This window comes from Malus sylvestris, chromosome 5, assembly GCF_916048215.2.
Source record: "Malus sylvestris chromosome 5, drMalSylv7.2, whole genome shotgun sequence".
Taxonomy (NCBI): domain Eukaryota; kingdom Viridiplantae; phylum Streptophyta; class Magnoliopsida; order Rosales; family Rosaceae; genus Malus; species Malus sylvestris.
In genome coordinates this window covers 3,165,934-3,238,022 of record NC_062264.1, presented here as the reverse complement: position 1 = coordinate 3,238,022, position 72,089 = coordinate 3,165,934, and the positions used below count along the sequence as shown (strand labels likewise).

The following is a 72,089-nucleotide window of genomic DNA, read 5'->3' as shown; positions in this document are numbered from 1 at the left end:
AGGGTCAAAAGCAAGTGTATCCCATATCATGCTTTTTCCCTGTCTTTTCCTTTGCCCTTGTTCTTACCTGCAAGACAAGGAGAAAGAGAGTAATCAGTCAGCTCTTGGAATCAAGCTTCCAGTCAGAAACTGACTGCCTGGAACCCCTTGCCTAATTACTTACCTGGCATTGCTCTCCAGTACTCATCTTCAACATCGTATGCTTCCAGAGAAGATACCACATATGCCTGAGGAACAGATAAGGCAAGTAAGAAGGATACAATGAAGCATGTAGAGACAAGCGTAACAGAACACGTGCCGATATATCCACTACTTTGTCAACAGCAAAAGTATCTCATATCATCAGGGTTGAACGTACTCTAGATTTGATGGACTTGTTTTAACCCTTAAATTCTTGAGTCGGCCTTATACTCTGGAGGAAACCAGAAAACCCTCCAGCTCAGTTCAAGAATAAGTTTGTGGAAAGTTACTTCTTCAAAAGCAAAAGTATCTCATATCATCTCTTCTCATTTTTCTTCTCTTTATCCTTCATGCTGCATGCAAGATAGGGAGAATGAGAACAATCAGCCAGAACTCGCAATCAAACTTCTAATCTGGGACTGATTGCTTACCTTGTATGTCACCTCTTTCGGCAGATCTCCTAGCTCGGCGATTTGGGGGACTCCTACTACATGGTTTGTATCACGCTTGACCAAGCCTGAAATTACAAGTAAGCTGCAAATGAAATTGATACATTACCTTGTGCATCTCCACCGGTTAAAGATACCACTCCTGGATGCAGGAAGAGTACTTCCAGAGAAGATGCCCTGAGACAGATAAGGCAAGTGAAGACGATGCCACACTTCAGTACTTAGAAGTTTTGTGATTACTCAGCGGCTTGGATCTTGCAAGTCCCCAACCGAGGAGCTTCCTTCACTCGGGACTTAGGGGAGCACTATTTGTACCATACTTGACCAATCCCGAAACTACTGAGCATCGGTCAACGTTATACCTTCAAGGACCTAGAAGAGTTTCCCTCCAACCAGGAGGCCAATCACAATGCGGCACGTATCGACAACAGAAGCCAATCATACCGTAACACATGTCAACTTCAGAAGCTAATCACAACATGACACGTGTCAATGTCAGAACAAAGCTAGAAACTCTTCTATAAAAGGAGATCATTATCCCACAGTATTTCCTAATGTCATTTGTACTAAATCATTCACTAGTACTCACTAAAGGAAAGCTTGAACCTACGTACTTGTGTAAACCCTTCACAATTGATGAGAACTCCTCTACTTCGTGGACGTAGCCAATCTGGGTGAACCACGTACATCTTGTGTTTGCTTCCTTGTCTCTATCCATTTGCATACTTATCCACACTAGTTACTAGAGCAATCCAGCGAAGGTCACAAACTTGACACTTTCTGTTGTACCAAAGTCCTCACCGATTTTGTGCATCAACAAATGTAATTTCACAGGTCCAAATTTTATTGGTTTTTATTGAAGTCTCACATACAGGTGATGTTAAAATACCTCCAATATTAAAAATAAAAAATAAAAAATAAAAACCTCCTACTCCCGCCACGTTCTTTCTCCCTCTCTCCCTCTCTCCTTCTCATTTTCTTAAAAAATATGTTCATACACACAAAATGTGTAGGCAAATGCTAGTTATATTTAAGAAGACATATTTTGTTATTCATTGTATATATTCACCCTCCAAATGGTTTTGGAATTCTTTGTTAATTTATATAGGTAAGCAATAGGCTAGGGCAGGATGAGTTTAGTACCACAAAAATTTGAAACTCCTATTCTTAATGGGAGTTGGTACAAGTCTATGCCATGACGATGTTATCTTAAAATAGTCATTACTTTGCACGTTTTGTGGAGCTGCGTGATGGTGATGTAATCGGCTTGGACACATGGGTTTGGCACATCCTATTTAGGGCAATTCCACCGTTGTTAAGCCCTCCCAGGCTATTCATTATTTAATCCACCCAGTGAACAGTAACTACCCTTAATAAACAGTAACTGTTTTTTACATCTCCACCCCTACACTGAATAGCCCTGGCAATAAACAATAAAATATTAGTTTTTTTTTTTAAATAATACAAAATAATTTTATTTTGTAATTTCGGATAGGATTTTTAATCGGTCTCGTTGTACCACTTGCTATTAAAAAAATTATTTTTTTTATATTTTTCTTTTCACATGGTGCAGCACACCATTCCAAAACCTTTATTTTTTTTATTTTTTTATTTTTTATTTTTGTAAAAAGAACTAGGAATTCACATTCCTGGGCTAAGAAGCCAAATAGGGACACGAAAGCCTACCAAGAGGCAAACACCAAGAAAGACTAACCAAGACCAAGGTAGTGAGCAGGGATACAAGTAATAGACATTTCAACCAAGTAAAAGTGTCACCCCAATCACCACCACAACTAAGCTAATGAAGACACGGGAGACCATCATTACACAAGACATGAACTAACGAAGATGGGTGCCTATCGACCCACACAAAATCACACATCTTAGTAAGACCAACCGATGCAAAAACATCTGCTGCACTATTGGCTGATCTTGGCACCCAAGACCAGTGACAGTTCTGGAAAGCCCTACTCAACCGTTGAACCCTTGCCAAGATAGGGAAAACTTCCCAACTACCATAATAAAGAGAACCACTAAGACAAGAAATCGCTTCAAGAGAATCAGATTCGAAAATAATGGAGCAAACACCTAGCGAGGCATCCAACTTACAGCCATGAACCAGAACCAGCGCCAGCGCCTCGGCCACTACAGAAGAAGAAGCCATAAGAAGGTCCCTTGCAGCTGCCAAAAAAGCCCTCCCTCCATTCGAGCAACCACCCTCTCGAAACCTAATCTAGAAACCTTGGACTAGCTAGCATCCACATTTATTTTAATAAAAGGAGAAGTAAGAGGACTCCATCGGGTAATCAGGGCCTCCCAAACACCCACCTCAGACATGTGGGTCCCCAAATCCTTCACCGCATGCAAAAAAGCTCCTGAAGCATTAGAAAGAGCAAAAAGCCCCTTCGCGAGATTAATAGAGACCTGATTAAACACAAAATCGCATTGGGCTTTCCAAATATACCAGCAGGTGAAGGCGACATAAGCCTGAAACCATTTTCTGTTAGCCGTGAACCCCAGGTTAGACAAAACTGCCTGCAACCAACGCACCCTTGAATGGATACCAGCTCGATCAACTTTGTAATTAAGAGCACCACCAAACCAAAGAACCTCCACCCATGGACAGCTAAGGAAAACATGCTTAACAATTTCATCATCACAGAGGAAAAGAGGATAAGTAGGGGATGGGGATAACCGTCTTTTAAAAAGAGCAACTCTAGTTGGCAGCCCTTGGTGCAACGTTAACCAAAGGAAATGGCGAATTTTAGAAGGCACCTCCAAATGCCAAATTATTTTCCACATTTCCATCGAGACCAAACGAGCACTAGGCATGCAATGATCCTTTAAATCTAAGACCCTCGATTGAAGCCACTGATAACCCGACTTTACCGAATATCTACCATTCCTGCTATCAGCCTAAACTAGTCGATCCTTCCTACTTAGGTCACCGATAGGCGTTACTGTTATAGCCTCAAAAACCCATAAATTTTTAGTAACCTCGACCTCTCCCAGTGGCTCGAGATGCTCCGAAGGTAAAGAGGGCAGCCATCTATCCACCCAGACACGCACATCCTCACCCCCCCCCCTATTATCTGCCAATAGGAGCCACTACAAAGCAGCTTCCTACCCATGAGGAGACTGGTCTAAGCCCATAAAGCCCTACTCCCCTTTTTAGCCTCCCAAAATGAACAATTCGGGAAGTAACGGGCTTTAATAACCCAAGCCCACAACGAATTTGATTATGAAATTAACCACCAACACTGTTTGGCAAGTAAGGCATCATTGAAATCTTGAAAGTTCCTGAAGCCCAATCTACCCAAATCCTTAGAAAGGCCTAAGACCTCCTTAGACACCCAATGAATCTTCCGCTTGTCTCCCGTACTTCCCCACCAAAAACTAACAACCATGGCATCTAATTCCTAACAAAAAACCGTAGGAAATTTAAAAATACTCATAGGATAGGCAGGGATAGCCTGGACCACAGCCTTAATCAAAACTTCTCTTCCCCTCTTGACAAAGTTCTTTGCTACCACCCTTGTAACTTCCCCAAGATTCACCCCTTCACATAAGCAAGGCCTCATTTCTTCGAATGACCCCAAATAGCAGGAACACCTAAATAAGTGCCAGAATTATCCACCACTGACATACCAAGAATACAGTCCAACTCAACAGCAACCCCAATTGGAACATTCGCCCCGAAATAAACACTTGATTTCTGCAAATTGACTTCCTGCCCCGAAGCATCACAATACCTCTCAATAAGATTAATTAAATTCCTGCAGTTTTTAACATCTGCCCTTAGAAAAAAAAGAGTATCATCCACAAAAAAACATGTGCGATATGATTGGCCCCGAGATACCAATCTGCACCCCTTCCAGCCTGTTAGCATTTACCGCCTCCTGAATCATACGCGAGAGGACCTCCCGAACCAAAATAAAAAGATATGGGTTTCGGACCTCCCCTAAAAGGAGCAAACTTGTCCCTAGGCTATCCATTTCGAATGACATCAAACTTGATAGAAGAAACACAACCCATGATAAGCTTTCTCCATATGCTACAAAATCCCATTATCTCTATGATCACATCAAGAAATTCCCATTCCACACTTTCTTTTCGCAGTCCTCCCTTTTAGAAAGTGAAACATCTCATGAGCAATCCCAATATTGTCTTGAATTTGTCTACCCGCCACAAACGCATTCTGAGAAGGAGAGATAAGTGTTGGCAAAACAACTTTCAATCGATTCACCAAAACTTTTGACAGAACCTTGTAGGAGTAATTACAAAGACTAATAGGCCTGAACTGCGAAACCGACACCGGGTATGGAACCTTAAGGATCAAGACAATGTGGGTAGCATTAAGAGAACATGGGCTAATCGTGCCCTACATCAAAACACTCACTAAGGCATTAACATCCTCGTGAACATGCTCTCAAAAGGATTGATAAAATATCCCTTGGAAACCATCCGAACCAGGAGCTTTTAGACCACCCATTTTCAAAGCCGCATCCTTGATTTCAACTTCAGAATTTGGCATCAAGAGTGCCTCATTCATATCCTCAGAAACACTCGGACTAATACAATCCAACAACGTTCCCCAGTTCTGAGACCTCTCAAAAGTGAACTCCACTAACTTACGAACTTGACTTGCATGCTCCACCCAATTCCCATCCTCTTCCTTAATTTTGATAACCCTATTCCTCCGCCTTCATTGCATTGTTGATTGGTGAAAGAACTTAGTATTCACATCCCCGTATCGCAGCCAATTAACTCTAGATCTCTGCAGCCAATAACTTTCCTTCTGAGCCCACAAATCATCAACAATTCCAGATTTTACCTTTACGGCTTCAATATTCTTACCCCAATCCTTTTGAAGTTCCCCCAACTGATGAAGAAGCTCCTGAATCTGATGACCTCTCTTATGAAATTTGTTTCGGCTCCACCGAATTAGCCAGAATCGGCAATCATTTATTTTCTTCACCCACCTCACCTACCTTCCGTCGTTCCTAACAAGTTCTCACTAGCGCTTTGCACTTCTCCTCCTTAGCCCAAAACGCCTCAAACCTAAAAACCCTTCTACCCCGATAACCCTCCAAATCAGAATAAATGATAATAGGACAGTGATTAGACCCCATAACCATCCCATGCGTAACCAAGGAGTTAGGCCACAAAGCTTGCCAATGCCCATTGATTAAAGCCCTATCAATTCGCTCTTCAACCAATTCCGCATTTCTCATTCCTCTACATGTGAATGATGGGCCATTAAAATCCAAATCCATCAAATTTGAGGAATGCATAAAATCCTCCAGATATCTAGGCCTATTATAAAGCACCTCCACCCCACCTGACTTCTCATGATCCCAAAGAAACTCATTGAAGTCCCCTGCACACAACCAAGGAATATTAGATGGCGTAAAGTAGTTCTTCATCCAGCCCCAAAAAGCAACTTTTTCTTTTCTGTACGAGGTACCATAAACGCCAGTAATCTGCACCGAACACTGATCCCCAACATTCCACAATATAACATCAATAACATTCTTAGAATAAAATATAACTTGCACCTCCACTGAATCGTCCCACCATAAGCTAAGACCATTAGCCCTTCCAATAAGAAGAACATTGAAACCATTCAAAAAACTGATACATCTCCTCACCCCATCTATTCTATGATCTTTCATTTTAGTTTCAGATAAAAAGATCATAGAAGGTCGCTTATTTCGAATGAGCCCATGAAGGGCCCGAACTGCTATGTCCAACCCAAGACCACGGTAGTTCCAGAACATAAAAATCATGGCGATCGTGCGGCTATTAAGGGTCAGCCGCCACCACCCCAAGCCTGTTTGCCTGCTTTTTTTGCCAATAACTTCTTTTTCTCAGCTTCCGAGACCTCCCCCAAATAATCCCACATATCACTAAATTCAAGTGGAATTTCTTGTACCTCATCATCAACATAGATAACTCGTTCCACCATTAAACATCTCTCCTTAATGCTCATACCCCTCAACTGCTTAGCCATTTTTCCTTTTCTAACCTCCTCAGTTTCGGGGGCCCTAATCTTCTTCTATGGAGATTGTGTTATTTCCATACTCTAAGGTTCCACTCTCATTTTCAGATCACAAGCCTCATTAAGTGAAAGACTTGAGGCCATCCATTGCCTTCTAGCATCCTTCCTTGAATACCCACCTGATGGAGTAGAATGTTCCGCATTGATTTCATGAATTATAACCGACTGCCGACCATCCCCAACCTGATGCAAAGCCAAATTTAACGCTTAAGGGAAACCCTCACCTCCAAACTCCCACACTGGCTGACTGCATCCCTGTGACACTAACCAATGGAACTGGTTAGTAGGATGCATCAATCGGACCTTGCTCCCCCACAAAGACATTTACCCCAATTACATCATCCCTATGTGGAGTCAGGCTTGGTTCCTGTCGCTGAGTCATGGACAATGGAAGGACACTACCTTTAACCGCTCCAGCCTTTCTCCTCTCTACCCCCAAAGCCAAAGATCTCACAGTCTCCACAATATCTCTAACCGAATGAGTTTTTGTCCATTCACTATAACCCTCTGTCCCTCCATTATTCACCTCAAACGTACATTCAGTATTAACATGACCAATGCAACCACAACAGTAGCAAAACTCACCTGTTCAACGTTCTTTTCGCCAGAGCCGTACCAATCAATTTCACTCCATGCTCCATGGCTAAAAGATCCATGGATCGTTCCAAATGTACCACAAGCTTATCTATACCACAATTCTCCATTTTAATCCGACAAAAAACCTTTGATTGACCAGTTAACACCGCAGATTGCTCCTGGATCACAGTGAAAGCCTTTTGAAGAGAGCTTTTTTTTCTAGTTAAAGCACACAAGAACTCACAATAAAAGCCAAAATCTGAAAGTACTTGAATCTTGAGGGCAAAATGAACTGATGATCTTTAATGCTACCAACCAAACTCACCCGATACCCATAAATGCCCCTCCTCATGTCGATTCTTTTAATACTGAATATTCCCATTGTGTGACTAACCAGAAGGTACCTTCGCCACCCCCTAACTAAGTCATTCACTGCTCTGAAATGAACTAAAGGTGAACAGGGCCAAAAACCCCCAAATTGAACATAGAAGTACAACCCTAACCACCAAAGAACATAGCATGAGGAGTAAATGACCTGCCCACTCCCCATCAAATCCAACTCACTACATAACATGCAGAAACACCACCCAAACCCTCAAAGATTAGGATGCTTAATTAATACTCCAACCAACCCCACCTAAGGAAAGCCTTTCAAAACAAAAAGGGCACGAGCAAAAAAAATTATCAGCCAAACCGAGAGAACGAAACAACTAGCAAAGGCCCAGAACCACAAAGAAAGAAAACAACCAGGAAAGAAGAGCGAAAACCTACCCACACAACAACGACACGCACACTGGCGGAATCTCATGGAGGAGAAAGCACTCTCACAAAGGAGAGAAAAAAAATTTCTCACATTTTTAAACCCTTTGTTTTTTTCACATGGTGCCGATGCACCATTCCAAAACCTTTTTTTATTATTTTTTTTCTTCTTTTCACATGGTGCCAATGCACCATTCCAAAAGCTATGTGTTTTTTTCTTTCTTTTTCAAGCTCAACAGCTCTCTCTCACTTGAGCTCCGGAAGCAGGGCCTAAGACTATGACAACATCAATAGCCGATCCGTGCAAAAATTCACAGCTTTTCCTTAGTTAAGTAGGTAAAGGATCGCCAACTCCTTAGTTAAAATCTCTCTCTCTCTCTCTCTAAAAAACAAATCCCAAATCGTACGATATAGGCGCGCGAGTGGAAGGAGGGGGATCGCAAGTGTGTGGTGGCGAAGGCGATATAGGGTGCGGCGGCAGCTGTAGTGGATGAGGGACTGGATCTTTCCCATTTATCTGTGAGTGTATCATCAGCCTCGGCGACGAACTCTGACGATAGCCGTTCAATTCGAAGCTTGCTGGGTTTACATTTTTTTAATTTTGTATTAATATTTTTAATTTTTATTAATTTTATATTGTGGCTGACGTCAGCCCACGTCACATTGCCTTTGGGCGCTCGGGCCGGCATGAATAGTCGGGCCTCTCCCTCGGGCCTGCTCAGGCTCGCTCATCAGCACATGCTGGGCTTCATCACTCGGGCTACATGGCCCTGTTCCTGCGCCTGTCCCTCGGGCTGGAGCACATGGTGGACTTGCTCTTATAAGTCCTTCAATAAGCTGCAACCATGGTCACATTTTCATTAAACTTCAATGGCTTAACAGCCTCAACCAAACGCAAAACTAGGATTTTGGAAATTAAAAGGGGTAAATTTTAAGAAGGGTTGCCGAATTATACCACAAGTTTAGTTTTAAGCTCATGATCTCTAATAATAGTTGCTTCAGTTCTCGAATAACTAGCCATGTCGAATAACCAGACTACTAAACATGTACTAACATACAATTGTTAAACTAGGCTTTATTGTATCAACATGGCTTATTCATATATTCTCTTTGTACACCAAAAGGTGAACAAAGGTTGAAAGATAGCATAGTTGTCTATGTGCCTTGAAGCAATCTTTCTTCCCTCATCGTTAACCATAATTCACAAGTTACAAATTTCTCTAACAATGCTCATTCATAATTGTGCTGAAAGAGGAGAATGGTTTGTGTGCACTACTACAAAAAACCATTTGTGCGACAAAATAAGTTTTGTTGCACAAAGTATAATTTCGTTGCTCAAAACCTTGCGAGATGAAATTTTTCTCGCACATGGTTCGTTGCACAAAGCTTGTGACAATAAGGTTTGCGTGACGAAAATTAATCTTCGTCGTGCGAAGGTACATTGCGCAACGAAATATTTCGTCGCTCAAAGATTTTTAGTTTTTAATTTTTTAATTAAATTAAATTAATTTAATATTTTGCACGCCGAAATATTTTGTTGCGCAAGGTTTATGACTTTTTGTTTTATTATTTTTCTTATTTTAATTTAATTATATTAATTGTTTGCATGACAAAATATTTGGTAATGCAGGATTTTTCGAATTTTTACTTTTTTAATTTAATTTAATTTAATTGTATGACTTTATTTTTTAATAACTTTTGTTTGTACCATACTTGACCAACCCCGAAACTACTAAGCACCGGTCAATATTATACTGCTAAAGACCCACAAGAGTCTCCCTCCAACCAGGAGGCCAATCACAACACGACACATGTCAACATTAGAGGCCAATCATAACGCGACACGTGTCGCCATTAGAGGCTAATCACATCACGACACGTGTCAATATCAGAATGAAACTAGAAACTCTCTTCTATAATAGAGATCATTCTCTCTCAATATTTCCTAATGTTATTTGTACTAAATCATTCACACTCACTAAAGGAGAGCTTGAACCTATGTACTTGTGTAAACCCTTCACAATTAATGAGAACTCCTCTACTCCGTGGACGTAGCTAATCTGGGTGAACCACATACATCTTGTGTTTGCTTCCCTGTCTCTATCCGTTTACATACTTATCCATACTCGTGACCGAAGCAATCTAGCGAAGGTCACAAACTTAACACTTTCTGTTGTACCAAAGTTCTCACTGATTTTGTGCATCAACATTTGGCACCGTCTGTGGGAACAACACTTATTCCCACTCTCTTCAGCTTTGTCAAGATGGTTTCCACCATTCGTACACTCTCTTTTGACCAGCCATCCCTCTCCAACATGGGGAGCAAAGGAAGCCACAGCACACAGAATGATACCCATCTTGCACCTAGTGCGAAGCAAAGAAAGAATGAAGGAAAGAGGGTTGCTCTTCAAGCTAAAGTTGATGAGCTAGAAGCTTAGAATAACAAGATAGCAATGAAGAATGAGATCCTCTAGGAGTATGAGAAGCTCTTTGAAACGCTCCACAAAACTAGGCGTACTTAAACACGCAAGCTTGTTGCCCCTGTGGACATCAACCATCATCTGGGTGCCCCCCAACACGGAGGGTCACCTTCCTTCGACATGGGTAACCCTGATGAAGAGCGAGCTAATCATCAAAACATTGATCAACATGAGACTTCTCTTAACCCAGCTGCTTGGACCTGAAGCAGGATAAGTGGAGGAAGACACCTTCTTGCAGAAGGGTTGGAAGGATCGAAAGTCGTTTATCATGACTGCCGAGACTTCCTAAAGCAACGCCAAGAGAATCCCCTCCACATATGCTCGAAGATCAATGACCCAAGGGTTTCTGAAAGACTCAATCCCCTCCCACGACCCAGGCCAGCTGCCAATCTAGGGAAGAAACGATAGGTCCCAGAGGAACATGAAGGTGCAGGGGACTCTGAAGTATTCCGACAGACTCGCCCTAAAAGTCAGTACGATGAGTCCAAGGAAAAATCACACGCCCTTGCTCAAACTTTCCTACTTTCAAGAGGCGATGGAGACTTACGAAAAAAAATCCCAGTGGTACATGACTCCACTCAGAACCCCCTTGTCCTACAGCTCCTTGAGGAAGTAAACAAGTTAAAGGTCGAACGTCAGGCCGAGATACCTGATTGGAACCAACCTAGGCCTGGCCCTTTCACAAGAAGGATCCTTGACACCCCCTTCAAGCAAAGACAAAACAAGAGCTTAGTTTATAACTCTATACTGGAATGGAGGCACCAATTGAACACCTTAACCTCTTTGAGTCCACCATGGCATATCGGATGCACACCGACGAAGAGCGATGTCTTCTATTCCCCTCCACCCTCTCTGGCGGAGCTCTAAACTAGTATTACCGTCTTCCACCTGAGACAGTAGACTCATTTGATGAACTGAGGAAACTGCTTGTCTCTCAACACATCTTCCTGACCGATCGCTTGCATTATGTAGATGACTTGTACACTATTCGCTAGAAGCCGAACGAGTCACTACGAGAGTATGCCGGTCGTTTCAGCCATGAGTATTCTCGATGCGCTGAGGCAAATGACAAGACCACCCTCAAGGCTTTCACGGCAGGCCTACGTGATTGTTTCTTCAAGTACATGATCAATGCCAACACTTAGAAGACTTACTCTGAGGTGATGGCACAGGTTTACAACCATACCTCAGCCAAGGCAAGGACATATCAAGGGAAACCCCCCACAGCCACCTCTTATCAGCAAGTAGGGAGTGGAAGCCAGATCCAACCAAATGAGAAGACCTCGACCTTCCAAACGGCACCGGTGCTTCCCCTTGCCTTACTTAATACTTTGCCAAGTCAACAGACATATCAATCTCAGGGAAAAAGGAAAGATTTTCATCCTCACCAGTCTCATTTTAGTAAAAGGAGTAAGGGAAACTACCGCGATAACCAAGGGTATCGCCATGATAATCCTTGACCCCAATCAGTCAACACAGTGGGTCAAGCACGTGTCAGGACAACCCCTACCCCAAGGTATGAGGCATACACACCTTTAAACGCCACATGCGTGGCCATTTACCCCAGCATAGCACACTTGATACCGAAGCCAAAGCTGAGGCACCCAGATTACAAGCCCACGAAGAACACGGGCACGTTTTGCTGCTACCACGAGCATAACGGCCATGACGGCAAGAAGCGTATCACCCTTCATGATCATATTGAAGCTTTGGCATGTGAAGGAAAAATTGATCAATTCATCCTTCACCCTCCAAGGGGTAACCGTAACCAATGCCCGGTGAATGTGATATATTCCATAAGTGGTGGCACAACCATATCTAAATCTTCCAACAGGGCCATGAAAAATACTGAACGAGCTTTAAGGTCTGGCCACCAAGTGTTTCATGGGGAAGACATCAGGGAAGGTAAGTATCAAAAGCCTAACTGGGATCCAATATGTTTCTACCCTGAGGAAGAAAGAGGTATCATCTACCCTCACAATGACCCACTGATCGTGGAAGTTCACATATTCAACTTTCAAGTATGACGAATCCTGGTAGACACGGGGGCTTCGGTCAATATCATGTTTGCTGAAGCTTTCAGGGCACTTAATGTAGCTGAACATTTACTCGATCGCTCGATTTCCCCTTTAATAAGCTTCTCAGGTGATATCGTGCAACCTTTGGGGAGCATACACTTACCTTTCACCATTAGTACAGGCCATTACACAACTACCATTACCACTAACTTCCTAGTGGTTGATTCCCCAACGGCATACAATGTCATCTTCGGACGCACAATCATCAATGATCTCAAGGCCATGGTATCCACACATATGTTGTTGATGAAATTTCCAACCCCCTATGGGAATGGTTACATCAGAGGAGATCAATTTAGTGCACGATCATGTTACAACACTTCGGTCAAGCAACAACACCTGTTTGTGCCTCAGGAAACCCTTTCTATACATGACCAAGTCATAAAGACTAGCCCAGACGAAGCCAACTTGGATCTTCACGGTGGCAACAGTCAACCTGAGGATCCTCGAGATGACTCTTTCACCCAGCAAGCACAACCTGCTGAAGAGTTAGAGAAGGTATCTATCTCAAAACATTATCTGGATCGCATGGTGAAGATTGGCACCACCTTGTGACCACCCATTCGGTTGGCATTGATCTCTTTTTTACAAGAGAACACTGAGGTCTTCGCCTGGTCATACGAGGACATGCCAGGCATATATCCCGATATCATCTGTCATCGCTTAAGTATTGACCTTAAAACCAAGCCAGTGAGACAAAAGTGAAGATCTTATGACGCTGAACGGTACAAGGCAATGAAAAACTCAAAGGCATAAGCTTCGTTCGCGAAGTCAATTATCCAACGTGGGTAGCAAATGTTGTCCTTGTTAAGAAGAATCCGACCAAGGAAAATCTTCTGCTCCAAAAGGTCTTGTGGAGAATGTGTGTCGAACAGCCTGTCTACTACGCTAGTAAGGCCTTACAAGATGCAAAGACATAATACTCCAACATTGAGAAATTGGCTCTAGCATTGGTCATGTCTGCTCGAAAACTTCGCCCTTACTTCCAAGCACACTCTATCATCATGCTTACCAATCATCATCTTCGACAGATACTCCAAAGTCCTGATACTTCCGGACGAATGATCAAATGGGCGATAGCATTGGGTGAGTATGACATCTCCTACCAACCAAAGCTAGTAGAGAAGGGCCAAGCAGTGGCAGACTTCATCGCCGACTTCACATATCCTGTTGACATTGTTTCTACGCCTAAAGAAGTGGTTTCATTACCCTCGGAAGCTGAGAAAATAAAACCAACAGCCCCAGCACGGAGGTTATATGTTGATGGCTCCTCCAACCAACAGGGTTGTGGAGCAGGTTTAGTCCTTACGACCCCTGACAAAGTGGCGATAAAGTATGCTCTTCGTTTCAAATTCAAGGCGTCGAACAATAAGGCTGAATATGAAGCCCTCCTAGCAAGCTTACGTTTGGCCAAACACCTTAGGGTTAAACGAATTGATATCTTCAGTGACTCCCAATTGGTGGTTAACCAGATCACCAACAACTTTGACGCTAAGGATAGCTTCATGGCAGAATATCTGGCACAAACACAATTGTTGCACCAGCACTTCCACTACCAGATCACCCAAATTCCTCGAGCAACAAACAGTCATACAGATACTTTGGCTCGCCTCGCCTTAGCGGTGGAAGACAAGATTGGGAGAAAAATTGAGGTCGAATTGTTGGCAGCACCAAGCACCATGGCTGCGGAAGTATGCAACTTACAACAGGGGGATAGTTGGATTACCCCGATTTATAGATTCCTTACTCATGGCACCCTTCCAAATGACAAACTCCAAGCTAAGCAGATTTGATACAAGGCTACCCGTTACTTGATCATTAATGACAACTCTACAAATGAGGTTTTAACCTACCATACCCGCAGATGTCTTACCCCCGCAGAAGAGGAAACGGAAACTGTCCTTCGGGAAATACATGTCTTACGCCCGCAGAAGCAGAAACTGTCCTTCAGGAAATACATGAAGGAGTCTGCGGAGATCATGCTAGATCTCGATCCCCTAGCACACAAGCCTTTTCGCCAGGGATATTATTAGCCAACACTCCACCAAGATGTCATCAGAATATCCCCCTCATGTAATAAGTGTCAACACTACGCAATTATTCCTCACTCCCCTCCCAAGCCGCTTACTCTTATGATCAGCCCTTGGCCCTTCGTCCAATGGGGACTTGATTTGATCGGCCCAATGCATGCAGGGAAGGGAAAGGTCCGCTATGCAATCATTGCAATTGACTACTTCACAAAGTGGGCCGAAGTAGAACCCTTGGCAACCATTATTGAGGCAAAAATAAAAGACTTCGTATGGAAGAACATCCTTTGCAGATTCGGCATTCCCAATGCGATAGTCACTGATAACAGGCGACAGTTCAACAACAATAAGTTCAAGTTGTTCTGCTCTAAGTTCAACATCAACTTATGTTTTGCCTCCCCGGCTCATCCCCAGTCTAATGGACAAGTTGAAGCCATCAACAAAATAATCAAGCGAACATTGAAAACCAGCTTGGACAAGGCTAAAGGTTGTTGGCCATAATTTGTACCCTAAGTTCTTTGGTCATACCGCACTTCGTATCAGACATCAACTGGAAAAACCCCATTCTCACTTGTCTTTGGTACAGAGGCAGCCGTCCTAGTTGAGCTTAAGCAAGCAACGTTCTGAGTCCAGAACTACGTGCAAAGCTAAAATGACAAACAACTTACCATCAACTTAGATTTAGTCGAAGAACACATAAACCATGCTCACTTGAGGAATGTCGCTTACAAGCAGCGCATCTTCAACTACTATGACTCAAGGGTCAAACCTCGTTCTTTCAAAGTGGGGGACAGGGTATTGAAGAAAAGATTACTCAGCGACAGAGTCCCAAGTGAAGGAACACTTAGTCCAAACTGGGATGGACCGTTTGAAGTTGTTGGCATCTGTCCCTGGCTCCTACAAGCTTAGAAGCTTTGATGGCAAGACCCTTAGCCATCCATGGAACGCTGATCACTTGAAGTACTATTACAAGTAAACTCACATTGTACAAGTGTTAAGCTTCAGCCGTTCGGCATCTTATGTAACGAAGACTATTTGGCATGAATTCAATAAATAGTTGATTTAGACAACTCGGTCCTGATCCTCTTACATTCCTAGCAATGAAACACTCGGTTCAAAGCTTCAACATGAATGCTTCCAACATGAAACAAACTCTAAGTATATGTCAACAAGACTATACAAATAAACGAACAGCTTCACAGTATATTCGTTCAATCATACATTCCAACACATTCGTACATAAGCCAATTGTGCTTTGAAAGGGTTTAACATACTTTGTATCATTCAACACTTACTATGTGCCTAGACACCTTACCCTTATTCTCACCAACCAGGTGATGAAATATGAAGAAGAAACTCATCTTCATGCCACCAACCAGGTGATGAAATGTACAACCTGTACTCTTCTTCATGCTACCAACCTGGTTGATGAAATGTACAACCCGTACTCTCCTTCATACCACCAACTAGGTGATGAAATGTACAACCATACTCTAATATCATTTGGCAACTTGCCACTCATGCCACCAACCAGGTGAAGAAGGAACTCCTCTTCATGCCACCAACTAGGTGATGAAATGTACAACCCATACTCTAATATCATTTGGAAACTTGCCATTCATGCCACCAACCAGGGGAAGAAGGAACTCATCCTCATGCCACCAACCAGGTGATGAAATGTGATGAAAGGTGATGAAGGAACTCACCTACCACAAACCAAGTGATGAAAGCAACTCATCATTCATTCCACCTACCAGAAGACGAGTGGTACAACTTGTACATGTGAACTCCTAGCATTCACAAATAATCAAAAACCCTCAAGCTTGACAACTCAACTAGGGGAGCACTTATGCCCAACAAGAGTTATAGTCACCAACAAAGTCTTATTGCAAGCCAACAACAACTTCAACGCATGGCATATGAAGATCAAGCTATTCAGCCCTCTTGCATCTGCTTCAGACATTTCCCCTCTGTAACAATGCAAACACTACAACTCGTAGAAAGCTTCACACACTCTTGATCAAGACAGTGTGAAGCAAAACCAATTTATGGTGCCAACAAGAGCTTCATCAAAGGAGTTCAACCACAATTCTCAAAAGCTTCACACACTCTTGATCAAGACAGTGTGAAGCAAAACCAATTTATGGTGCCAACAAGAGCTTCATCAAAGGAGTTCAACCACAATTCTCAAAAGCTTCACACACTCTTGATCAAGACAGTGTCAAGCAAAACCAATTTATGATGCCAACAAGAGCTTCATCAATGGAGGGCAACCACAATACTCAAAAGCTTCACACACTCTTGATCAAGACAGTGTGAAGCAAAACCAATTTATGGTGCCAACAAGAGCTTCATCAATGGAGGGCAACCACAATTCTCAAAAGCTTCACACACTCTTGATCAAGACAATGTGAAGCAAAACCAATTTATGGTGCCAACAAAAGCTTCATCAAAGGAGTTCAACCACAATTCTCAAAAGCTTTACACACTCTTGATCAAGACAGTGTGAAGCAAAACCAATTTATGGTGCCAACAAGAGATTCATCAATGGAAGGCAACCATAATTCTCAAAATCTTCACACTCTTGATCAAGAAAGTGTGTAGCAAAACCAATTTATGGTGCCAACAAAAGCTTCATCAATGGAAGGCAACTACGATTATCAAACCTTCGAAGCAAATTCAATTTATATGGTTCAACCAAACCTTCAACTATTACAAGGTGTGGCTTGCATCACAATCTCTTGCTCAACATTATGGAAGCAAAATTTGTATATGTTGTCTCCCCCACATTTTCAAATTTCTAGTTTCCCAAAAGCAAATATTGGGAAATTCAACAAAGCTTCATCAATGGAGGACAACTACAAATTCTCAAAAGCTTCACACTATCTTGATCAAGATAGTGTGAAGCAAAATCAATTCGTGGTACCCAACAAAGCTTCACCACAAAAGCTTCATCAATGGAGGACAACTACAAATTCTCAAAAGCTTCACACTATCTTGATCAAGATAGTGTGAAGCAAAATCAATTCATGGTAACCAACAAAAGCTTCAACTCCAAAGCTTCACCTACAAAGCTTCAACTCCAAAGCTTCACCTACAAAGCTTCAACTCCAAAGCTTCACCTACAAAGCTTCAACTCCAAAGCTTCACCTACAAAAGCTTCACCCACAATAGCTTCATCTACAAAAGCCTCACCCATAAAAGCTTCACCAATAAAAGCTTGACCCACAAAAGCTTCACCTACCACAAAAGCTTCACCCACAAAAGCTTCACCTACAAAAGTTTCACCAACAAAAGGTTCACCCACAAAAGCTTCCCCCACCACAAAAGCTTCACCCACAAAAGCTTCCCTTACCACAAAAGCTTCATCCACAAAAGTTTCACCTACAAAAGTTTCACTAACAAAAGCTTCACCCACAAAAGTTTCCCCCACCACAAAAGCTTCCCTTACCACAAAAGCTTCACCCATAAAAGCTTCACTCACCACAAAAGCTTCACCTACAAACCTTCAACACAAAAGCTTCACCTACAAAAGCTTCACACCATCTTGATCAAGATAGTGTGAAGCAAAATCAATTCATGGTACCCAACAAAGCTTCAACCTCAAAGCTTCATCTACAAAACTTCACCTATAAAGCTTAAAATATATATTTTTTTTTTCGGAAATTCTAAAATTAAAAATTTCAGAAATTCGAAAATTCAGAAATTTGAAAATTCAGAAATTCGAAAATTCAAAAATTAAAAAAAAATGGAAAATTCAAAAAAAAAAATTGCTTGGGCCTCCTCTTCTTTGGGCCTCACAACTTTCATAACAAACATATATAAAGGAGGAGTTTTGGGCACCTCCTTCGTCAACTCCCTCGACCGGTGACTTAGGGGACTCCTACCATATGCTACTGCACCTTGATACTCGGAAGTCTCACGACCACTCAGTGACTTGGATTTTTCAAGTCTCCAACCGAGGAGTTTTCCTCACTCAGAAAATGAAGGGAGCACTACCTCAACCTACATGCTTCACTCACAAAGCTTCAACTTACAAGCTTCAACAAAAGGAAAAATTCAAAGAACTTAGTGAAGAAGGCCTTGGTGTATTTAACACAATACGTTGAAATGAAACAAAGCTTGTTTATTGATATCTCCGATAAGTTACAAATATGTACATATACATGAATCAAAATAAACAAACAAGAGGGAGCCTTCACAAAGGTTGCTCAGGAGAAGTCTCAACCGTCGGCAGAGTCCCAGAAAGAAGAGGCACCAGAGGGTAATTATTCGGAGCCTCAGTACTAGGCAAAACCTCAGAAAGATGAGGCACCGAAGGTTGATCATTTGGAGCTTTATTACGCGGTACAGCCCCAGAAGACGAAGGCAATAAATGCCTTTGGAACAAACCCACAAACCTCTGATGATCAGGTAAAATCTGACCATCAGATTCCTGCAGCTGGTCAAGCTTCCTCTTCATGTTTGTAACATCGTCATGTGCGAGCATGTGCAACTGTTTATTCTTATACTTGAGCCCTCTGATCTCCTGTTTGAGACTTATCACTTCAGCCACCAATGATTCAACTTGGCGGGTTCGAGCAAATAGGCGTTGGGCCATATTAGACACAGAACCTGCACACTAAACACTGAGAGCTAGAGATTTTTTAACAACCAACTCATCAGACCGTTTGGAAAGTAGTCTGTTATCTTTGGGAGTGAGAATGCTCGTGGCCACCACCGCAGCGGTCGTATCATTCTTCATCACAGAGTCCCTAACGGTAAGAGGACCAGGAGGGGATAAGAAGGATGGGCGCCATATGTTGTCTTGAGAAGGCATGGCATGGCTGCCTCTTCACCAAAGCTCAAGTCAAAACGACGGTCGGATAGGCCAGACATTCTCAGAAATGATGAAGGAGAAATGAGGTGCAATAAATCTCTGAAGTAAGGGGAAAATTCCTACAAGCAATAACTCTCTAAATGTACTTCTTGCACACAATTGGTGCCCTTATAAAAGAAAGGGCAACAGGGCCGTTGGTTTAAAAATCGAAGAGGCACCATTCTCCGGAGTCTGAAGAGGCACCACTTTCCACACGCAACATCAACTTCTCGGGTACCACAAATAACTTTGCCAAATATCTCTGACAAAGTTTAGACACATAAATTTTGAAGGTCCAACTACCATACTATTACCCACAAGAGTAAAGGAACAGCACCACTGCTTGATAACTAGAAAGTCCCTATGTGTGTCAACCTCCGTGCTCCGTGGCAAGGCAGACTGGCAAAATGCCCAACCTTTACTCACATTCGAGAAAACACTCCCAACAAGATTTCTTGCTTAAAAATCGAAGAGGCACCGCTCTCCAAATCTCGAGAGCCAGACTCCTAACAAGATTACTTGCTCAAAAATCGAAGAGGCACCGCTCTCCGAATCTCGAGAGACAGACTCCCAACAGGATTACTTGCTCAAAAATCGAAGAGGCACATCTCTCTGAATCTCAAAAGCCAGACTCCCAACAGGATTACTTGCTCAAAAATCGAAGAGGCACCGCTTTCTGGATCTCAAGAGCCAGACTCCCAACAGGATTACTTTCTCAAAAATTGAAGAGGCACCGTTCTCCAAATCTCGAGAGCCAGATCCCCAACAGGATTGCTTGTTTGAAAACCGAAGAAGCACTGGTCTCCGAATTTCGAGAGCTAGATTTCCTTGGATAAAGCTTGTATGCAATCTTCACACGCAACAACAGCTTTCTAAATACCACAAACCGCTTTTTCAAAGTGTTCTGACAAAGTTAAAACACGTGAATCTTGCAGCTCCCACTACATTGCTATAACCGAGAAGGGTAAAGGAACAGCGTTACCACTCGCTATTAGGATAATTCCTATATATGTCGACCATCATCCTCCACAGCCAGGCAGACCTGCAAATAAAAAAATGCTCAACTTTTCTTCACATCCGAGAGGGCACTCTCAGCAGAGTCTTAGAAGTTTCGTGATTACTCAATGGCTTGGATTTTGCAAGTCCCCAATCGAGGAGCTTCCCTCACTCGGGAACTTAGGGGAGCACTGTTTATACCATACTTGACCAATCCCGAAACTACTAAGCACCAATCAACATTATACTGCCAAGGACCCATAAGAGTCTCCCTCCAACCAGAAAGCCAATCACAATGCGACACATGTCAACATCAGAAGCCAATCATAATGCGACACGTGTTAACATCAGAGGCCAATCACAACACGACACGTGTCAATGTCAGAATGAAACTAGAAACTCTCTTCTATAAATAGAGATCATTCTCTCACAATATTTCCTAATGTCATTTGTACTAAATCATTCACTAGTACTTACTAAAAGAGAGCTTGAACCTATGTACTTATGTAAACCCTTCACAATTAATGAGAACTCCTTTACTCCGTGGACGTAGCCAATCTGGGTGAACCACGTACATTTTGTGTTTGCTTCCTTGTCTCTATCCATTTACATACTTATCCACACTAGTGACCGAAGCAATCTAGCGAAGGTCACCAACTTAACACTTTCTGTTGTACCAAAGTCCTCACTGATTTTGTGCATCAACAACTTTAATTTAAATTGATATATTCAAAATAAAATTACATATGAAAAATAGTGATCAAATTATCCAATATATATAATATATTTAAAATGTACACATAAATTAACAAAGTACAATAATAAAATCCCAATACAAGTCTATTATGGTGGTAGTGGCTGGGGATATGGTTTGATAACATCCTAATCCTCACCTTTTGTCGTCAAAGTCTCGATGATTCCCTACAAACAAAACAAACATGGTCAAATAACCAAAAAACAACATAAAATAATACCAAAACATCGGCATAATCTCCCCTGAGAAGGGTGAGTGTGAGAGAAATGATCGGATTTGGGGAGGGAAAGAGAGGAGAGGTAAGAGAATAGAGAAAAACATTGAGAAAATTGTGGATGAGTTATTTTAGTTTTAAAAACTGTATCACTTTGCGCAAAGATACAAGTTTGCGCGATGAAATATTGGTCACGAAAAGTCTTAAAAAATCAAAAAATAAAATTTCCCGCATCTCAATTTTGGCGCCCGTCCAAATATAGGTTCGCCACGCAAAATTTAAAAAATTATTTTAATAATTGAAAATATAAATAAATTAAAATAAATAGGGTTGAGGAGACCAAATGTTGATTAGTCGAGCAAAGAAAATAATAAAAAAATTAGTTTAACAATATAAAATAAGTAAAGAGGGTTTAAGTGACGAAATATTGATATTCGTCATGCAAAGTTTTTAAAAAATAATAAAAATTTATGAAAATAACTATATTTTAAAATTTATAATATAAAATTAAATAAAAAAAAGAAAATAAATTGGTTTAGGAGACGAAATATTTGGATTTCGTCGCACAAAGGTTTAAACAAAATAATTTTTTATTTTTGTAAAGACTTTGTATGAAGAAGTTTAAAATTTCATCGTGCAAAGTAACTTTACACGACGATGTTTGTTTCATCATCAAGACTTTGTGCGACGATGTACGTTTCGTCGTGCACAATTTCATCCCGCAAGGATTTTTTTTTATTAGTGATGGAACGGGTACACAGCCATGGTGGCATCCATGGCAATAATGCTACAACATATGTTAGTTTCTCTCCAAATGTCTTCCCATTATTGGCACGAGACGCCACCCTAGTAGTATACCTTTGTCATACACGTTTCTCTTGCTCAAGAGGCTCATTTTTGCCAATATAGTTAGTGACTAGAGGGTTACTGTTAACATTTTTTTAGTGTCTATTGGAATTTAAAAATACAGATATAAATATGTGAAGTTGCAATTGTTTTGAAGCATATGTGGGTTAATTAAGTCAGTTGGCCGTGACGGTTGCTTTCCTGCATGTGTACGTTTTCTTGTCATCAGTCACACAGTTTAGGTACCCTAATCTAATCTTATTCCTTTTATTTTGTTAAATTAAACAAAACAAACGCTCCCTCCCCCAATATTGTAAAACTAAAATCATGTTTGCACAACCAAATAGTCTTGGAAGTAATACACAAGAATGAGCTCTCCTTCAACTTCTTTGTATTAAAAAATGTGCAACAGTAGTGAAACTTATCTCTCTCTTTTCACTTTGTAAAACATCAAACACAAATCCAATAATTAACTAGGTCATTGTGTTTGGGGTGCCAATTTTATGCATCTAATTAATTAGATTAACACAAATATGACACGATTATAAGTCGTCATGTCCGAGATTACCAACTGAAATGTGACCTAATTACTAAACAGGTAACACGGCACGGCACACTTGACCTATTGCATTGGCATTCAAGCATGTTTCAGATGATGTTTAAGATTGTGAAACTTGTTTGTACCATACTTCACCAATCCCAAAACTACCAAGCACCAGTCAACGTTATACCGTCAAGGACCTATAAGAGTTTCCCTCCAACTAGGAGGCCAATCACAGCGCAACACGTATCAACACCAAGAGGCTAATCACAGGGCGACACGTGTCAACATCAAAGGCCAATCACAGGGCGACACATGTCAACATCAAAGGCCAATCACAGCATGACACGTGTCAAGGCCAGAACAAAGCTAGAAACTCTCTTCTATAAAAGGAGATCATTCTCCCACAATAATCCCTAATGTCATTTGTACTAAATCATTCACTAGTACTCACTAAAGGAGAGCTTGAACCTATGTACTTGTGCAAACCCTTCACAATTAATGACAACTCCTCTACTCCGTGGACGTAGCCAATCTGGGTGAACTACATACATCTTGTGTTTGCTTCCCTATCTTTATCCATTTACATACTTATCCACACTAGTGACCGGAGCAATCTAGCGAAGGTCACAAACTTGACACTTTCTGTTTTTCCAAAGTCCTTACTGATTTTGTTCATTAACATTTGGCGTCATCTGTGGGAACGACACGTATTTCCACTCTCTTCAGCTTTGTCAAGTTGGTTTCCACCATTCGTACACTCTCTTTTGACCAAGCATCCCTCTCCAACATGAGGAGCGAAGGAAGCCACAACACACAGAACGACACTCCCCTCGCACCTAGTGCTAAGCAACGAAAGAAGGAACAAAAGAAGTTTGCTCTTCAGGCTAAAGTCGATGAGCTGGAGGCTTAGAACAACAACATAGCGATGAAGAATGAGATCCTCCAATAGCAGTATGACAAGGTCTTCGAGATGCTCCACAAGGCTAGATATACTAAAACACACGCACTCATCACCCCTGTGGAAGTCAACCATCAACTGGGTGCCCTCCAACACGAAGGGTCATTTGCCCTCGACATGGGTATTCCTGTTGAGGAGCGAGCTACTCATTGAAATGGCGACCAATATAAGACTTCTCTCAACCCAGCTGCTTCGACCAGTAGCAAGAGGAGCGGAGAAAGGCACCCCCTTACAGAATGAGTGGAAGGATCGAAAGCCGTCTTTCCCGACTGTCGAGACTTCCTAAAGCAACATCGAGACAATCTCATCCATGTAAGTTCGAAGATCAATGACCCAAAAGTCTCTGAAAGACTCGGTCCTCTCCCATGTCCTAGGCCGGCTACCAATTTGGGGAAGGGGCAACAAGTCCTAGAGAAACACGAAGGTATAGAAGACTCATAGATGTTCCGACAGACATACCTTGGAAGTCAGTACGGCAAGTCCAGGGAAAAATTACATGCTCTTGATCAAACCTTCCTACTTCCAAGAGAAGATGGAGATTTACGAAAGAAAGCTCCAATGGTACATGACTCCACTCAGGACCCTCTTGTCCTACAACTCTTTAAGGAAGTAAACAAGTTGAAGGTCGAATGACAAGTTTAGATACCTGATTGGAACCAACCTAGGTCTGGCCCTCTTACAAGGAGGTTCCTCGACACCCTCTCCAAGCAAAGACAAAGCAGAAGCTTAGCTTGCAACTATATACTGGAAAGGAAAACCCGATTGAACACCTTAACCTCTTTGAGTCCACCATGGCATACCGGATGCACACCGACGAAAAGCGATGTCTTTTCTTCCCTTCTACCCTCGTTGGCGAAGCTCTAAACTAGTATTGTCGTCTTTCACCCAAGACAGTAGACTCATTTAAGGAACTAAGGAAATTGTTTGTCTCTTAACATATCTTCCACACCGATCGCTTACATTCTGCAGATAACTTGTACATATCTTCCAGAAGCCGGACGAGTCACTACGAGAGTATGTCAGTTGCTTTAGCCATAAGTATTCTCGTTGCACTAAGGCAGATGACAAGACCGCCCTCAAAACCTTCACGGCAGGCCTACACGATTGTTTCTTCAAGTACATGATCAATGCCAACACTTGGAAGACTTACTCTGAGGTGACAGGCTTATAACCACGCCTCCGCTGAAGCAAGGACATACCAAGGGAACCCCCATATGATTAACCCTTATCAACAAATGGGAAGTGGAAGTCAAGTTCTACCAAGTGAGGAGATCTTGGCCATTCAGAAACCCATTGCATCATCTTCTGCCTTATTTAGCTACTCGTTAAGTCACCAAACGTATTTGTCTCTTGGTAAGAGGAAGGATTTTTACTCTCAGCAAGCCCATTACAACAAGAGGGATAAAAGTTTGTATCAAGACAACCAGGGGTGAACGTACCATTGACTATTATGACTATGGGTCCAAGCCTCACTTTTTCAAAGTGAAGGACTAAGTACTGAAGGAAATGCTATTATAAGAAGGTATACACATTACAAATGTTTTGACCTTCAACCGCTTGAGATCTCTTGTCATACAAGCCATTCAGCAAATATTTAAAGAAGAGGGAATTCAGACAACTTCTTCTGAGTCTTTTGCATTCCTAGCACTGGAACACTTGGTCTACACTGGCCTACCTCTATACTCCAACTCAGAGCTTCAACATGCTTACTTTGACACAATATATGTGATACTAAGTATTACAACCAACGTGGTTCACATATCAAAAGCATGGATCCTTTCATGCATAGCAAAACATTCATAAGCATCACTCATGTCAATCAATATAAACATCATACATTCTAACACATTCATACATAAACATCATACATTCCAACACATCCATACATAAGCCAACTGTGCTTCGAAAGGGTTCAACATACTTTGTGTCATTCGACACTTGCTACAATGTGCCTCAACACCTTGCCCTTATTATCACCAACTAGCTGATGAAGGAACTCACATTCGTACCATCAACCAGGTGATAAAATGTGCAACCCGTACTCTAATATTATTTGGCAACTTGCCACTCTTATCACCAACCATGTGAAGAAGGAACTCACCTTCGTGCCACCAACTAGGTGATGAAATGTACAACCCGTACTCTAATATTATTTGGCAACTTGCCACTCTTATCACCAACCAGGTGAAGAAGGAACTCACCTTCGTGCCACCAACCAGGTGATGAAATGTGAAGAATGAACTCATCTTCATACCACCAACCAGGTGATGAAATGTACAACCCGTACTCTCCTTTATGCCACCAACCAGGTGATGAAATGTACAACATGTACTCTAATATCATTTGGCAACTTGCCACTCATGCCACCAACCAGGTGAAGAAGGAACTCATCTTCGTGCCACCAATCAGGTGATGAAATGTGATGAAAGGTGATGAAGGAACTCACCTTCTTACCACCAACCAAGTGATGAAAGCAACTCACCATTCATTCTACCAACCAAAACACGAGTGGTATAACTTGTTCATGTGAACTCCTAGCATTCAAAATAATCAAAAACCCTCAAGCTTTACAACTCAACTAGGGGAGAACTCATGCCTAACAAGAGTTATAGTCACCAACAAAGTCTTATTGCAAGCCAACAACGGCTTCAGTGCATGGTATACGAAGATCAAGCTCTTCAACCCTCTTACATCTGTTTCAAACATTTCTCCTCTGTAACAATGCAAACACTACAACTCATAGAAAGCTTCACACACTCTTGATCAAATATGTTCGAAGCAAATTCAATTTATATGGTTCATCCAAACCTTCGACTACTACAAGGTGTGGCTTGCATCACAATCTCTTATTCAACTGTGTGGAAGCAAAATTTGTATATGTTGTCTCTCCCACATTTCAAATTTCTAGTTTTCCCAACAAAAAAAAAGGAAATTGAGAAATTCAACAACTTCAACAAATGGAGGGCAACTACAATTCTCAAAAACTTCACACTCTTGATCAAGATAGTGTGAAGCAAAATCAATTCATAGTACCCAACAAAGCTTCAACCTCAAAGCTTTACTTACAAAGCTTCAACACAAAAGCTTCACCACAAAAGCTTCAACAAATTGAGGGCAACTATAATTCTCAAAAGCTTTACACACTCTTGATTAAGATAGTGTGAAGCAAAATCAATTCATGGTACCCAACAAAGCTTCAACCTCAAAGCTTAATACAAAGCTTCAACACAAAAGCTTCACCACAAAAGCTTCAACAAATGGAGGGCAACTACAATTCTCAAAAGCTTCACACACTCTTGATCAAGATAGTGTAAAGCAAAATCAATTCATGGTACCCAACAAAGCTTCAACCTCAAAGCTTCACATACAAAGCTTCAACACAAAAGCTTCAACACAAAAGCTTCACCACAAAAGCTTCAACAAATGGAGGGCAACTACAATTCTCAAAAGCTTCACACACCCTTGATCAAGATAGTGTGAAACAAAATCAATTCATGCTACCCAACAAAGCTTCAACCTCAAAGCTTCACCTACAAAGCTTCAACACAAAAGCTTCATCACAAAAGCCTTAACAAATGGAAAGCAACTGCAATTCTCAAAAGCTTCACACACTCTTGATCAAGATAGTGTGAAGCAAAATCAATTCATGGTACCCAACAAAACTTCAACCTCAAAGCTTCAACACAAAAGCTTCACCACAAAAGCTTCAACAAATGGAGGGCAACTACAAATGCCAAAAGCTTCATACACTCTTGATCAAGATAGTGTGAAGCAAAATCAATTCATGGTACCCAACAAAAGCTTCAACTCCAAAGTTTCAACTCCAAAGCTTCACCTATAAAGCTTCAACACAAAAGCTAGCTTCACCTACAAAAGCTTCAACACCAAAGCTTCACCTACAAAAGCTTCAACTCCAAAACTTCACCTACAAAAGCTTCACCTACAAAGCTTTAAAAAAAAAAAAATATATATATATATATATATATATATATATTTTCGAAAATTCAAAAAAAATCGAAAAAAAAAATTTTGAAATGAGAGCCTAGGCCTCCCCTTCTTTGGGCCTAACAACTTTCATAACAAATGTACATGAAAGAGGAGTTTTGAGCTACCACTTAGAAAGGAAAATTGTGAAGTTTTGTTACTGTGGAAACTTGGCTACTAGCAAGACACCTCCTTCATCAACTTCCTCGACCAGAGACTTATGGGACTCTTACCATATGCTATTATACCTCGGTACTTGGAAGTTTCACGACTACTCAGTGACTTGGATTTTCAAGTCTCCAACTGAGAAGTTTTCCTCACTTAGGAAATTAAGGGAGCATTACCTCAACTTACGTGCTTCACTCACAAAGCTTCAACATACAAGCTTCAACAAAAGAAAAAATTCAAAGAACTTAGTGAATGAGGCCTGGTGTATTTAACACAATACATTGAAATGAAGCAAAGCTTATTTATTTATAAATCCGATAAGTTACAAATATGTACATATACATGAATCAAAATAAACAAATAAGAGGGAGCCTTCACAAAGGTTGCTCAGGAGAAGTCTCAGCAATAAGCAGAGCCCTAGAAAGAGGAGGCACCAAAGGGTGATCATTCGAAGCCTTAGTACTGGGCAGAACCCCAGAAGGAGGAGGCACCAAAGGTTAATCATTTGGAGCTTCATTACACGGTACAACCCCAAAAGACGAAGGCAATAAATGTCTTTGGAACAAACCCATAAACCTCTTATGATCAAGTAAAATCTGACCATCAGATTCGAGCAGCTGGTCAAGCTTTCTTTTCATGTTCGTAGCATAGTCATATGCAAGCTTGTGCAACTATTTATTCTCATGCTTGAGCCCTCTGATCTCTTGTTTGAGATTTATCACTTTAGCCGCCAATGATTCAACTTGGGGTTCGAGCAAGTAAGCGTTGGGCCAAATTAGACACAGAACCTGCACACTGAACACTGAGAGCCAGAGATTCCTTAACAGCCAACTCATTAAATCGTTTGGAAAGTAGTCTGTTATCTTTGGGAGTAAGAAGGTTCCTGGCCACCACCACAACTATTATATCATTCTTCATCACAGAGTCCCCAACGGTAAGAGGACCAGTAGAGGATAAAAAGGATAGGCACCATATGTTGTCTTGAGGAAGCATAGCTGCCTCTTCACCAAAGTTCAAGTCAAAACGACGGTCAGATGGGCCAGACATTTTCAGAAATGATGAAGGAGAAATGAGGTCCAATAAATCTCTGAAGTACAAAAATAAGGGGAAAATTCCTACAAGCAATAACTCTCTGAACGTACTTCTTGCACACAATTGGTGCCCTATAAAAGAAAGGGCAGCAGGGCCGTTTGTTCAAAAATCTAAGAGACACCACTATCCGGATTTCGAGAAACGGATTTTCCTGAGTAAAATATGTCAACGATCCCCACACGTAACATTAGCTCCTCGGGTACCATAAATAACTTTGCCAAAGATCTCTGACAAAGTTTAGACACATAAATTTTGAAGGTCCAGCTACCCTACCATTACCCACAAGGGTAAAGGAACAGCCCCACTGCTTGATAACTGAAAAGTCCCTATGTGTGTCAACCTCCATGCTCCGTGGCAAGGCAGACTGGCAAAAATGTCCAACCTTTACTCACATCGAGAAAACACTCCTAATAGGATTGCTTTCTCAAAAATCAAAGAGGTACCACTCCCCGAATCTCGAGAGCCAAACTCCCACCAGGATTTCTTTCGCAAAAATCGAAGAGGCACCACTCTCCGAAGCTTAAGAGCCAGATCCCCAATATGATTGCTTGTTCAAAAATCGAAGAGGCACCGCTCTCCGAATCTTAAGAGCCAGACTCCCACCAGGATTGCTTTCTCAAAAATCGAAGAGGCATCGCTCTCCGAATCTCGAGAACGAGATCCCCAATAGGATTACTTGTTCAAAAATCGATGAGGCACGGCTCTCCAAATCTAGAGAGCCAGACTCCCAATAGGATTGTTTTCTAAAAAATCGAAGAGGCACCACTCTCCGAATCTCGAAATCCAGACTCCTAACAGGATTGCTTTCTCAAAAATCGAAAAGGCACCACTCTCCGAATCTCGAAAGCCAAACTCCCAATAGAATTGCTTTCTCAAAAATTGAAGAGGCACCATTCTCCAAATCTCGAGAGCCAGATCCCCGACATGATTGCTTGTTTGAAAACCAAAGAGGCACCGCTCTCCGAACTTCAAGAGCCAGATTTCCTTGGATAAAGCTTCTCTATAATCTTCACCCGTAACATCAGCTTTCCAGATACCACAAACCACTTTTTCAAAGTGCTCTAAAAAAGTTAAAACACGTGAATCTTACAGCTCTCACTACATTGCTATGATCGAAAAGGGTAAAGGAACAGCATTACTCCTCGTTGTAGGGACAATTCCTACATATGTCGACCTTCATCCTCCACAGCCAGATATACCTGCAAATAAAAAAAATGCTCAACGTTTCTTCATATCCGAGAGGACACTCTCAGCAGAGTCTCTCGAAATAACTCTACAAAAAGTCACACCAGAGCAAGAGTATATCATATCATTAAGGTTAAAAGTAAAAGTATCCCATATCATGCTTTTCCCTATCTTTTCCTTTGCCCTTGTTCTTACCTGCAAGACAAGGTGAAAGAGAGCAATAAGTCAACACTTGGAATCAAGCTTCCAGTCAGGAACTGACTGCCTGGAACTCATTGCCCGATTCCTTACCTGGCATTGCTCTCGAGTACTCATTTTCAACATATTATGCTTCCAAAAAGATACCACATCTGCCTGATGAACATATAGGGCAAGTGAGAATGATACAAGGAAGCATGTGAAGACAAGCACAACAGAACACGTGCCGATCATCTATTACTTTGTCAACAACAAAAGTATCCCATATCATCAAGGTCAAACGCACTCTTGATTTGATGGACTTGTTTTGACCCTCAAATTCTTTAGTCGGCATTATACTCTGAAGGAAACCAGAAAACCCTCGAGCCCAGTTCAAGAATAAATATGTGGAAAGTTACTTCTTCAAAAGCAAAAGTATATCATATCATCTCTTCTCCATGTCATTTTCTTTGTCCTTGTTGATGTCTACAGAACAAGGAGAATGAGAACAATCAACCGAAACACGAGATCAAACTTTTGATCTAAGACTGACTGCTTGGAACTCTGATTGCTTACTTTGTCTGTCACCTCTTTCGGCAGATCTCCTCGCTCAGAGACTTGGGGGACTCCTACTATAGGGTTTGTATTGACCAAGCCCAAAACTACAAGTAAGCTTCAAATGAAATTGATACATTACCTTGTGCATCTCCATCGGTTAAAGATACTAGCCCTGGATGGAGGAAAAGTACTTCCAAAGAATATGTCACATCTACTTATGAGACAGATACGGCAAGTGAAAATGATACCACACTTCAGTACTTAGAAGTTTCGTGATTACTCAGCGGCTTGGATCTTGCAAGTCCCCAACCGAGGAGCTTCCCTCACTCGGGAACTTAGGGGAGCACTATTTGTACCATACTTGACCAATCCCGAAACTACCAAAACGTTATATCGTCTAGGACCTAGAAGAGTTTCCCTTCAACCAGGAGGCCAATCACAGCGCAACACGTGTCAACACTAAGAGGACAATCACAGGGCAACACATGTCAACATCAAAGGCCAATCACAGCATGACACGTGTCAAGGCCAGAACAAAACTAGAAACTCTCTTCTATAAAAAGAGATCATTCTCCCACAATAATCCCTAATGTCATTTGCACTAAATCATTCACTAGTACTCACTAAAGGAGAGCTTGAACCTATGTACTTGTGTAAACCCTTCACAATTAATGAGAACTCCTCTACTCCGTAGACGTAGCCAATCTGGGTGAACTACGTATATCTTGTGTTTGCTTCCCTGTCTCTATCCATTTACATACTTATCCACACTAGTGACCGGAGCAATCTAGCGAAGGTCACAAACTTGACACTTTCTGTTGTACCAAAGTCCTCACTGATTTTGTGCATCAACAAAACTCACCGAGGTGCCAAATAACATTGGCTGTCAAGTTTCCACCTGCAGTCACATTAGCCCTCATTTCACCAATTAATAAGTACTTCTACAATCAGCAAGCTTATTCCAAATTCTACTGAACAAATGATGAGTCAGTTTTCCATGTATTCAAACTTAATTTGTCCTTGTTTTCGAATTCAGTTATTTATGACAAGTAAGATACTAAGATGTACTGGTACTATCTTTCCCAATTACACTTGACGAACGAGTTCAGTAACCCTAACATCATTGCTGATTAATTTTTCAATTGATACTGAATTTATAGCTAAACTATTCCCCAACCAATAAAGTTGAGTCGCACCTTCCAATTTCACTAAGAAATTCATGATTAGTAGAGAGAAAAGAGAAAAGGCAAGGAATTAAAAACATGTTTTCCTTCAAAGGGAACATAAAATACAAGGTCCTGATACTGGCAGACATAAGCTAGAAGTTGCTCTATGTTTCTGTCCTTGGCATTGACGACCTTATAGAAATCTTGAACCGACAAGGCGACAACACAGAAGGTGGAAGTGGAATAGACGTTATGCCACACGATCCATCGGCACTACCAAAAACTCTCCATCTATCCTTTTTATTGCAATTCTTCTAAACATTTGAAATTATTTTTGGCTCCCGCGATCTTCCGCTTAATGATAATTGGTTAGTTACTTGGTTGTTGCTGATATGACTTGCTGCATTGAGTGCTAATGGAAAAGGGAAAATAATATGTTGAAGTTGAAGCTCTTCTTTGAGGTCAGGATTGTTAGAGCAATTATGTTTTATTTAAATATATTTATGTTTTGCTTTATTACCAATATTAAAAGTCAATTGATTTTGGCTTAAGAAGTTATGCAATCAAACCATTTTGTTTTTATTCCCGGTGTGAATATAAGTTACGTTTTGATTGTCCCGCCGTGGTTTTTATCTTTTGATTGCACCATAAACTCTCTTGATTCCCTACGGTTTTGCATCCCATAAACATCCTTGATTTCTTACGGTTTCACACCCTCCAACATCTATTTCTTTATATATATATATATAGAGAGAGAGACACACACACACACATATATTAGTTAGTAGAATTGAAGAATAGATATAAAGGAAGAAAAGTTTTACATATATTGATTTATAAAAAGCAACATATTTGAAAGGTGTAAGTTAGAAGGTTCTTCCGGTGTGCAAGGAAGAATCTTATCAGAAGAAGGTTCTGGGCTGTTTTATCCTGGGGACGACGTGGTGTTTGTGAACTGCTTGCACACTTTGGGCAGAGCCGCGAAACGTCTTAAAGAGAGCGACTTAGTCCGCGACTCATCCCAAGAATCATTCACCACTCAAGGCTTCTACATTTTTCGGGTAACTTCTTTCCTTTCTATTACAGAAAACAACAATTTTAAGACGTTATCAATCTACCATGGAATCTGAAAACAACACCACACTCGACCTTATCAAGCCTTCCAAGTTTGAGGGTCTCCACTTTAAGCGTTGGAGGCAGAAGATGTTATTTTTTCTCACCACAAAAAAAAATTGGCTTCTTTTTGCACCACTGTCAAACCAACTCTCCCTGAAGAGCCCACTATTGCACAGACCAAGGCTTCACAAACTTGGATTGAAAATGATTTTCTTGCTAAGAATTATATTCTTAATGGATTGTCCAATGACCTTTATGACTACTACTCTGATTATGGCACTGCTAAAGATTTATGGGAGGCACTTCAGAAAAAATATGACACTAAGGAAGCTGGAGCTAAGAAATTTGTTGTTAGTCGTTATTTGAAATATCAGACGATTGATGATAAATCTGTTGAAGCACAATCTCATGAATTACAGAAAATTGCTCATGAAATTATTTCTGAAGGTATGGTTTTAGATGATCAATTTCAGGTTGTTGTCATCATTGATAAATTGCCACCAACCTGGAAAATTTTCAAGAACTCACTCTGTCACAAGACAAAAGAGTTCTCCCTGGAAAGCTTGATCACTCGACTTCGCATTGAGGAAAATGCCAGGAAACAAGAATTGAAGGAGGAAATTCTGGTCGTGTCAAACAACTAGAAGGCTGCCAACTTCAACCGAAACTAGACTCTAGCTGTGCTAAAGCCAAATGGGAAGAACATGAAGATTCAGAACAAGAATCACAACAAGTACCTCAACAACAACACAAACAAGGTTCAGAATCAAAATCCCTCTCATCTCCAGAATAGGTACCAACCCCCCTCATGTGCTGCTTCTGATTCGCGACAATTTGAATGCTATAACTGTCACAAGCTGGGCCATCTTGCTCGGAATTGCAGAAATAAGAAAAGCCTTGCTCCACAGGCAAATCTTGTTGAAGAGCAACTGATTGCAATGATATCAGAAATCAACTTTGTTGATGGATCCGAGGGGTGGTGGGTGGACACTGGCGCTTCTCGCCATGTTTGCTATGATCGTTCTCTTTTCAAGACTTATTATGTGGATGAGGGAATGAAGGTGTTGTTGGGTGATTCGCACTCAACTGATGTTGCTGGTACTGGAGAGGTGGAGCTGAGGTTCACCTCTGGAAAAACCATGATACTGAAAGATGTGATACACGCTCCAGCAATAAGGAAGAATTTGGTCTCGAGCTTTCTTCTCAATAAGGCTGGATTTACTCAAACCATTGGAGCAGATACGTATACTCTTACTAAAAATAGGGTTTTTGTGGGAAAGGGATATGCTACTGATGGAATGTTTAAATTGAATGTTGATAAAATGTCATAATTGAGTCACTTGATGCTGATTTTTAAGAGAATAAATTTCCTTTTAATTTTCGAAATAGTGGGGGTTCTAATTCTTCTAAAATTTATGAACCTGCTGTCAGATACCCCTTTATGGGAGAAGAAGAATGATGGTTGAGAAACCTACTGTCAGATACCCCTTTATGGGAGAAAACAATTCCAGTCATATACTGTCTGAAGAAAATTTAGCCGATCCTTTGACGAAATGACTAACATGAGAAAAAGTTTGGAAAAATCCTTTGATGAAAGGACTGACATGAGAAAAAGTTTGGAAAACCTCGAAATGGATGGGACTAAAGCCCGTAGAAAATTGAGTCATTTGTGATAGCAACCCAACCTATAGACTGGAGATCCCAAGAAATAGGTTCAAAGGGTAATAACAAGTCACAAGTGATATGAGTGAAGTCTTGCTAATTTTAATTTGGAATATTATTCCATGTCCATCCCTAAGAAGCATGGCATCCTGGAGCGCTTTTAGGTTGAGATTTTTTCTCTTAGTAAGGTCTATACTCTATGTTGAGTGGGATATCTAGCTACAGGAATATCCTTGATAGTCTTACCTATGTGAATGTGGAAGTGAGGCTGCTTCCTATGAAATCTTGGGCAAGTTTCTAGAGCGTTCACTATACTGGGATACAAGCACATGGCTGTAATGTGCTGACTTTTTGAACTTCACCTTAATAAAGTTATGTGTGTGGTGTTGTCAGAGATAGAGTTCAAAACTATAAGTTACTCTAGTATAATCTGGATCACTAACACTATGTACAGGTTCAAGTTGAGAAACACCTTTACTTATGCATAGCTTCATAATATGTTGCTTGATTAACGATTTTTAAACAAAAACAAGTGGGGGATTGTTAGAGCAGTTATGTTTTATTTAAATATATTTATGTTTTGCTTTATTACCAATATTAAAAGTCAATTAATTTTGGCTTAAGAAGTTATGCAATCAAACCATTTTGTTTTTATTCCCGGTTTGAATATAAGTTACGTTTTGATTGTCCCACTGTGGTTTTTATCTTTTGATTGCACCATAAACTCTCTTGATTCCCTACGGTTTTGCATCCCATAAACATCCTTGATTTCTTACGGTTTCACACCCTCCAATGTCTATATATATATATTAGTTAGTAGAATTGAAGAATAGATATAAAGGAAGAAAAGTTTTACATATATTGATTTGTAAAAACAACATATTGGAAAGGTGTAAGTTAGAAGGTTCTTCCGGTGTGCAAGGAAGAATCTTATCAGAAAAAGGTTATGGGCTGTTTTATCTTGGGGACGACGTGGTGTTTGCGAACTGCTTGCATACTTTGGGCAGAGCCACAAAACGTCTTAAAAAGAGCGACTTAGTCCGCGACTCATCCCAATAATCATTCACCACTCAAGGCTTCTACATTTTTCGGGTAACTTCGTTCCTTTCTATTACTGAAAACAACAAGGATAATGTGACCATGGCTGAGAGGCCATGAATTACAAGCTAAGAAATTGTCTGAGAGGAAGGAGAGAAGACTGTTAGACATCTTCATTAACTGTTAGAGAATAAACTAATTGCAAATGAGGCAAGGAATTGATATTCCATATACAGTATATAAGATGGAAAAAAATTTCTGGCCCAAATAATTGATCATGAAATTGCCTGAGTGGGCTGTTCTCAGAGTGTGGGCTGATCTTGCATTGAACAAAAATTAAGATTGGAGATGTATTGAGCATCAAAGCCACTCAAAATAACAATGTCATTTCAAAAATAATCAAGCTTAGAACTTCGCAAGACTCCAAGGTCCTCCTGCACTCATTTCTTTACAAATATTCCTTTGTGTTTTGTTTTTTATCGTTGGGTGCATGATGACCTACAGTTTTCATTGGTTGTTGACAAACAATACAATATTTATAAAAATATTTTACAATAAGCCAAAAAACACTGAATTTAATAAATGCATGTCTGCACAATGTAGCTAGCCACAACTAGATAACAAACTCATCACAAATATATATCGTTTTTGCATCCATGTCAGTAGAACTAGAGACTTTCTCCGACCAAGTATAGACAACTACCTCTAAATTGATATGCAAAGGGCTTCTAGTTTAGATGTAATTAATGGTATTCACTAGAAGTTTCACATTATTTCTTGTGCTATTGTGACAACATCAATAGAAGTGTCAATGTTATTTAAGTTGAGAAGTGATGGCATGTCTGACCTTTTTGTTTATCTATAAGGTATGTTGAGCTTCTTGCAATTTTTTTCTGGTACATACGTGTCTCCAATATTGTTCAGTTACCATTCAAGCAATTTCTGACCTCTTTTAATTCCCTTTTCTTCACCCTCTTAATTAGCTGGAAAGTGTTATTGGAGCAGTATATATCAAGCAAAACCACAAATGCAAATTGAATTAGTTTTGCAAATTAAAATCACTCTCAGTGGGCTACCAAATGTAGTTGGGGGATCACTTGCCCCCACCATCCATACATTACTTATCTCCTTACAGATATCCACTTGTTTCCATTTCACATTGAGGAGACATCCTTATGAGACCCCTACCCTAATGATACATCATTTTCCTTATTCTTTTCTGTTTGTATGTTTCCTATATTCCTAAAATTCTCCTCATTGGCACACTGACTAGAGATTCCCTATAATTGTAGGCTTCTAGACCCAAGTATGTTCACTTTCTATCTTCAAGAGTCCTAGTGGCTCACACGCTAATTTCTTTTAAAAACATCTAGTCATTGAATTCAGGAATTTATGCTTCCGCTACTTGAGCATCCACAATAATAGAAAAGGAAAAACAAAAGCAAGCCAGGGAGGTGCATGTAAAGCTTTAATTAATTGACTGCATGAAAAGGCCAAATCTGTGATGCTTTTGCATTGGGGTAGTAGTGTTGGGGAGGTTCATGCATGAGGAAGGAAAAGAGTCTTTTTTCCTTGAAGAGTCATGGACCTATGTTGTTGTCCCTTCACAAAAGCACTTACATGAGAGATGAACTACTTTATCAATACAACATGATATCTTGAGTCCTCACCATGCTCATATCACATAGAAAGTTGAAGTGTCACCTCTTTTTTATCTTTTCATTTTTCATTTTTTGGGTCTTTCCTCTTTTGGGTTAGGAGGGCTGCTTAGTCATTTTCACTGTATGGATTGTTATACAATTAACTGATAAGATGAGCAATCATTATTTGAAAAGGGATTTACAATGAATCCATCAAACACTTGAAGAAACTTACAAAGAAAAACGGTATAACTGAAATTTGAAACCCAGCAGAACAATAGCAAACCACATCAGATGTCAAGTAAATGACTAAGCAGTGGAACATGCATCTGTGTAGAAAGTAGCTTTTGTTTATTTTATCACTTAGGCCACTTAAAGAACTGTTTGATATGCATTTCGGGTTTAGTTTTCACTTATTGTGCTTGAGATAGGGCGAAATGTATGGGGTAAATGAGGGATGAAGAAATGTGGTGAAGAGCGGGAAAGAAACAAAGAAATAAATGAAAACAAAATCTTGAAAGTGTAACTACGAGAAATAATTTTTGGCTTATGATTTTTAATTTTTACTTTCCGTACGCATGTATTCTACATCACTCGCACCATCACTCATTCACTCTTTTATATCCCTAATCGCTCCCATATATTTCCACTCTATTTCTAACACAAAAATGAGAACTAAAACACAATACATGAAATGGATATCAGACGATTTACTTTATACTGTCTAGTAGTGATTCTGCCTCACATAATTTATAATTATTATGTCATTAGTTTTAACTAATTTCCAAATGTTAAGAGAGGCAAAACAAAAATTTCTATGCCCAACAGAAAAGAAGGCGAACAGTATAAACTTGTCAATTTTACGAAGTGAGACGAGCCTCTCATAACCTCAATCATACAAACTGCAATTACATCCCTTCATGCTCAAAATAGACAATATATATATATATATATATAGTTCCCAATCTATATCAATGCATCTATGCTATGTCGCTCAATTGGAAAACCAACTTAAAAGATTTGTACGTGTACATCTCTTTAGTTCTTTGAAGGATCACATGTAGAGAGATTGAAAAATAGCAGTGTTGTTGCCAACCTCATCATGCCAAGCAATTCAATCACTATCATTCTTTTGCTTCTCAGCATCTTTCTGTTTCCTTCCGTCTCTGCTCTGAACCAAGAGGGTATCTCCCTCCTTTCATGGCTTTCAACCTTCAATTCTTCTTCCTCTGCCGCCTTCTTCTCTTCGTGGACTCCCGCTGATCAGGATCCATGCAAATGGGATTATATCAGATGTTCCAGTAACGGGTTTGTTTCCGAAATCACAATCACCTTGATCCATATTCCTACCAGCTTCCCAATCCAGCTCCTCTCCTTCAACTATCTCACCACTCTTGTACTCTCAAATGGGAACCTCACTGGAGAAATCCCACGCGCGATTGGAAACTTGTCTTCGCTTATCACCCTTAATCTCAGCTCCAATGCTCTAACAGGTGATATTCCACAAGAGATAGGAAAGTTATCCAACCTGCGGTTGTTATCACTCAATTCAAATTCATTGCATGGTGCAATTCCCATAGAAATTGGAAACTGTTCAAAGCTTCAACAGCTTGAAGTGTATGACAACCATCTATCCGGAAAGGTTCCTGCAGAAATAGGCCAGTTGTTAGCTCTGGAAGTTTTTCGTGCAGGCGGGAATCCTGGAATTCATGGAGAAATTCCAATGCAAATATCAAAGTGCAAGAGTCTAACTATTCTTGGCCTGGCAGCTACCGGAATCACAGGGAAGATTCCAAGCAGTGTTGGAGAACTAAAGAATCTTCAAACTCTTTCGGTCTATACTGCAAACCTTTCAGGTGACATCCCTCCGGAAATTGGTAATTGTTCAGCCTTACGAAATTTGTTTCTGTATGACAACCAGCTTTCTGGTCAAATTCCTGGTGAGCTTGGTCTGTTGAAAAGGCTTAAAAGAGTTCTGCTATGGAAGAACAATCTAAGGGGAAGCATTCCGAGCGCACTAGGGAACTGTTTGGATTTGATAGTTATCGATTTCTCAATAAATCTTCTGAGTGGTGAAATTCCTCTCTCTTTTGCAAATTTAGTGGCACTGGAGGAGTTTCTGCTGTCTGAGAATCAGATATCAGGCAACATACCACCTTTATTCGGAAACTTTTCAAACTTAAAGCAACTTGAATTGGACAACAACAGATTTGCGGGCGTGATTCCACCTGTCATTGGGCAGCTGAAAGAACTTACTCTGTTCTATGCCTGGAATAATCAGCTCCATGGAAGCATACCAAATGAGCTGGCCAATTGTGAGAAACTTCAAGCGCTGGATCTTTCACACAATCTCCTCACTGGGTCAGTTCCAAGTTCTCTCTTTGACCTCAAGAACTTAACTCAATTGTTGCTGATATCAAATCAATTTTTAGGAGAAGTTCCAAGGAATATCGGTAGCTGCACCGGCTTGGTCCGCTTAAGGCTGGGATCAAACAACTTCACAGGTCAAATTCCATCAGAACTTGGACTCCTGCATAGATTGAGCTTCCTTGAATTGTCAGAAAATCAATTTACTGGGGAAATTCCTCCTGATATCGGAAACTGCACTCAGTTAGAAATGGTTGACTTGCATGGAAATCAGCTGCAAGGCATGATTCCTTCGTCTTTGCAACTCCTTACTGGTCTTAATGTTTTAGACCTTTCCATGAACCAGATAGAAGGCACGATTCCTGAAGAGTTGGGCAAGTTAACATCCCTAAACAAACTGGTCATCAATGGAAATCGCATCATGGGTTCCATTCCTAAATCGTTGGGCCTATGCAAGGATCTGCAGTTGTTAGATATGAGCAGCAACAATATCACTGGCACCATCCCAGATGAGATCGGACGCTTGCAAGAGCTAGATATTCTCTTGAATCTGAGTTGGAATTCTCTGAGAGGCCCCATTCCAGAAAGCTTCTCAAATCTCTCAAAACTAGCCAATATGGACCTCTCCCATAATTTTTTGACAGGAAGCCTCAGAGTACTGGGTAGTCTTGACAATCTCGTGTCCCTAAATGTCTCACACAATGACTTCTCAGGTCCACTTCCCAATACTAATTTCTTCAAAGACATTCCTTCAACTGCGTTTGCTGGTAACCCGAAGCTGTGTATCAACAGAAATCAGTGCCACTTGAATGACAACCTGCACGACAAGAAATCAATCAGATATCTACTTGTTTGCGTTCTTCTTAGCGTGACTGCAACCATCATGGTTATGCTCGCTGGAATATTTTTATTTGTCAGAATTTGTGGAATCACATTTGGGATGCACAGTGAACAAGAAAATGATCTGGTGTGGGCCTTCACCCCATTTCAAAAGCTTAATTTTTCTGTTAATGATATTGTGACTGGGCTATCAGAATCAAACGTTGTGGGAAAGGGTTGCTCAGGAATGGTTTATCGTGTGGAGACTCCAACGAAGCAGGTCATTGCAGTGAAGAAGCTATGGCCGGTAAATAATGGCGAGCTCCCAGAGAGGGACTTGTTTACGACAGAAGTTCATACTCTTGGATCAATTAGGCATAAAAACATAGTGAGGCTTCTGGGGTGTTGTAACAATGGAAAAACCAGACTTCTTGTGTTTGATTACATCGCGAATGGGAGTTTGGCCAGCTTGCTACACGAGAAGAGGCTGTTCTTGGATTGGGATGCAAGGTACAAGATTGTACTGGGAGCAGCTCAGGGTTTAGCTTATCTCCATCACGATTGTATACCTCCGATAGTTCATCGAGATATCAAGGCTAACAACATCTTGGTTGGACCACAGTATGAATCTTTTATAGCAGATTTTGGCATTGCAAAGCTTTTGAATTCTCCAGAATGCTGCAAAGCCTCCAACACAGTTGCAGGTTCCTATGGCTACATTGCTCCAGGTAAGTGTAAATCACTCGGATTCTTTCATAATCCGTTCATATGTTTATTAAGGTTGTCGATTAATTGAACATAATGGTTAATACATTATTGCAGAATATGGATACAGTTTGAGGATCACAGAGAAGAGCGATGTGTATAGCTATGGAGTGGTGCTCCTAGAGGTCCTGACCGGGAAGGAACCAATGGATAACAAGATCCCGGAAGGTGCCCATATTGTCACTTGGGTGAATACGGAACTTAGAGTAAGGAAAAGAGATTTCACATCAGTTCTAGACCAGCAGCTAATTTTGCTATCAGGGACACAAACCCAAGAGATGCTTCAGGTGCTTGGGGTGGCTCTTCTCTGTGTGAATCCTTGCCCGGAGGAAAGGCCAACTATGAAAGATGTTACAGCAATGCTCAAGGAGATTCAACATGAGAACGAGGATTGTGAAAAACCAGATTTTCTTGGCAAAGGAGTTGCTACAAACCGAAACGCTACAGTTCACAGTTCTAGTTTCTCCAGGTCATCTGAACCTCTAATTGGATCACCTTCTTGTTCTCCATAAACTCCTAAAGTTATCGTTCCTGTTCATTGATTTGAGTTTACTTCTTGTTCAGATTTTTTTTTTTAAAGTACAATTTGTATAGTTAATGTTTTGTAGTAGCAACAAGACATGTTTATGGTGTTTCACCGACTCAGGCGCACACAGTAGTGAATAAAAGTAAAATATCCCGAGCTAGTAGTTCAATACAATCTGGAGCATAATCTATGTTTGACAATTCTAGGCTGAGAGATTAAAAGAGAAACAGCGTAAACAGAATCCCAAGTCCTTCACATTTCAGAAATTCAGATACGACTTTTGTGGCGGTGTCTATTTGTTCTCTTTTGATCTCATTCTGGATCTCATTCATCTGTAACAACTAAGATATTATTATATGTTTTGTTGCATTAAGGGCCCGTTTGATAACCATCTCAGTTTTTAGTTTTCACTTTTTTATTTGACTTAAATAGGAATACAAGGAATGAGGGATGAATAAGAATATCGGAGGGGGCAGTAGGAAGAATGTGGAAGAAATGCACATGGAATGCTACATGAAAACAAAAAGCTAAAAATCTCTAGTTTTTTGTTTTCATTCTGTACACCACTTTATGTGCATTTCTTCCTCCTTCCTCCAACCACATTCCCTCCACATTCTCAATTCCTCCATGGTTCTTTCTATTTTCTCTTTATCTTAAGCGAAAAAGACGAAAACTAAAAACTAAAAACTAAAAAGGTTATTAAACGGACACTTAGCGTCTAAAATTTACAACCAAAAATAACTTTGATACTTCATTATTTAAAGCCAAAACTCCACCACGTTGTCCCAACAACACAACAATAACCTGCTTCCAATGGCAATGCAAGTTTGTAGTACGTAATACAATTAAGAATTTGGGGACCAAAAGCAGTAGGCATAGGTTCCGAGGCTTATTCAAACTGTGTCATGCGTGTGGGGTCTGACTAAAAAGCAATGGTGGTGACAATCTTTTTTAGCAAAAGCCAGATAAAAACATGAAATTATGAGAAGGAGAAAAAGCAGCAAATTTGGACCACCATATATCCTTCTCAAGCTTTTTTCTCTCCCCACCAAGGTCTAAAATATCGATGATATCGGAAATATCGGTAATCTTAAAACACGGAAATTTTGATGGAAATATCAGGATATTATCGATATTGATAAAAATTGAATAAAAACCACGGAAATTGTAAGAAAAACTTGGAAATTTTTATTGAGACTTTGCGGATGTTTATTTAGTCAATTATCTATTAGTTTATCACAAAAAAAATTGGAAGGAAATGCATTGCATGATGGATTTAACTTATTTAAGTTGATTATATAGCGAGCTGGCAAACATTGTAAGTGTAGATTATATGTAGTAATTAATGAAAGAAGTTTAAACACACCATAATCATTTATATATAATGAATTAGTACAATATTTTACACTTTATACATTGCATGGTAAGATACATGAGTAACTTAGTACCACATAGAGTTCCTATCAAGGTCTAAAATATCGATGATATCGGAAATATCAGTAGTCCAAAAACACGAAAATTTCGATAAAAATATCGGGATAATATCGATATTTTAGACTTTGCTCCCCACAACAATTATTTAAGAAAGGAAAAAGAAATTTCATGTTTCCAAGTCCTTTGACATGTGGTACTGGACCATCTCAGGCCCGCTGATTTTATATCGTAGCTAAGATTATCACACTCTAATGGCTAGGACTACAAGCAACCATCAACTAATCATTCTTCTAAGGCCCCGTTTGGGATTGAGGTGATTTTAAAAAAAGCCGCTGTGAAAAAAAGCTGAGGGTCATTTTTGTGTTTGGTAAACTGAAAAAAAAAGGCTTATTTTGGAAGCTGCTGTGAGAATAAGCTGAAAATCAAAGGAAAAGCTGAAGCTGCTATTTGCTGCTTTGAAAAAAAACCAGTTTTTTCAAAGCACACGGAGCTACAGTGCTCCTTTAATGAAAAGACACACTATCATCCTGATTTTTTTTCCAAAAGCACTTTCACAAAAAAGTTTACCAAACACTCTACTGGCTTTATTTCACAGCCGCTTATTCTCACAGCACAGCCGCTTATTCTCACAGCAGCTTTTTTTCAAAGCACAGCAATACCAAACCAGCCCTAAATCTTCTCATAAAAGCAACTGTACCTCAAGAACTGAATTTAACTATATATTCGCTGATCAAGAATGAATAATGATGCAATAGTTGATTGCACCGGTGAATAGGAACTTCCTCTTCAACCCACTGAGTCCAGGGTTTAAACCCTCCCCCCTCCTCAGTTTAGATTAGTACAAAACGTCTTTTGTAATTCAAAAAAGAATGAATAATGATTTATATGCAGAAATTCTCCATGCCAAACTTCTAAGGAATGGACGCGACACCTATTGGTCGGCATCGATCAGCATGCTATTGTTTCAACTGCTAGGGGCACAGTGCTTCAATCGGCGCCCACCCTTTTATCGATTTTTCCCATTCCCGGCATGCTCAATTATGTTAGGCAGGGTAAGAAAATCAGAACCTCAAAATTTGTAATTGCTCGAAGAGATCTTAGAACACAATCAAATGCAGAAGTATGAAAAATAGAAGAGTTTATTTGTACTTCACTGTGAAAGAAAAATCAAAACACAAGCCAGCTAAAAGCATCTACTTAATAAATTGTTCCACATTATCACCTACTTAATAAATTGTTCAACAATATATATCTCCTAACTCACTCATGCGCTGATGATTTCAAGTTCCAACCTAGACACAATAAGGAAGGTGGGATATGGAAAGCGAAAACCTACCCTTCATTGTATAATAAAGAGAAATAGAAAAAACAAACTAGGACCATTCGTGCACCTAGACATGTGACAGAAGGAAAACCCAGTTACAAATGAAAAGAACATGTCCATATCAGCTGTCAAAGGTGAAAATGTCTCTAAACTTATCCTCCCAAACATCCTACAGCTTTATACATCTCACACAGTAACAGGGAAAACATACCATATTGCGTTCTCCTCTAGGCCCATGTCCATGATCTTGCAATGTGCTGGTGCATTCAGTTGCAAGGTTTTAGGCAAGACGCCGAGATCTAGTGTACCAAATATTGGGGGAAGTAGCAAACATTGGAGCTCATGTGTGCAAATATCATCAGGCATCCCATATTTTGAGGGAGACAAATTTATTGATTAATATAGTATATAAAAACATTGTAGGTTTCCAATTACAACAGCTTCTCACCGAAATGAGGGAAAGGAAATAAAATATTATAGCATATCCTATCTTTATGTGGTTTCAGAAACTGAAAGCAATGAAAAAAGGAATATTAGAGGAACAACGAGAAGAAATTATACGTTACATTCTGATATAAATAAGGCTGCCGTCCATTCAAAAGAAGCGTCATGAAGAAAAAATTTACTCGCAGAATATAATCTCAAGAAAGTTGAAACCAAGTTTACATATCACAGTTATCTCTAGGGGTGCCACTTTATGCTGCATCCAACACTTCAAAAAAATAATGACTTTCAGAATATAACCATGCAAGACCATAATCCTAAAGACCTAAAAAAAAAAATAGCATAAGAATTACCTGGGTTTCTGATTCGATGGTACTGGTTGGCAACTGAGAGCACAATCTATTGCCAGGCTTAAGTCCCTATATGGAATGGAGTATTTCAAATCAGTTCCTATACCTCAGAATATATGTTCTAATGCTAACATGTGAACATATTAAAGATAAAACCACATAGGCCTACCTTCCAGTTACAGACACATTATTACTAGGTCTTGAATCATCAAACTGGCCATGGTACACCAGTTCAAATGGCCTCCGTCCATCCTGTTAAGTAGTAATAATTTTAGCTGCGTGATAGAAATGGTAAAAATAAAAATAAAAGGTCGATAAACTCAAATTTAGATCACATTGACAATTTACAATTGGTCCCGTAAAGAAAAAAGTGAAATGAGGTACTGTCCTTAAACAGTTTCAACAAATTGATTGGTGTAGGTTGTGGTCACCTTTTTAAATAGGAAGAACTCGGGTGTGCAAACTGTTCCAAAATCTCGGGCCACGTCCTGTGACTGTATTAAACACATTCAACAATGATAATGAATTCACTATTCAAAGAGTTACCAGGAGCATTACTTGAAACACTATTAGACTTCATACAAGGTGTGACATGAATTCAACTGCCCTCGAAATCTCAGTTTTAGGAATGGCTAGCCTACAGCTGACAAAAAAATACAAGACCAGTAGAATAGGAAAAGGAAAAAAGGTGACTTAACTTGCTGAAGTTGCATAATAATCAAGACTATCATTTCTTGATTGTTTCTAATAGGCTACATCTAAGAAAGCAAATTCTTTTTACACCCCTATACCATCAAATTTTACACTTGCAAAGACTTTTGCTTTTTAGGGACCGATGTTTCATAAAATGAACCACCGATTTAGATAATGTTTTGAATATTGCGTTTAAGAATGGGAAAAACAGAATGAACAAGGAGACTGAAAAAATCAAGATGGACAATACCAAGAATTAAGGTGGTTCGGCTATATGTGCCTACGTCCACGGGAGAGCAACAACAATCTTTCACTATATCATAATAAGTACAACCAATAATCTTGCCAAGACTCTAGAATTAAGAACTTGACGATAAACTTGAAAGAACAAGAAAAAGAAATACACTCTTTATCTCTATTCTTTTCTGTCGCACACACTTTGCCCTTACAACATTCTCTCACTCCAGTCCCTTGAGTGGTATACAAAATATTGTTTTGCTCCAAATTCAAAACTAGTACAATAGCCCCTTTATATAGACATAATAAAGGTCTTTCTTCAATTAGGATTACTAATCCAAATTGGAATCTAGTTATGAATCGTTCTCCAATTGAGAAACTAACTCCAACTGGGTAAACAACTCCAATTGGGAAAACAACTCCGCTTTGGAAAACAATTTAATCATCTAAAACTATATTTCCCAATAGCCTTAGGACAACTCATCTTGGGCTGGAAAACCCAATAGATAAAACCTCCCAGCCTGTCTTGCATGCCAAAGATCAAGCTACTCATGCACTTGTAGCCATTAGTATCTCATCTTTTAAATTTTTTTTTTTTTTTTTTTGTGTTAAATATAGTTCAAGTTTGAATTAGTACATTGAGAAACTTAATTTTGATAGTGTGTGCGTACATGTATGACTGAGAACTTTGCATTTATACCAAAACCTGCCAGATTCTTATGAGAGTAAGATATTATCGCTCAGCAACATGCATATTTTCACAGGCCCCGATAAAAGAGCAAAATGAGATAAAGCACGCCAGATCTATAAAGCAGGTTGAGATTGGCACTTTGGCAGTAGTATACCTCATCATATAGATATGGGAAAGGATATTTGAACAGTTTAGCATCTTCTGCCATAAATTGTGGTCCATCCTGTCAGGAAGAGTTCCACAACCGACGGATCATACAATAGCTTTACAAGCTCTATCCCCAAACTATGGAGCTAGTAGAATCTAGTACCTGTGGATGTGTAGCTACAGAATTTGAAGATATTGCAACAACCGCTAGTCCTTTCTGGGAAAAAGTTTTAACAAAATAATTGTAACAAATACACAAATAAACACATTTGAATAGGTTAGTATCATATGCTCCTTTGCACGGTGAAGTTTGGGGTACAACTGTCAAATGAAGCAAGCCTCTTAGAAGGAAAAAATTTCAGCCATCGAAAGTCTTACCTTCATATAGAAATTTGCAAGTTTCACGATACTTTTTTTCAGGTGCTTAACAAATGGGCAGTGGTTGCAGATAAACATAACCTGCACCATCGCACTGTTAACATGCATCCAATCCTTTGCTTATATGCGAAGAAAGACATAATGTATGCAATCTAATATTTTATTTAGTAAAGAAACCACATAGAGTTTACTTCCAACATTAAGAGGAGGCAGCAGATTACAGTTTGTGCACTATAGGTCCATTGTGCTGATCTGTTCATATGTCACATATCGCAGTAGATTTCATAATTATTTTCCCTAATTTTCTCAAGCTACATATGACCTAGCTAGGTTATGTGCAGGTATGCACAGAAAAATTGGCAGCTGAAACGTTACAGATGTCCGGTGATGGCACATAGATCTCCTTACTAATGATAAAGCATAAAAGGTTCCAGTTAAATCAGAATAAATTGGTTGCTTCAAGAAATGACACTTGGAACGAATATTATCTTGCTCAGTATAATCTATTGGCCAATAGTTATGTAAACTTCTATATGTAGACTGTTGCATTTCTTGTACTATAGAAATGAACTAAAGTGGTATTCTAGCAACCAAATAACTAATAGTGATCAAACTATTTAGTAGGACTCCAGAGAATTCATCCATTTTCAAGGTTGGGATAATCAATGGTATTCTAGTTAGTTGTGTATGCTCTCACCCCCAGCTTAATCCAGTGCTAAGCGTGCTGTGTATGGAAAATAGCGAGATACTATCTCATTTTTTAGTGATATAAAGCTTGCAACATTCCAAAAACTCGGATATCTAGCAGGCTAGCCGTTGGCTGTCAGTACTACAAGCGCCTGCTTGGTGAGCTGGTTGGGATAAGTTGTGACCAATTAAAATGAACTTGACTCCGGTCCTTTGTTTGTTGTGTCAATTGTGGGGTGGAAATGACTGGGCATGAGTCAAATGTGGGGTGGACACGATCGGGCATGATGAGTTATGAACCCACAATAAAGTGGGTTATCTAACCTACCCTTATACATGGGTTACACGTCCTGTCTTACATGTCTATGTCAATCCAATCCTATTTCTAAAGTCGAATCTCATCCAGGCCACTAAACGGGCCCCAAGTGTAAATTATTCCCAAACGACAAAAAAATAAGTGAATTGAATGAACTAACTAACTTCTATAGCTATGTACTTGATCTACAAGTAATTCAGAGCAACGATAAGACCTAGAATCATCATTAACAAAATAAAGGAAACCTCCTTATTGGCTTAGACAAGCACTGCAATTTCCTCATCTAAGAATCTTCCATTTACAACTTGGTTGTGCCACTTCTAACAAGTTTTTAAATTCAAATTCTAGTACGTAAAACGACCGTAAAGTCATTTGCAGTTATTATGTAATAAGGACCTACTTCAGTTCATGCTAATTTATCTAAAAATCCACTCAAACTAAATGCCAATGTCCAATACATGACATATAGTTAGAAAATCAATCAAACAATAATCATCCAAAACACCATTGAAGAAAACACAAAGAAACTCACCAGTAAAGCAGGATGTGATTCAAAATCTTCCAATTTCCAAACTTTCCCAGTAAGTGGCTCCGGAATCTGAAACCAATACCCCGAAACAATCAAAATAAAGAACAAATTTTGAACAAAATTTAAAAAGAACAAGTATATTTTGGCAAAAAATAAAAAGAACAAGTATATATGTAATGCCTCAAAATTGGGAGCTCGGAAGCCCAGAGAGACCCCTTTGGACTCGGTTCGAGCGGCTCGAACCACAAGCTTCGTTGCTGGCAGAGTGGTCCGGAGTTGCAGAGATTCAAAACCCAATTTGAAAGACGAGAATTTTGGTGCGAATTGGAACACAAAGTTTGGCACGGTGCGAGGTGAGCGCAGTGGAGATGCACATAGTGAGCTCACAGTGACTGTTGTGGCAACAGCCATGGCTGATAGATGAGTATGTCGCTTAAGCTCAGTTGTGAGCAACCGTAATTGTACGGCTAAAGAGATATACTTGAAGTTTGGGAAGCTACAATAACCGCCAATAACTGTGTCTGTGTGTGGATTCGGAGTTAAGGGTATATTTGGCATTTTGCTTTCCTTTAACGTTTCCCAAATTTCCGAAGATGCAAATAGCCATTTACCACGGAGAAAAGTGTTGAGTTTTTACATGATGACGTGGATTTGAACTGTATCATTGGTTAATCTAACAAAATCAGTGGTTTGATAAAAAAATGAAAAAAAATAAAAACAAAGTGAGGAGTTTGAGGGATTTTAATACTTTTAATTAAAGCCATAATGTTAGGAAAACTAAATTTCCAAATGGAATTTTGTAAACCAGAAGTTGATAAGTGAATTATTAATTTTGGTTTAAAAATTCGACCTCCCTTCCTAGCATTATCTATTTAGAAATCCACCGTATTCAATTAAGATTTCAAAAAAAATTATAATATTTCAAGTGTATTTAATTGTATCTTCAGTTGAGAATTGCTTGTAAATAGTCTCTCCATCTACTTGTAATCTTTGATGTACTACCTCAAATAGAGCTGTTTTGGCTCATTTCTATCAATGAACGCTATTGTTTTATAAATAAATAAAAAATGATTTTAAAGTATTTTAGAAAGTTGAAGAATTTAAGAGAATGAGATCTCCTATTGTATTTTAAACATTCTCATATCTCACATTTCTCTTGGAGATTTTGAGAAAATTAAATCAAAATTTTATATAAAATCTCTATAAATTTATTAAAAGGAAAACTAATGAAAAGAACTTCAAAACTTTAAATTTTAACCAAAAATCGTCCACTAACTTTATTTATTGATAAGGACAAGAGATAAAAAAACAAAAACTTGTTCAACTCAAAGCGTGTGCACACACGAGCAGTGCGAAAGCAAGCATCTATCAATTTAACAAAAAACCAACAATGCAAAAGCAACACACAAATTACTTTTTAAATATTTCATCGGGAAGGAAAAGGTTAAGAGAGAGACTGTGAGGGTAAAGAGAAGAGAATGCTAACCAAATCCATTCAAACTAACATCAACAAATCCCAAAAAATTTAGAGAGAGAGAAATTTGAAATAAAAAAGGGAACTTTAACGAAAAGCACTCGGTACTGTTCACGTTAACGAAAAACCACATTTTTACACTAAAAAGTCAATCCTGGTACTATTCACTTTACCCTTTATTTTGTCCTTATCATTAAAACTCAAAGTTTTCAAGCTCTTTTCATTAGTTTTCCTAATAAAAAATTATATTGTTGACATCAATACATGACTACTGCTTAGCCCTGCACTTAAGGTAGCCTCTCATCATCATCTCTTGTTCAAATTATGGAATTCTTTATTAATTTTAACCCTAACCAACTAAACCCTAAAAATAAAAAATATTGGATTATGATCCTTAATGAAAGCACATTAGCTTTTCTGATCTTTCATTTATGCTTTTGTTGTTAATTTTATATTGAATAAATTAAAGAAAAGTCAAATAAATTGTTTGAAGAATTGTTAAAGAACAAATAGGAATGTGAAAATCATTATTCTAACTTTGTTATTCATATGATAATGACAAGAGAGCTTCAAATTTTGAACCTTTTATTCAATTTATAAAATAGTTAGTATTCAATTTAAAAAATAGTTATAGTGCTAGTGTTTTATTATAAGAAATGGTAAGTGTTTGGTTTACGAAATAGTGACAATACTAATGTTTGGTTTAAGAAATAGTCAGTGCTTAGTTTATGAAATAATGATAGTACTATTACTTGGTTTAATAAATAGTGTATTTAGTTTACGAAATAGTGATAACACTAGTGTTAGGTTTAAGAAATAATCAGTGTTTTAGTTTACAATGTGTTCGGTTTAAGAAACAGTCAGTGTTTAGTTTACAAAATAGTAATATTACTTGCGTTCAGTTTACGAAATAGTCAGTATTCAATTTACGAAATAGTCAATGCTCAGTTTAAGAAGTAGTGATAGTATTAGTGTTCCGTTTAAGATATAGTCAGTGTTTTGTTTAAGAAATATTGTTCAGTTTAAGAAATAGTCTTCGGTTTAAGAAGTAGTTAATGTTTAGTTTAAGAAGTAGTCAATGTCCTGTTTAAGAAAAGTGACAGTATTAGTGTTCATAAAACTGAATAATAAAATTTTATTTTATTTTTGAACTTGTAATATTATTAATTAGTTTGTTCTAAAAAAATTTGAAAGAATAGTCAAATAAAATAAATAAATAAATAAATTGTTTATGAAGTGAGGTGAAAGGGGAGAGAAGCATGGCGTGGAGAGAGGTGAAAAAAAATAGAGTGAAAAAGTTGATGCGGATGGATGAGGTGAAATGAGAGAAAAATTGATAATAATATGCAAAAGAGGGAGAGAGAAAGAGGTTGAACGGTTGAGTGAGAGAGAGTGTGGATGTGTGTGATATGACGCGTGGGATCGTGCGTTAGTATTTGTTGATTTTTTTTTATTTTTTCGTTATTATGTAAAACTTTTGTTTTTTTCATTAAAATTTGAACATTTTTTATTAAAGTTTAAACCATTTTTATTAAATAAAGTTAGTATATGGTTTTTGGTTAATAAAAAATTTTGAGAAGCCATTTTCATTAAAGCTTTCTTTATTAAACTCCACCAAAAATCTATGAATTTATAAATCTACGACAATCTCTCTAAATTTCAATTGAATGCACACTAATCCGTAATCAAAATAGGTGAAATTGAATTGAGAAGAATTTGATTGATGAGAAATAAGAAAGAGATTCCTAAGAAAGGTGTTTACTAAACTATCAGAAAACGGAGTAGGAATAATGTCAATTCCAGATAAATTGTTTACCAATTCACACTTTTGAATTGGAATTGAAACTATTTGATTACTAAACTACCCTTAATCTAAATTAGTTATTTTACGTGGTAATTAATAAAATGATCTGAGTACAGATCCTCTCCGGATCTAGAAAAGTAATCCTAAGGGTAAAATAATTCAGACCATTGAAATTTAATGTGGTTGGATTAAATATCAACTGCCAGATCACTCCTAATTTTTACATCCGGAGAGGATTTTTACTCCCCCCATTACTCCCCAAGCGGCCCAATTTTTCGACCTTTTCAAACCTTCACGTCATTTCCTCTTCTCCCAGCACCCTTCGTCAGTCCTCCCCAGCCGGCACGGCCATCGCCACCACCCTCTCCCTCCCACCCCAACATTTTAATTCCTCCAAATTTTACTAAACGCAAGGATACCCGTACCGAATCACATTCCGACTTTTGATTCTGATTACGACACGTAAACACGCCCCTAAAATAGGGGCAGCCAGGGTTTAGGGTTTATGGTTTGTGGGGAACCATGATTATTGACATGGCTACTTGAACCCTAAACCCTGTCAGTTGAACATCGAATCGGCGACGGCAGCCTGTTCGACCGTTCTGGGGCTGTGACATGAAGCAGAGGCCGGAAGGTAAATCGACGAACCAACCATGGAACTTTGCTTGGGAGATGGCGGCGGTGATAGCAACGCCCTCGTATTGCCAGCTAAGAGAAACAAAAGGAAGGGCACCAATCAGGTGAAAACTGAAATTAATTTACTGATATCACCGCTTTCATCTTTTCTGTCAATGAATTCCAATTAATTTGTTTCTGAATCGTATTTGATTTTACCCTAGGAGTGTGGAAAACCCAGTAAAAGAAGAAAAGCGCCAACGGTTAGCAAATCCCAGCGGAGGAGGCTTAAGAAGTTGGAGGTTCGTTGGTCTATCTGTCTGTGCGTTTTCGTTTCGTTTTGATATTTGTTTCGTTCTTCGCTTAATTTGATTTTACCCTAGGAGTGTGGAAAACCCAATAAAACAAAAGCACCAGCGGTTGGCAAATCCCAGCAGAGGAAGCTGAAGAAGTTGGACGTGTGTTGGTCTATCTATCTGCGCACTTTCGTTTTGTTTCGGTTTTCTCTTAATTTGATTTGGATTTGGAATGGTTTGCTGTTTTTAAATTCTCCAGGATGAGAAGGAAAAAGCCCTTTCAATCTCCAAAAGCATTGAGGCCTTAGAGTATGTCTATATATACCTTCCTTGCTCCCTTCCCTCTTTTTGCTTGATATCTAGATGGGGTTTGATGAAATTAACTTTGTGTTGTTTACGTTTATCAGGAAATATAAGCTTCCAGAGACTGCATATTCTCTTCTGCAGTCTTCGAAGAACATTGGCAAGGTTTGTATTTGCCATTTAATCAAATTTCGATTCATTTCTTTATTCTTAAAAGGAGTTTCATTCTGTTTAATCACTATGTTTTTAGGTTGAGTCTAAAAAGGAGAAATGTCAAAAGGGCGTACTATTTTCCAAAGCTGGCTTTGAAGCTTTCGTGACTGACCCCCAACCATTTAACAAGATAGATACTTGTAGTGAAAGTGAACCTGAGGTAGAAAAAACCCTATCATGGCGGGATATTGGCAAGAATGATCAGGTGCAGTTGAAGATATTACAAAAAGAAATCCAAAAGAAGACAGCTTTTTCATTGGACTCCTCTCAAGGTCAAGTTTGTGGCAGAGGGCAAGGCGTCAATGGCGGAACTGCTGCTACCTTGTCAGTTATTGAAAATGCTATTAGCAACAAACTTGACATGTCTTTGCAACAAGACACAAACATTTCTCCCACTTCATGTGTGAATTGTGTTGGTGAAAAATCGAAGACAGTATGTTTCTCTTCATCATATTATGAGTTTGTCAAAGTATCTTTTCTTCATGTTATTCATTTGGCTAACCGATTACATCCTCCCATTATTGGTTGATACATTTTAAAAAGGAAACTTTAGTTGGTCTTTGGGCATATATTCTATTGTTACGATACTCCCTCCTTCTCAATAGAAAATAAAAACAGGAACAAACAAATAACGTCCTATGAGCAATCGGATATGACATTGGATTTTGGATAAGTAGTAAGAGTTACAGACTAACAATGTGCAAAACACAATCAACATGCTATGCTTTACTGTTTAACAGTAGTTAGAACTGTGGTATTATGGTTTTTTATATATCTTCTGAGTGACATTCATTTGTATGTGACTGCTACCAACTAACTGTACCTGGGGATGGGTTTGGACAGGACCACGTAAAAGAGATGCCAAAAGCAAATATCAGCAGGGTGAGTAAATCATCAATTTCTCCTGCACTGAGGCCTCTTATTTCCCCAACCATAGTGCATGTATCAAGGCCCAAGGAAGTTGAAAGCACAAGGAAGGATCTTCCTATAATAATGATGGAGCAGGAGGTAATGAAGGCTGTAAATGACCATTCCACTGTTATTATATGCGGAGAGACTGGCTGTGGTAAAACCACCCAAGTTCCTCAAGTAGGTTATTGCCATATTATTGTTTTTATATTTATTGTTACTGTGTATGCTTGGTCTTAATGTCCTTTACTCTCCTAATTTCTACATTTTGGTTCACATATTGCAGTTTCTTTTTGAAGCTGGCTTTGGTTCTAGCTCCTCTTCTGCACGAAGTGGTATGATTGGTGTTACTCAACCTGCCGTGTTGCAGTCCTTGCTACTGCTAAGCGTGTGGCATATGAGCTTGGTCTTCGTTTAGGTAAAGAGGTTGGGTTTCAAGTTAGGTATGACAAAAGGATTGGTGAAAGTTGCTCCATCAAATTCATGACAGATGGAATGTTACTACGGGAACTTCAGGTTCAATAGCAAAGCAGTTTTTTCTAATGCATATCATGATCTAAATAACTATGCATCAAACAATCACTTTTTCGCTATACTTATGCTCTGTGTGTGTGTGTGTGTGTGTGTGTGTGAGTGAGTGATTAGGCTTTTTGGGCCAAACCATTTGCACATAATATGACAACATTTGTGTGTAGGACTAGTTTTGAAGGGAACTGGATAAATAGATGGTTTTAGATGATGGAATCAAACCAACAATATCGTTCCTTTTTTTTTTCCTTGAAAATAACACCCCCTTCTCCTCACTCACATTCCTTGCTTGTTTCTCTCATCTTATTGAAGAGCCAACAAAGGATAAGGATGAAGCCATTAATGTCAAGTTGCAGTATCATGATGTATATGCATGTATATATTTATATACATACTATTGAACCATGAGGATGGAATTACTAGATTATTGAATAGTATTTGTACAATTTATTTTTGCATGAAGATGCTCAAATGGGCCACTTTTATTCAACCCTGAACTGAATGGTTTTGGTTTTTCCCCTTTCTCAAGTGTTCAAGAATTGACCGTTACTTCTTGGGATCTATTTCCAACCTGTTCATTTTACTGTCACATTTATGCGATTTTGGAGTATAGCTAATTTAGCTATGCATGTTCGGTGTAGTTAAAGGAATCTCTTTTTTGTACAGAATGACTTTTTGTTGAAGCGATACTCTGTCATAATTCTTGATGAGGCTCATGAGCGGAGCTTGAACACCGACATACTTATTGGAATGCTTTCACGTGTAATTTGTACTCGCGAGGTGAAACTAAAGAATGTTTATTGCCAAGAGTTTTTTAGTCAAGATTTTTTACCCTTTTGTTGTACTGATTTGCATATGGTGGCAGGAAAGATATGCAGAGCAGCAAAAGGAAATGCATTTGGGAAGAACTATAAATCCTGATCAACGGATATTTCCATTGAAGCTTGTTCTGATGAGTGCCACCTTGCGAGTGGAAGACTTCATTTCTGGTAAAAAGCTTTTTCATGATCCCCCACCAGTTATAGAAGTTCCCACCAGACAGTTTCCTGTATCCATTCACTTCTCAAAGAGAACTAAGGAAAAGGATTATATTGAGCAAGCATATAAAAAAGTCTTGGCAATTCACAAGAGGCTGCCACATGGGGGCATACTCGTCTTTGTCACTGGGCAGAGGGAAGTAGAGTACTTGTGTCAAAAATTACGTAGAGCTTCAAAGGCACCGAGTATAAAAACATCTAAAGGGGATACCAGGAGTTATGCCAGTGAAGTTTCTGAAATAAATTCTGCTGAGGAAATAGACATGAAGGAGATTAATGAAGCATTTGAGGTTCATGGAAGTTCAGTGGGCCATCAAACTGATAGATTTAGCTCTATTGATGAAGATCAGTATGATATAGATGAGGATGAGTTGGATGCCTCTTATGATTCAGAAACAGAGAGCGAACTGGAAAGTTTTGGTGACGATGGGGACTCATTGTTCCATGATAGCCCTGAAATTGATAGTAATGTTGCAGAAGTTTTAGGAGAGGAGCGGGGAATTGCTTCATTGAAGGCCGCTTTTGAAGCTTTAGCTGGAAAAACATCTTTAAACTCCAGCTCTGATGCAAAAGAACCTATTTCAGATACTGTAGACTCTTGCATGGGAAAAAAGAGTGGGTTTGAAGATAATAATTCTCCTGGCACATTGCATATTCTCCCTCTTTATGCAATGCTGCCTGCGGCAGCTCAACTTCGCGTATTTGAAGAAGTCAAGGAAGGAGAACGTCTTGTTATTGTGGCCACTAATGTGGCTGAAACCTCTCTAACTATACCTGGGATAAAGTATGTCGTTGATACTGGAAAAGAGAGAGTGAAGAACTACAATTCCTCAAGTGGCATGGAAACATATGAAGTAAAGTGGATAAGGCATCGGCTGCTCAACGTGCAGGAAGAGCTGGAAGAACGGGGCCTGGCCACTGTTACCGTCTGTATTCTTCTGCAGCATATAGTAACATATTTCCTGACTTTTCTCTGGCTGAAATATCTAAGGTCCCTGTAGATGGTGTTGTCCTTCTCATGAAATCCATGAATATTGATAAGGTAGGTGCAAAATGTGTTTTGGTGTTGGGTCTATGTCTCGTATAATCTTCTAGCTGTCTTGTTTTCATGTTAACAATTTACAACAGTGGGGGTAGACGTATACTGATCCCCAAGATATTAATGTACCATAAAACATTTTGAAGTTTTCTTCCAGTAACTTGATTTGTGGGTTTAACTTCACAAGATTTTCATGTTCATTCTCCTGACTATGCGTAAAATTGACAATACTGACCTCATGGGGTTAGGTGTGGACAGTGTGGTATCTTATTGGCTGTAGATGTATCATCCATCTTCTTGTGTTCATGGTTTTGGATGGTTCTTACTAGGTTTTAGGCAGTGTTTTATTTCACCTGAAAGTATATTAATTTTTTTTTTTTTATCACGATGCTATTTGCTAATAATGTTTTTTATGGTCTTATTTATGCTTCCTTTTTTACATCTGGACTGGTGTTATACTATATGACCTTGTTTTTTGGGCATCCAGGTATCCAATTTTCCATTTCCAACTCCTCCAGATGGTGCTGCCTTGGATGAAGCAGAGCGGTGCTTGAAGATTCTTCAAGCACTTGACAAAGATGGAAGACTGACACCTCTAGGGAGGGCCATGGCTCATTACCCCATGAGTCCTCGCCACTCTAGGATGCTCCTTACTGTTATTCAAGTCTTGAGTAAGAAGAGTTCCGGAGCTAATTTAGTGCTAGCATACGCAGTTGCAGCAGCTGCTGCTTTGAGTTTGTCAAATCCTTTTGTCAGGCAGTTTGAAGATAGCCACAAAGAAAGCCATGACTTGACTGAGGACGAGAACATTAAAGTTATAGACAAGCTAGAGAAGTTGGGGAGGAAGAAACTAAAAGAAACTGTGAAAATGTTCCGTGAAAAATTTTCTAATCCCAGCAGTGATGCTCTGTCCGTAACTTTTGCTTTGCAGTGCTATGAACTTGCAGAGAGCCCAGTGGAATTCTGTAATGCCAATGGTCTACACCCGAAAACAATGGAGGAAATGTCCAAGCTGAGAAAGCAACTACTCCAGCTTGTCTTTAATCAAAGTGGTGTTTCTGGTGGCGAGAATGACTTGTCATGGACTTTTGGAAGTCGGGAAAATGTTGAACATGTTTGGAGGGTTTCCCACAGTAAGAACCCTCTTTCGTTGTATGAGGAAGAGCTCCTACGCCAAGCTATCTGTGCTGGTTGGGCAGATAGGGTTGCCAAACGCATTAGAGGAAGTTCAGGGTCATCTGAAGGAGATAGAAAAGTCCATGCAGTTCGATATCAAGCCTGCATGCTTAAAGATACAGTGTTTCTCCACCGTTGGTCATCTGTTTCTAATTCAGCCCAAGTATTTGGTATACGGTGAGTTGATACAGACAAGACGTCCTTACATGCGCGATGTTACTAGTGTTAAAACAGAATGGCTTGTTGAGTATACTCGGTCTCTGTGCACTTTCTCTGCACCCCCAACGGATACCAAACCTTACTATGAGCCTCTAACCGACCAAGTATTACATTATGTCATTCCAGCCTTAGGTCCTCATTTATGGGAGCTTCCACTACATACTGATCCAATTGAACACTATAAAGACCGAGTGTCTGTTTTTGCTTATGGTTTGCTGAACGGCCAGGTGTTGCCATGTTTAAGATCTCTTCTCGAGTCTATGGCCGCCCCTCCTGCTACTGTTTTAAGGCCAGAGGCAGCAGGTCAAGCACTGGTAGGGAATCTTTTGGCCAAGCTGAGAATAAAAAAGATAGACATTTGTGCTATGTTAAGAAAGGTCTGGAAGGAGAATCTCAGCGAATTGAAAACAGAAATCCTAGACTGGTTTCAAGAGAGTTTCCGCCGCAAGTATTTTGAAGCTCTTTGCTTGCAAATGCACACTGAAGTTCTTTTAGAGCCCGAAGAACGATTCCCCAAGACATCGAGGAGAGTAAAAGTGAAAAAATAGAAGTGCTGGTTTGGAAGCTTGGCCAGCATACTCACATTGTTTCTTTCTACATGCCATAATTCTGTGAAAATGTGAAAAATGACCAGAAGAAGGAATGGAATGATCAAGACCAGCAACAGTATGGATTTCCGCTCCACATTCTTTCTCAAGTGCTTGCAGAATTCGGTTTATTTAGTGCAGATGTGCAGTTGGTCTACCTACTAGTATTATTCTTTTCTGGCGATTTCAGGCGAACGATGAGTTTGATAAGTTTTGCGCATCGATCTCAATGTTCAATCCTCAGTCTTCATTCTTTCTGTACAAAACAGGGGTAAGAAATTATATTTCCAGAATTATCTATGGCCATTATATTTGAGTGTTTTGAACCCTGTTCATTCCAAGTGAAAGAGTTGGAGGCTGAAACCGTGATAGCCCCCAGCTCCAATACAATCGAAAGTGATTGCACCACTCCCAGCTGGATATTAAGCTGTACATTAGTCTCTGATAACGTAACCTGCAGCTGCGTGCTCATTCCGAACAGATCGATCAAAGTTTATCTTTAATGTAGGTGGGTCTGGTGGATGATGTTTGTTCTTGGATTGTTTTCCGCCTGTATAGATTCTGCATTTTGCATCAACTAGATACATGTTGATGGTTTAAGTAGTACTGAACTAGGCTAATCTTGTTTCAAACGGGCCATTTGTATGTAGAACGGAGTATCCAACAAAATTTCATAATGCCCTAACGAATCATCTTCGCATCTATGACAAATTATAATTAAAGGAGACAGATTCTCGCCGGATTTTTCTCCTAGGGATATCATGACCGTTTATCGTACTTCGTGCGGTCAAAAATCATTTCAAATTTTAATATTAAATATAAATAATATTTAACAAAAACTGACTACACGATAAACGATACGAGATATCTAAGATCCCTAGAAAAAGGATCCAACGACGATTCTTTTCCATATTGACGTTCATTTCTACGTAAAAGTAATTGTTCCTTAGTCAAAGAACCTTTTTAATTCATACTTCTCACTTGTTTTTCTTTCTTGGTTGCTGGGACACATAATAACTTTACACTTGTGTAGAATTCGTTCATGTAAATTGTTTTCCCAATCTCAATTATTTTGAATTTGTGTTTGTATTATTGAATTTTGTTGTATCTAAAAATATAAAGGAAAACTAATGAAAATGGTTTGAAAACTTTGAGTTTTAATGATAATGACAAAATAAAGGGTAAAGTGAATAGTAACAGGATTGACTTTTTAGTGTAAAAATGTGGTTTTTCGTTAAAGTGAACAGTACCAGGTGCTTTTCGTTAAAGTTCCCAAAATATAATTTCAGTGGTCGGACCGGTCTAGAAAGAAGTGAGGTCAAAACCAGTCATGTCGTAGCCGAAACTGAATGCGCAATATAAATATGAAAGAATGAGATAACTAATTGTTATACCACAACTCTTCCCATTTTTCTTTCTTGTTGTAAGTGTTGGAGTGGGACGCTTTTTTCTGGGTTTAAAGCTTTAAATTGTAGGTTGACAACTGTTATACAAATACAAACGGAACTGCAGTAAATTATTCATTACAATGTCATTGAAAAAATAAAACTTAAATGAAAATATCACAGTACTGTTTACTTTAATGAAAAACCAAATATTTACACTAAAAAGTTAATTTTGATACTATTCACTTTACCCTTTATTTTGTCCTTATCGTTAAAACTCAAAATTTTTAAACTATTTTCATTAGTTTTCCTTTGGAAAAAAAAAATGAAGGAGTTGGAACGGGTAAACCAATGATGCAAAAAGCAGAGGTCCAAAGTGGTTCACGTTTCTGCAAGAAGCAACAAACTTTGTGAAGTAGAAGAGAGGGCCCAACGAAGGGTAGAAGATATGCGAGGAAAGCAGTCCTAGAAGCAAGATGTGGTTATTCAATTTGCTAGACTCTTTTTATTGTAAAACCTGAGCTGATCGTATGCTACTTACTTTTCCTTGCATGAAACCCTGTCTGATACACTAGGATAGTTTTTTCAATTTGCTAAAACTTATTTTATTTTATAACATTTTCGTACCTATAGGTCGATCTACAGGATTGATAAACCATTAGATATTATTAACAGACCACTGCAAATCTTTTGTGATAACATTGCAGCTGTGTTCGAGTTATTGAATTCATGAAACTTGTTTTCTGTTAAGTGTTCACATAAAGCAAAGTACATGCATGCATTTAGGTAAATATTGTCTGCAATTTATGATTTTACTATAAATGTTTTAAATTGCAGAATAGTTATGATCACTCATTGAGTGATACGCACTTGTGTCAACAAGTATGCAGGCTCACTCACATAATTACAATAAAGAGGATCTGAGATGATATAAGGAAGACAAAATTACAGTTAGGAGTTCATCTCAAACTCAGTAAAATCCATATTTCATCTAAAACTGCATGGGATATAGAGTTTAAGAGGTGGAAGTTGACGATAAACAACAAATAAGATCCAATAGTCGACTGGATATCGCAGGGATGAGACATTTGTAAAGACATTTGATTCCAAAACTAGTAAGAATATTTCTGTACTACCTTTACAAAGGTTGGGATTGGACACTTGGAATCCCTTGTCTTTACAATTGTCTCATTCAAAGCAGAACTCAAACGGCTTCGCCAGTCATTACTCACCATTCAGGATTTCTTGGGAGCTGTTTCCAACCAACCACAAGATCGGGTCAAGGCGGTGGAGGAGTGGGTGATTAATTTACGAATGATTAAAGTTGGCCAATATTTTAGCACATTTAGAAGTTTATGCGGCAAAAGAATCCAGTTATTTCAAAAAAATCATTACAAGAAATGAGAAAAGCCCAGGCAATTTCAAGATAATAGTACCTAGAAACAAAAATAAATTCAAACAATTTCAAGATTACCCTACCTGGAAATAAACAATTCCACCAGAAAGAAACAATCATGGCCAGATTAGTAAACCCCCTAATAATTTCAAAAAATTGGCACATCTTGCTTCCACAACTGGCACTTCCGTTTGTATTTGTTGGACATAAAAAAACCAATATTACAAATACAAATTCGAAGGATTAATTGAGATTGCGAAACAATTTGTTTCAAAATTAATCTCCTTTACCGAGAGCTAATCTTTGCTCAGGGATCACCTTTAACCTCGGCCAACCTTGTTCGAAAATTTGTACTTTTTTCACCTTTTTTTAATCCGGGTTAGAAATTGGTGTCCAAATATTTGATTCCCCGAACAAAAATCCGCCTATCAAGAAACTTCAAGATGATTTAATAGCAGCTGATATATGAAACCTCAAAGAAAAAATTAAAATCATAGTAGCAAATAAGAATCCAAGTGTATGATAAATAAAAAATTAAAAAATTAAAATGTTGAAAGAAGAAAAATTGTGATCCAGTAAACATTGGAACACATACCCATTGAAAGGAGAAGGTTCAAGCAGAAAGGATATCGATTTACGCACAAATAAAATCCTGGAACCAGAGAATAACATTCCAAGAAGAACTATGTGCGACCCACACATTTCACACCAAACACAAACCATAAACCAATCATATTAAACGGAACTCAACCTCAAAAACCATCTGTAAAATATAAAGACAGAGAGAGAGAAAGAGATAGAACGCATCCGCTTCGGTGGAGGCTCAGAGCCGTTGAGGAACTTGCTAACCCTAATTGCGCAAGGGGGTTTATATAGGAGCTGAGGGTGATGGGAAATGACTACTTTGTCCCTGTTAAATCCACAAGACGATTTATCATATTGTTTTATTTGTAATTTTGATGTACACTTGGAAAATAAATCTTTTTCCTAACACACGAAGGATTATTAGCCTTTGGGCCCTTTTCTTTCTTAAAGTCCTCTAACCCATAATGTCATGTGGCACCCGTGATTTATTAAAAATCTTATCGAAAATCTATCATCAACGATTCTAAAAAGATAACGACACGTGGCGCGACGGAATTAGATAAAAATTTTATCAGAAATTTATCCTCAGTGATTATAAAAATGTAACAACACGTGGCGCGACGGAACTAGATAAAAATATTATTGTATGAAATAAAAATTACTAATATTTTATTGCCTATTGTCATTGTTATTCAATTTAGAGATGAAGATGCAAAAAACAATTACTATGAAGCTGCTCTAAAGCAAGAGACAATCGCTTATTGGACGGGAGTACATTTTTTAACACATAATATTGGCATCTAACACTAAAATTTAGTTGCATGAGATAAGAAATTTTTCTTCATATTAAGTAAACTTGGTTGCATTGCATGAGATGATAAATCTCTCTGTATATTAGGCTTTCTAAGTATTGACGCAAAAAGATCATTTCTTCACTTGCCAATTGTTTGAGTAAACTCACTGTCTTGCTACGCCTTTCACTGACTCGCTTGAGTCAAACTCGATCACGAGGATCATTCATTGTTCACTCTCATTATATCATCCGCAGGGATCGCAGCAAACAAGGTCTATATTATCATATAGAAACAACCGAATCGGCACTACCGGAAGTGTTTCGCTAATCGGCAGGCAATAGAGCATGTAGATAATTATACCCAAGATCTGCTCAAAGTTGTTGAAATACACAAAAATAACATGCAGCCTGCATTCTGCTCATACATCACCCGGAATGAACGACAAAAAGGTCGTACCCAGTGCACAAGGCTCCCGCTTTACGCAGAGTCTGGGAGAGGTGAATGTCGGCTATCCTTACCCCCATTTATGGAGAGGCTGCTCCCAAGTCTCGAACCCGAGACCTACCGCTCATGGACGAAGGCACTTGCCATCGCACCAAGTGCGACCTCTAAAGTGATAAAATAACCTCCACATTAGAGTGATAAAATACTCTTTACAAATTGATCAATTAATCTGTTTATTAGCATGATGCACAGGCAAATCATCAAACAGCTACCAAGTTTGCTACACCGATCAATTTGAAAAAGCTTACCGGGGTGAATCCTCGATATAAGATAATATATAATGACAGTACAAAATGAATACTAATACATCGGCCAAACCAAAGTTTTTCAACCACTCTAATTGGCGAACATGAGTGCAAAATACGACTCTTTGCTAAACTTGGAGCTAAGAGAAAGTCCTTTCGAAATCGTTAAGATGAGGGAGCAGATGCTGGAACTTACTCAACTCGTTCATTCACTCATTGATTCCATGGACTCCACAACATCAATCAAAACTAGCATTTAAGAACTTCAGCAATTCATTCCTTTTGTCTTCAGCCGCCTTGTCTTCCTTTGTCTTCTCAAGTTTCAGTAGAATCTGCAAAACGAAGGAACACGTATTTTCTCTTCTATTTTTAGCCACGACAAAAGAACAAGGGATAGACCAGCGCAGATGCCCCTAACATCTCTAACAAATCTTTGATAAACAGTACACATAGTATTACCGAGCAAGGCTTACCTTTTTTCCAGAGACAGCACTGCGACGAACTCCATCATCTTTGTCACGCCCTAAAAACTGCAGGAAACAAAACGTTATTTCACTGATAGAAAAATACGATAAAATAAAAAAGAATATTGAAGATGTAATTATAAGAGAGTGAAATGAAAACCTTTGAAAGCTGAACAGGGCCGCTACTTCTCTCATTCTTCTGTTTCTATATATGGCTCCCATTGCCAGGAAAGAACACAATCCAGACACATTATCCAGGCAAGCCAATAAGCACCCAGTCATCATGCCACAGACCCCAGCTCCAATTTCGAAGAGCCAATCCATAAAACAGGCAGAAAGTACTATAAGCACCTCAGCTATTGAAACATAATATCATATGCATCCAATGGCCAACTTTGTGAATGCAAGAAACTGTGTGTATGCATGTCACAGTTTAATTAGCAGAACATAACAGGTAAGTTTGAAGAGAAAACTTCCTATGTGCAACTTCTCGTCCAATTTTTTGTTTAGTCGTACTAAAATTATTTACCACACACTGAAGGTGGATCAAGATGCATCCACAACTATATAAACAAACGCAGTAGAGTTCCAGCATATATCTTCGTTAAGCCATGGTCTGGAACAGACAATGAATCAAATTATCACAAATTTGGACAAAAAGTCACATCGAGGCAAGATGCACGATCAACTTCCACGTCTTGTCTTACTGTCTCTAAATCTTTTTATTACTCTTTGAAGTTAGAGCATGATGCATGTATAACAATTTTAACAAATGTCATAGAGTTGACAAAAATTAATTTTTTTAATCAATAAGCTAGAAAAGGACAATGATAACAGCCTTAACACAATTTTAACAGAGGAATCATATGGATTCAAGAGAGCTACATAAAGCATAATGGCCTACCTCTTTGAGTTTCCTATGATGTTTACGGCGATGAGTCTTGTTCTGGTCCTTTTCCTTGCCCTAGATGGGACGGATCAATTAAATGAGACCAAAGGACTAGCAGAAAATGTAATGTAATATAATTACGTTACAAAGAAATGCCAAACAAGCACCTTCTTATGTCTGTCACTCTTCTTGCGCTTCTTTGACTTACTAGATGTTTCAAGCTCACTGTCCGAAGAACTATCACTTCTACATTAAACAAAAAACAAAAGATGTTAAAAGGAAAAGCCATCCAACTGCCACCATTAATATTCTAACGTGTATCTAAACCGCACTGCCCAGTAAAATAATGATTTCAGATTGAAATTCTAAAAGCAGAAAAACCCATAACAAAGCATATGAATCACTTCAGCAACTCAAAATCTTTGCCTAATAGCCATATAGCCCTTATCAATTACCTTAAGTCGACGCACCTCACAGGATCCACACATCCTAAATATAATCCACTACTTTCCCCTTGACAACTAAAGCTTCCGGATCGAAAACCATGCTTCAATTTAACTTAAATTGATTTTAACCAACTGATGCATTTTTTTTTTCAAATTTAAAGATAAAAGACCTTAACTTTGAGATGAAAACAGCCTAATTTTCCCATCCGGGCCGTTTCGAAACTTTCCAATGTTAGCTATGGGAACTACACAAATCACCAAATTGCATAAAAATTGCAACAATTTACATAACCATGTTAAACGCCGAATAAAATAACTCAAATTAGGGTTACTCAGAATTAGTCACAAAATTCAAAACCCTAATCAAACAGACGATAAAACTGATAACAAAATTAAAGCCACCATAAATAAGCCCAAAAAATAAAAGAAGGGTTTTGTAAATTGACCTGGATTCGGAAGGAGAGGAGGAAGAGTAAGAATCCGACGAGGAGTGGCGGTGGCGGTGTCTGCGACGTCGTTTAGTGCTGGAGCGACTGGTCTTTGTTCGGATCTTGAGGGCATCTTTGTTTTTATCCTTGTCTTTGTCTCGGCGACTGCGGTGGTGGCGATGATGTCTGCGGCGAGATGCAGACGAAGACGACGAGGACGAGGACGAGTCCGAGGAGTACTCAGACAACGATGAGGACGAGGCCACCATGTCTATGAGAGAGAGAGAGAGCTTGAGGCGACGAAGGGTTTGAGAAAGCGGAGTTCGGACCAGAACTAGAAGAAACTTTTATTTGGGGGTCAAAACAAAAAATCCTTTTGGTTGAAGTTTTTCTTTTCTTTTGGGACACGATTTTGGTTAATTAATTACGGTGGTGGAAAGCGATTATTTGATTTAATTGACGTTTAATTAGGGTGATAGAAACTAATTATTTTGATACATTTTGAAATGGGATCAATTTTCACTGTATATAAAAAAATAGATTTGATAGGACATTGCTCTCTCTCGGTTGGAGACGCTCATGCTTGTACAAGAGTTTGACTTTTCATATACAGTGAATTTGATTGTTTAGGGGCACGATGAATTTGGTTTTTATATATTTGATCGGTCTATGTATGGCTATCATACGTCTTTGGAAGTCAATTTGTTTTTCATGCAGTAGATATTCTATGGTTTTACATATGAAATTGGTTACCACGGTATGAGAGTCATTTTATTAATCAGAAGAAAGAAATTACACTTAGAAATGAGGGAAGGGATGAAGGTAAAGTAAGTGAGGATACAAACCTTACTTCTCATACAACATAAAAAGAGAAATATGAATTCAGTGTTAACTTCTTAGTTCCTATTTCATTACATTCGAGTATCATGATAGACATATTCTTTGCAAAATATTTTTGCTGTCCAATTGTTTCTACTTGAAAAAGCACACAAGGAGAAAGAATGTCTCTCCTTACCTGTGTGCTTTTAAAATCTTTCTTCCTTTGCAAAAGATTTTTACTGTCCAATTGTTTCTCCTTTATTTTTCTTTGGTTCCATTCTTGACCCTAACCATAAAAATACTACTTGAATGAAATTTCAGCACTCGTAGAGATCCTGTGGTATTCGGAAAAGTTAACACACAACATTGAATTTAACTCCCTATTTATAAAAACAATGCGCAGCAAGCAACCGGACTTGGGGACCAAGTAAGTTTATTAATAAAATACTACAATTGTTATTTACGTTGAATGAGGATGATGACAAGGTAAACACCTATTTAACTTGGTCCTTACTCCAAGGAAATGGGAGTGTTCTCCAAGTAGACAGATAAGTCGTACATCTCTTCAAATATTACAAAAACACCATTCTTTCTTCTTTTTTTTTCTTTTTTGAATACAACACCATTCTTTCTTTTGGTCATCACGTTTTGACCAACATGTGAAAATGTGGATTAATAACATATACATATATACACATTATATATATTGTTTGTACCATATTTGACAAATCCCGAAACTACTGAACACCGATCAACGTTATATCATCAAGGATCCGCAAGAGTTTCCCTCCAACTAGGAGGCCAATCATAGCATGACACGTGTCGACATCAGAGGCAAATCATAGCACGACACATGTCAACTTCAGGGGTCAATCACAACACGACACGTGTCAAAGTCAGAACAAAGCTAGAAACTCTATTCTATAAAAGGAGATCATTTTCTCACAATATTGCCTAATGTCATTTGTAATAAACCATTCACTAGTACTCACAAAATGAAAGCTTGAACCTATGTACTTGTGTAAACCTTCCCAATTAATGAGAACTCCTCTACTCCGTGGACGTAGCCAATATGGGTGAACCACGTACATCTTGTGTTTGCTTCCCTATCTCAATCCATTTACATACTTATCCACACTAGTGACCGAAGCAATCTAGCGAAGGTCACAAACTTGACACTTTATGTTGTACCAAAGTCCTTGCTGATTTTGTAAATCAACATTTGGTGCCTTCTGTGGGAAACGCACTTATTCCTACTCTCTTCAGCTTTATCAAGTTGGTTTCCTCTATTCGTACACTCTTTTTTTACCAAGCATCCCTTTCCAACATAGAGAGCGAAGGAAGCCACAACACGCAGAACGACACCCCATCGCACCTAGTGCGAAGCAATGAAAGAAAGAACGAAAGAGGCTTGTTCTTCAAGCTAAAGTCGAGAAGTTGGAGGCTCAGAACAACAAGATAGCAATAAAGAATGAAATCCTCCAGGAACAATATGTGAGAAGCTCTTCGAGACGTTCTACGAAAATAGGCGTACTCAAACACGCGAGCTTGTTGCCCCTATGGACATCAACCATCATGTGGGTGCCTCCAACACGGAGGGTCACCTTCCTTCGACATGGGTATCCCTAATGAGGAGCGAGTTAATCATTAAAACATTGATCAACATGAGACTTCTCTCAACCCAGCTGCTTCGACCCGAAGCAGGAGAAATGGAGGAAGACACCTCCTTGCAGAAGGGTTGGAAGGATCGAAAGTCGTTTATCGTGACTGCCGAGACTTCCTAAAACAACGTCGAGAGAATCCCTTTCACATAAGCTCGAAGATCAATGACCTAAGGGTTTCTGAAATACTCGGTCCCTTCCCACGACCCAGGCCAGTTGCCAATCTAGGGAAGGAACGACAGGTCCCAGAGAAACGTGAAGGTACATGGGACTTTGAGGTATTCTAACAGACTCACCCTAGAAGTCAGTACGGCGAGTCCAAGGAAAAACCACACGTTCTTGCTCAAACTTTCCTACTTCCAAGAGGCGATGGAGACTTACAGAAGAAAATTCCAGTGATACATGACTCCACTCAAGACCCCCTTATCCTACAGCTCCTGGAGGAAGTAAACAAGTTGAAGGTCGAACGTCAGGCCGAGATACTTGACTGGAACCAATCCAGGTCTGGCCCTCTCACAAGGAGGATCCTCGACACCCCCTTCAAGCGAATACAAAACAAAAGCTTGGTTTACAACTCTATACTGGAATGGAGGACCCAATTGAACACCTTAACTTCTTTGAGTCCACCATGGCATATTGGATGCACACCGACGAAGAACGATGTCTTCTCTTCCCTTCCACCCTCTCTGGCGGAGCTCTAAACTGGTATTGTCGTCTTCCACCTAAGACAGTAGACTCATTTGAAGAACTAAGAAAACTGTTTGTCACTTAACACATCTTCTAAACTGACCACTTACATTCTGCAGATGACTTGTACACTATTCGCCAGAAGCCGGACGAGTCAGAACGAGAGTATGTCGGTCGCTTCAACCATGAGTAATCTCGCTGCGCTGAGGCAAATGACGATATCGCCTTCAAGGCCTTCACGGCAGACCACGTGATTGTTTCTTCAAGTACATGATCAATGCTAACACTTGGAAGACTTACTCTGAGGTGATTGCACAGGCTTACAACCACACATCGGCCGAAACAAGGACATACCAAGGGAAACCCCCTACAGCCACCCCTTATCAGCAAATATGGAGTGGAAGCCAGATCCAACCAAATGAGAAGACCTCAACCTTCCAAACGGCAGCGGTGCCTCCCCCTGCCTTACTTAATAACTTGCCAAGTCAATAGACATATCAATCTCAGTGCAAAAGGAAAGATTTCCATCTTCACCAGTCTCATTTTAGTAAATAGAGTAAGGGACACTACCACGATAACTAAGGGTATCACCATGATAATCCCCACCCTCAGGCAGTCAACACAGTGGGTCAAGCACGTGTCAGGACAAGCCCTACCTCGAGGTATGAGGCATACACACCTTTGAATGCCACATGCGGGCCATTTACCCTAGCATAGCACACCTGATACCGAAGCCAAATGTATCACCATTCGTGATCATATTGTAGTTTTGGCACGTGAAGGAAAAATTGATCAATTCCTCATTCAACCTCCAAGGGATAACTGTAACCAACGCCAAGTGAATGTGATATATTCCATAAATGATGGCATACCCATATCTAAATCTTCCAACAGGGCCATGAAAAATAGTGAAAGGCCTGGCCACCAAGTGTTTCATGTGGAAAACATCAGGGGAGGCAAGCATCAAAAGCCTAACTAGAATCCAATATGTTTCTACCCTGAGGAAGAAAGATGTATCATCTACCCTTACAACGACTTACTTATCGTGGAAGCTCACATAGCCAACTTTGAAGTACGACGAATCCTGGTAGACACGGGGGCTTTGGTCAATATCATGTTTGCTGAAGCTTTCAGGGCATTTAATGTAGCTGAACACTTGCTCGATCAATCGGTTTCTCCTCTGATAAGCTTTTCCAGTGATATCGTGCAACCTTTAGGGATTATATACTTACCTTTCATCGTTGGTAAATGCCCTTACACAACTACCATTACCATTAACTTCATGGTGGTTGATTGCCCAACGACATACAATGTCATCTTTGGACGCACAAACATCAATGATCTCAAGGCCATGGTATCCACACATATGTTGTTGATGAAATTTCCAACCTCTTATGGCGATGGTTACATCAGAGGAGATCAACTTAGTGCACGGTCATGTTACAACACTTCGGTCAAGCAATAACACCTGCTTGTGCCCAAAGAAATCCTTTCTATACATGACCAAGTCATAAAGACCAGCCCGGATGAAGCCAACTTGGATCTTCACGGTGGCAACAGTCAACCCAACGATCCTCGAGATGACTCTTTCACCCAACAAGCACAACCCGCTAAAGAGTTGGAGAAGGTCTCTAAGTCAAAAGATTATCTGAATTGCATGGTGAAGATTGACACCACCTTGTCACCACCCATTTGGTTGGCATTGATCTCTTTTTTGCAAGAGAACACTGAGGTCTTCGCCTGGTCATACGAGGACATGCCAAGCATTTTTCTTGATATCATCTGTCATCGCTTGAGTATTGACCCCAAGACTAAGTCGGTGAGGTAGAAACGAAGATCTTATGACGCTGAACGATACGAAGCAATGAAGGCAGAAGTTGAAAAACTCAAAGGCATAAGCTTCGTCCGCAAAGTCAATTACCTAACATGGGTAGCAAATGTGGTTCTTGTGAAGAAAAATTCGACCAAAGAAAGTCTCCTGCTCCAAAAGGTCTTGTGGAGAATGTGTGTCGACTACACCGACCTAAACAAAGGATGCCTTAATGATAGTTTTCCTCTTCCTTTCATTGACAGACTTATAGACTCTACGGCAGGGTGTGAACTCCTAAGCTTCATGGATGCTTACTCAAGATACAACCAAATCCTGATAAACCCTCCGGACCAAGAACACACAACCTTTACTACTGACAGGGGACTATATTGCTATAAAGTCATGCCCTTTGGCCAAAAGAACGCAGGGTCGACTTATCAGAAACTAGTTAATTTAATGTTCGCTAAAAATATTGGGAAGAGCATGAAAGTTTACGTTGATGA

The 72,089-nt window shown here is 39.4% G+C and overlaps 4 protein-coding genes and 1 long non-coding RNA gene across 5 annotated transcripts; 2 read left to right on the top strand and 3 right to left on the bottom strand.

The window, feature by feature from the left end:
• Positions 1 to 38,393: 38,393 nt before the first annotated feature.
• LOC126621927 (LRR receptor-like serine/threonine-protein kinase RGI2) lies at positions 38,394 to 42,217 on the top strand. The gene is made up of 2 exons (XM_050290548.1): positions 38,394 to 41,480; positions 41,575 to 42,217. The coding sequence occupies exons 1-2, from the start codon at positions 38,669 to 38,671 to the stop codon at positions 42,027 to 42,029; spliced, it is 3,267 nt and encodes a 1,088-aa protein (XP_050146505.1). The 5' UTR covers positions 38,394 to 38,668; the 3' UTR covers positions 42,030 to 42,217.
• A 2,956-nt stretch (positions 42,218 to 45,173) lies between these two features.
• LOC126621928 (uncharacterized) lies at positions 45,174 to 49,783 on the bottom strand. The gene is made up of 9 exons (XM_050290549.1): positions 49,454 to 49,783; positions 49,277 to 49,342; positions 47,742 to 47,822; positions 47,527 to 47,580; positions 47,371 to 47,439; positions 46,027 to 46,089; positions 45,765 to 45,847; positions 45,599 to 45,664; positions 45,174 to 45,513 (listed from the first exon to the last, which is right to left on the bottom strand). Exons 1-9 carry the CDS (start codon positions 49,682 to 49,684, stop codon positions 45,483 to 45,485), a joined length of 744 nt encoding a protein of 247 aa, XP_050146506.1. The 5' UTR covers positions 49,685 to 49,783; the 3' UTR covers positions 45,174 to 45,482.
• A 3,015-nt stretch (positions 49,784 to 52,798) lies between these two features.
• On the top strand, positions 52,799 to 60,150 carry LOC126621926 (ATP-dependent RNA helicase DEAH13-like). Its single transcript, XM_050290547.1, is given in 14 exon segments — positions 52,799 to 53,291; positions 53,391 to 53,468; positions 53,550 to 53,624; positions 53,722 to 53,771; positions 53,870 to 53,930; positions 54,016 to 54,411; positions 54,822 to 55,067; positions 55,174 to 55,243; positions 55,246 to 55,403; positions 56,082 to 56,195; positions 56,281 to 57,316; positions 57,319 to 57,494; positions 57,979 to 58,823; positions 58,825 to 60,150. Coding segments are annotated over 14 exon segments (4,002 nt in total). The 5' UTR covers positions 52,799 to 53,204; the 3' UTR covers positions 59,435 to 60,150.
• LOC126621931 (uncharacterized) lies at positions 56,490 to 63,158 on the bottom strand. The gene is made up of 2 exons (XR_007623227.1): positions 62,018 to 63,158; positions 56,490 to 56,701 (listed from the first exon to the last, which is right to left on the bottom strand). It is a non-coding gene; the product is annotated as an uncharacterized LOC126621931 (long non-coding RNA).
• Positions 63,159 to 64,266: 1,108 nt separating this feature from the next.
• Positions 64,267 to 66,980, bottom strand: LOC126621930 (uncharacterized). Its single transcript, XM_050290550.1, has 6 exons — positions 66,628 to 66,980; positions 65,903 to 65,981; positions 65,751 to 65,810; positions 65,007 to 65,051; positions 64,856 to 64,912; positions 64,267 to 64,714 (listed from the first exon to the last, which is right to left on the bottom strand). The coding sequence occupies exons 1-6, from the start codon at positions 66,876 to 66,878 to the stop codon at positions 64,622 to 64,624; spliced, it is 585 nt and encodes a 194-aa protein (XP_050146507.1). The 5' UTR covers positions 66,879 to 66,980; the 3' UTR covers positions 64,267 to 64,621.
• Between the last annotated feature and the right edge of the window lie 5,109 nt (positions 66,981 to 72,089).

What these genes read in the sequence shown, in the direction of transcription:
- LOC126621928 (XM_050290549.1), bottom strand. Translation starts at nt 49,684, where the DNA reads ATGGCTGTTGCCACAACAGTCACTGTGAGCTCACTATGTGCATCTCCA. An exon ending in AATCACATCCTGCTTTACTG is followed by an intron (nt 47,823 to 49,276) that starts GTGAGTTTCTTT and finishes GCGATGGTGCAG; the next exon opens with GTTATGTTTATCTGCAACCA. An exon ending in AGTTCTTCCTATTTAAAAAG is followed by an intron (nt 45,848 to 46,026) that starts GTGACCACAACC and finishes ACTACTTAACAG; the next exon opens with GATGGACGGAGGCCATTTGA.
- LOC126621927 (XM_050290548.1), top strand. Translation starts at nt 38,669, where the DNA reads ATGCCAAGCAATTCAATCACTATCATTCTTTTGCTTCTCAGCATCTTT. An exon ending in CTATGGCTACATTGCTCCAG is followed by an intron (nt 41,481 to 41,574) that starts GTAAGTGTAAAT and finishes ACATTATTGCAG; the next exon opens with AATATGGATACAGTTTGAGG.
- LOC126621930 (XM_050290550.1), bottom strand. Translation starts at nt 66,878, where the DNA reads ATGGTGGCCTCGTCCTCATCGTTGTCTGAGTACTCCTCGGACTCGTCC. An exon ending in AGAGTGACAGACATAAGAAG is followed by an intron (nt 65,811 to 65,902) that starts GTGCTTGTTTGG and finishes CGTCCCATCTAG; the next exon opens with GGCAAGGAAAAGGACCAGAA. An exon ending in GTGCTGTCTCTGGAAAAAAG is followed by an intron (nt 64,715 to 64,855) that starts GTAAGCCTTGCT and finishes TTCGTTTTGCAG; the next exon opens with ATTCTACTGAAACTTGAGAA.